Source organism: Zosterops lateralis (assembly GCF_965231275.1).
Source record: "Zosterops lateralis genome assembly, chromosome: 3".
In the NCBI taxonomy this organism is placed as follows: domain Eukaryota; kingdom Metazoa; phylum Chordata; class Aves; order Passeriformes; family Zosteropidae; genus Zosterops; species Zosterops lateralis.
In genome coordinates this window covers 113932163-113987051 of record NC_139764.1, presented here as the reverse complement: position 1 = coordinate 113987051, position 54889 = coordinate 113932163, and the positions used below count along the sequence as shown (strand labels likewise).

General features: G+C 59.9%; 6 protein-coding genes across 8 annotated transcripts in view; 1 reads left to right on the top strand and 5 right to left on the bottom strand.

The window, feature by feature from the left end:
- Positions 1-4745: 4745 nt before the first annotated feature.
- Positions 4746-12676, bottom strand: TRIM54 (tripartite motif containing 54). Its single transcript, XM_083858351.1, has 10 exons — positions 12438-12676; positions 11022-11194; positions 9364-9535; positions 8564-8659; positions 7341-7574; positions 6456-6478; positions 6238-6362; positions 5777-5878; positions 5396-5434; positions 4746-4927 (listed from the first exon to the last, which is right to left on the bottom strand). The coding sequence occupies exons 1-10, from the start codon at positions 12603-12605 to the stop codon at positions 4917-4919; spliced, it is 1143 nt and encodes a 380-aa protein (XP_083714477.1). The 5' UTR covers positions 12606-12676; the 3' UTR covers positions 4746-4916.
- A 1057-nt stretch (positions 12677-13733) lies between these two features.
- On the bottom strand, positions 13734-16871 carry DNAJC5G (DnaJ heat shock protein family (Hsp40) member C5 gamma). The gene is made up of 4 exons (XM_083857412.1): positions 16715-16871; positions 15461-15674; positions 15186-15339; positions 13734-14687 (listed from the first exon to the last, which is right to left on the bottom strand). The coding sequence occupies exons 1-4, from the start codon at positions 16825-16827 to the stop codon at positions 14614-14616; spliced, it is 555 nt and encodes a 184-aa protein (XP_083713538.1). The 5' UTR covers positions 16828-16871; the 3' UTR covers positions 13734-14613.
- A 984-nt stretch (positions 16872-17855) lies between these two features.
- Positions 17856-26557, bottom strand: LOC310906938 (uridine-cytidine kinase-like 1; the record flags this gene model as incomplete). The annotated part of the gene is made up of 14 exons (XM_083856659.1): positions 17856-18584; positions 18707-18863; positions 18940-19047; positions 19123-19245; positions 19354-19416; positions 19511-19604; positions 23420-23518; positions 24209-24225; positions 24480-24541; positions 24643-24832; positions 25023-25094; positions 25495-25665; positions 25780-25886; positions 26275-26557. The coding sequence occupies 14 exons, from the start codon at positions 26555-26557 to the stop codon at positions 18511-18513; spliced, it is 1620 nt and encodes a 539-aa protein (XP_083712785.1). The 3' UTR covers positions 17856-18510.
- A 2326-nt stretch (positions 26558-28883) lies between these two features.
- SLC30A3 (solute carrier family 30 member 3) lies at positions 28884-33558 on the top strand (the record flags this gene model as incomplete). Its single annotated transcript, XM_083858528.1, has 8 exons — positions 28884-28966; positions 31467-31627; positions 31702-31848; positions 31920-32073; positions 32476-32674; positions 32784-32889; positions 33196-33330; positions 33413-33558. The coding sequence occupies 8 exons, from the start codon at positions 28884-28886 to the stop codon at positions 33556-33558; spliced, it is 1131 nt and encodes a 376-aa protein (XP_083714654.1).
- Positions 33559-34172: 614 nt separating this feature from the next.
- GTF3C2 (general transcription factor IIIC subunit 2) lies at positions 34173-44069 on the bottom strand (the record flags this gene model as incomplete). Of its 2 annotated transcripts, none has more annotated exons than XM_083858365.1 (18): positions 34173-34788; positions 35280-35387; positions 35554-35685; positions 35820-35948; positions 36079-36166; positions 36573-36734; positions 37224-37368; positions 37917-38046; positions 38248-38279; positions 40106-40223; positions 40309-40420; positions 40623-40850; positions 41050-41148; positions 41405-41482; positions 41743-41837; positions 42290-42590; positions 43582-43852; positions 43937-44069. In XM_083858365.1, the coding sequence occupies 18 exons, from the start codon at positions 44067-44069 to the stop codon at positions 34582-34584; spliced, it is 2568 nt and encodes an 855-aa protein (XP_083714491.1). In that variant the 3' UTR covers positions 34173-34581. The 2 variants fall into 2 exon arrangements, with proteins under 2 accessions (XP_083714491.1, XP_083714492.1); XM_083858366.1 differs by lacking the exon at positions 34173-34788 and adding an exon at positions 34889-35109 and having other exon boundaries at positions 35216-35387.
- Positions 44070-49763: 5694 nt separating this feature from the next.
- The window catches only part of EIF2B4 (eukaryotic translation initiation factor 2B subunit delta), a 9248-nt gene continuing 4122 nt past the window's right edge, over positions 49764-54889 (bottom strand). For both annotated transcript variants that reach the window (XM_083858313.1, XM_083858314.1), the window contains exons 11-13: positions 52326-52506; positions 51539-51719; positions 49764-50690 (exon numbers count right to left, since the gene is read on the bottom strand). In XM_083858313.1, coding sequence (XP_083714439.1) covers positions 50491-50690; positions 51539-51719; positions 52326-52506 — 562 coding nt within the window. In that variant the 3' untranslated portion in view covers positions 49764-50490. The remainder of the gene's footprint in view (positions 50691-51538; positions 51720-52325; positions 52507-54889) is intronic.

Here is a 54889-nt window from a genome sequence, read left to right as displayed (position 1 = left end):
GCTCAGTTTCCCCGGGGCGGATCGCGCCGAGGCGGTTCCGGCAGGGCCAGGACGGGGCTCCGGGTACGGGACGGGCCGGGGGGGCCGGGGCGGGCACCGGGGGGGCTCCGGGCTTGCCCCGGTTCGTGCTGAGCCCCGGGCGGGCCCTGCAGGTGCAGAGGGAGCGAGGATGAGGCGGGCACTGCTCACCCTTCTGCTGCTGCTGCTGCTGCTGCTCTCCGCCGCCCGCCGCACCGACGGCACCGGCAGCACCGACGGCTCCATCAGCTCCATCCCGGCCCCCGGGGCCCGGCACCGCCCGCTGTGGCCGCCGCTGGTTCCTCCATCCCCGGGGCCGTGGCGAGGCCGGCGGGACGAGCCCCCGCTCTCCATCGACCTCACTTTCCACCTCCTGCGGCACCTCCTGCTGCTCGCCCGCGCCCAGAGCCAGCGCGCCCGCGCCGACTCCAACCGCCGCATCCTGGACGCCGTGGGGCGCTGAGACCCCCCCCGGGGCTCCTGAAACACCGGGGATGCCCCGGGACCGGCACCGGAACGGGCTGCACCGGGACCGGCACCGGCACCGAACGGGCTGGACCCGCCCCAGCCCCGGCCATGGGCCAGAGGAACCGGCCCCGGCACCGGCCCGCAGAGATTTTGTAATAAAATGTGGTGGAAACACGAGGAGTGAGAGAGTGAGGGGTGGGGGAAACTGGGAATGGGCAGGGACAGGGACTGGACAAACTGGGAATGGGCAGAGACAGGGAATGGACAAACTGGGACTGTGCAGGGACTGGGAATGGGCTCAGCCAGAATGGGGAATGGGGAATAGGATCAGTGGGAATGGGGAAATGGGCTCACCCCAAACAGGGAATGGGGGAATAGGATCAGTGGGAAGGAGGGAATGGGCTCACCCCGAACAGGGAATGGGTTTGTCAGGGATGGAGAAGCTGCTCACCAGGAATGGGGAAAACAGACATTGGGAGTGGTGGAATGGGTTAACCAGGGAGGGACAGACAGGATCACTGGGAACAGGGAAAAGGCTCACTGGGAATGGGGAAAGGGCTCACTGGGAACAGGGAAAGGGCTCACTGGGAATAGGGAATGGACTCACTGGGAATAGGGGGACTAGGGAAAAGGCTCACTGGGAATAGGGGAAAGGCTCACTGGGAATGGGGAAAGGGCTCACTGGGAATAGGGAAAAGGCTCACTGGGAATAGGGAAAGGGCTCACTGGGAATAGGGAAAAGGCTCACTGGGAATAGGGAATGGGCTCACTGGGAACAGGGAATGGGCTCAGGGGTAGGAGACAGGATGAGCAGCACAAACCCCCCAGCACTGGGAACAAGGCTGTGTGTGCTCGGGGACAGGAGGTGACACACCAGGGGGGGATGAGACACTCACAGCCCCCCAGGGGTGGGGGAATTAGGAAACAAATGGGGCAGAGGGGTGGGATGGGATGGGATGGGATGGGATGGGATGGGATGGGATGGGATGAGCCAGGCACAGGGGGGGCTGCATCCCCCTGCCCAGAGCGGGGGGACATGAGCAGGGAGCAGCTCTCCCCCTCCCCAGGAAAGGGGACTTTGAGGCTGGGAACAGGGGGAGGGACAGGCACAGCCCCTTAGAGGGTTGTCACCACCCCTATGGGACCACCAGGAGTGGAGGGAAACCTCTATGGGGGGTCAGGGCTGCTGTGGGTGGGCAGGGGGACACTCTGGTGGGTCTGGTGTTCCAACCCCCCAACCAGGAGGGTGGGGATGGAGCTTTGTGAGGCTGCTGGGGGAGGTTCAGCCTCCTTGGGGGTGGCCCTGGCTCCTCACTGGCACCTCCAGTTTGGTCTGTGGAAGGTGACCCTGATGTCCCCTCGCACCTAAACCAGCCAGAAATTCAGTGGTAACATCCCAACAGCTGCTGGAAGGGCAGCGTGGCAGGGCTGGGGCAGGAAATAATGTTAATTTTGGTGGTGTAGCTGGGAAAGGACTGCGTGGGGAGGTGGCAGCAGTGGAGGTCAGTGTCATTGTTCAGATAAAACAATGCTCCAGGACACTGGCAGGGTGTGCAGCCCCCAGAGTTCACCCGAGCTGCTTTCAGTGACCCAGGGGCTCTGGGGGGAGGCTGCTCCAAGGGGAGTTGGGGGTCACAGCCTTTGGGAACAGTCAAGGCTGGAGATTTCCCCACTCCAGGCCCTGCTCCAGCTGCTTGTGCTGCGGCCACTGGGAGTCAAAAAGGGAAATTCCACCAGACATGAGGACCCTGGAGCTGGCAGGCCCTGCTGGCAGGAAGGGTTTTAGTGCGACAATCCCCTCCCAGGAGATGTTTATACCAGGTGGGACAGTGACTTTATCAGCTGCTTCAGCCAGCCTTGATAAGCAGGGCTGGGGCTGGGGGGGCTCCAGGGGCCTTTTTCTCCTCACACAGTCCCTTCCCAGCTGGAGGGAGCACAAACCCTCTGGGCAGCCCATTGCAGGCCCCCTGTGTGATCAGCCTCGCTGAAAAAAAAAAAAAAAAAAAAAAAAAAAAAATATATATATATATATATATATATATAATATTTTTATTTTTATTTTTGAGGCCAGTTTGTGCCTGTTGCTGCTGGTCCTGGGCTCCTCTGGGAAAAGCCTGGCTCCCTCCTCCTCCCCTCCCTCCCATCAGGCAACTACACACAGACACCCCAAAACATTCCAGCTCCTCCTCGTGCAGCACAAACTCCAGTCCCTTTGGCGTTGCTTTGGATTCCAGATGTCACATCCTTCTTGCTCCAGGCAGCCCCAGCCTGGCCAGGATGCTCCATCCACAGCTCTCCACACTCCATGGAGGCTCCACTGGGGAAGGGGTCACTGCTGCCTGCCTGACCCAGTGTCACCACTGAGGAGTTTGGTGTTCCCTCAGTAGCTGCACTTGGACACTTGTAATTAGTAATTACATCATATAATTACATCATGAACCTCGTAGGCTGATCTAAGGAAAAGGGAAGAGCATCCCAGGAGTGTAGTGCTGTGGATTTGGTTTTATCAGTTTCATGGATGTGTTTGTTCCTTGTATTAAGTTCATTTTTATAAGTTATAATGGTTTGCCCCATGTTCCACCCTCATTGGTTTCACCCCAACCCCAGTTATGTGTCAGTCAGAAGTTTTCCAGCCCCTGGGCCTTGTCTGTCACTTTGGGGTCTCTCCCAAAAGTCTGGAAAGTTCCAGTGAGGACCCCAAGTGATTGGACAAGACTTCAGCTGTCTCCCCACCCGAGTTATTGATTTGTCACAATGTGTGTCATTTACCTGCAGAGCCAGACCCCCTTGGGCCCTGATTTGTCCCCAGTTAAACCCATCCCTGAGTTCCTCCCCCCAATAAAAGGTGTTATATTTTATTTTTTCCCTTATTTTTCTTCCCCCGCTGCTTCTGCTGAGGGGTGTCTGCTGGGGCAGATAAATAAATAAATGATGAATAAAGCCAGCAGTTAACCCAGAACAGCCTCCTCTTTTCTCCTGCTGTTGTTGCTTCACTCCTTTGGGCAAGACAAGAACTCCCAGGGGTCAGTGAGGTTCATCCTGCTCCCAAACCCTTCCCTGTGGAGGTGTCAGGGCTGGCCCAGGCAGAGACAAGACCCCTCCACACCTGAGGAGTGGGGGAAAGGCAAATGCTGCATCCACAAATGTCCGGTGGAGACATGGAGAAACCACAGCCCCTCAAACTCCCCCAGGCATCACCCAAGCCCTCCCAGGCACGTTTCTGGTGTGTGAAGGAGCAGATGATGGCAGGGAACAGCCGGGCTGGTCCTCTGGAGCTGCAGAGTGACAGCTCGGGGACACAGGAGAGCAGAGATGTCCCGTTTGTCACCCACGCTCTGGGTTGTCACAGTCTGGTGGCTGCCAGGGGGTCCACAGCGTTCAGCCTGGGCAGGGTGTGGCAGTGGGGATGTCCCCATGGAGCTGAGCCCCAGGGGACCCATCCAGCCCCAGGACCCCCTTGATGTGCATCATCAGCGGGGCTGCCATGGAGACCACACCGGGCGGGTGACGCAGCCGGGGGGTCCCAGGGGACTCTGCCGGGCTGGGGGCACGACCCAGCGCTGATGGGCTGTGTGTGTACTCAGCCAGCTCATCCCAACTGTGTTTGCTCGGAGAAAACGGGGGGATGGAGCTGCTGTGGGCACCCAGACAGGGCTGGTGGGATGGGGAAGAGAGACTGAGGGAGCTGGGGGTGTTTAGCCTGGAGAAAAGGAGACTCCGAGGTGACCTTATCACTCTCTACAACTCCCTGAAGGGTGGTTGTGGACAGTTGGGGGCTGGTCTCTTTCTCCAGGCAGCACTGACAGAATGAGAGGAGACAGTTTTAAGCTTCGTCAAGGGAAATACAGGTTGGATATTAGGAAGAAGTTTTTCACAGAAAGAGTGATTAAATACTGGAATAGTCTGCCCGGGGAGGTGGTGGAGTCACCATCCCTGGATGTGTTTAAAAGGAAACTGGATGTGGCACTCGATGCCATGATCCAGTTGAGGTGTCAGGGCTGGGTTGGACTCGATGATCTTGAAGGTCTCTTCCAACCTGCACATTCTGTGATTCTGTGACCTGAGGGTTCTCACCCCCCTGCAGGGGTGGGGGCAGCAGGGAGAGCCCCACTCACAGGGGGCTCTGGGGTCTCAGTGAGGTCCTGGGGGCACAGCTGGGGTGAGGGGGCAGGGACAGGCCCTGTGGGGCCAGTGCTGCTTTGGGGTAACCCACACCTCCATCCCACCCACACACCACACGGGAGAACACGGCGTCCTCACACACTTTTAATGTTGTAGAGGGGCAAATTCACCCATTTGGGGAATTCCAGCAGCAGGGATGGAGCTCGCCTGAGAGAGCCAGGGACAGCCATAGCCAGGGGTGACAGAGCCATATCTGGGTGTGACAGGGACAGCCACAGCTGAGGGTGTGCCAGCATCACCCCTTCACTTCAGTGCTGACCTGTGCAGAAAAGCAGCCTCAGCTCTGGGAGCCCCTTCCCACTCCCTGCTGCAGGGAGAGAGGGGTGGCCTGAGGTGTGACTTCCCCATCCCCATCCCCATCTCCATTTCCATCCCCATCCCCATTACTATTCCCATCCCCATCCCCATTCCCATCCCCATCCCCATCCCCATTCCCATCCTCATCCCCCATCCCCATCCCCATCCCTATTCCAATCCCCATTTCCATCCCCATCCCCATCCCCATTTCCATCCCCATTCCATCCCCATCCCCATTCCCATTCCTATTTCCATCCCCATCCCCATCCCCATTCCCATTCCCATCCCCATTCCATCCCCATCCCCATTCCCATCCTCATCCCCCATCCCCATCCCCATTCCCATCCTCATCCCCCATCCCCATCCCCATCCCCCTCTGCCCCACGGCACCCCGTGGCTGTGCCCATCTCACTCCCCACCAGGGTCTCACCATGGGGAGAACTCGCTGGCTTCTGCCTCGGCCCCACATCTGCAGAGGGAAAGAGGGAACAAGGTGGGGACAGGACCCTGAAGGACCCGTGCTGCTGCACAGCCAGGCAGGCGTGGCACTGGACACGGCACTGGACACAGCACTGGACACAGCACTGGGCATGGCACTGGACACGGCACTGGACACAGCTCTGGACACAGCCCTGGACACAGCACTGGGCATGGCACTGGACACAGCACTGGACACAGCACTGGACACAGCTCTGGACACAGCACTGGACACAGCACTGGACACAGCACTGGACACAGCACTGGACACGGCCCTGGACACAGCACTGGGCATGGCACTGGACACAGCACTGGGCAGTCATGGTCCACTCACCTTCAGCAGCTTCAGGCACCTCCAGGCTGTCCAGCCTCTCCTCATCCGCTGCAGCCTCACTGCCATCCCCAGGTCCATCACCCTCATCCTCACCCAGGGGCTCTGTGGGCAGGGGACAGCTCAGGTGGGACCTTCCCTCCCTCCCACATCATGGGGATAACACCAGGACGTGCCAGGAGGGAGGTGACCAAGCAAGACACCCCAGGATGTTCCCAGGAGGAATGTGACCAGCCCAGTGTGGGAATCAGGGAGAACCTGGGGCAGGATTGACCCTCCAGGGTCCCCTGGGGGTGCTACAGGTGGGGGTCACCTCCCCAGTACTGTGTGGGATCCCCAGACAGGGCATGTGGTGAGGGGGGCTCTGCTTGTCTGAGGGCTGGGCCCCCCAGGCAGTCCCAGTGGGCCTTGGGGACAGTCCCAGTGGCCCCTGGGGACAGCAGCAATTCCCCCAGTGCAGGCACCTGTCTGGAACTCGATGGTCCTCAGCATCTCAGCCACGTAGTCCACGCTGATGGAGAAGTGGTCCATGTTCTCATAGCCGGGCTCGGGGCGGCTGCTCATCGATGCCTTGGACATGTCTGTGATCCTGCAGGGCAGAGACACCCCGGGAGCTGCAGGGCCCAGCACCCCCAGGGCCACCAGACAAAGGTTTTTTTCCCCTACCATGCTCCCCACTCACTTTTTCAGGAGTTCCTTGGAGTGCTGTGAAGGAAAGCAAGGGGGGATCAGTGTCTCCTCACTAGACATCACCCCCCACCACAGGTCCATCTCAGGGCCATCCACGGATCATTTGGGGTTTAGCCCAAAAATGGGCAGCCCCACACCCCTAAGGGAACCACAGCACTACCCCTTGTCACCCCTGCATTTCTTGGTTTCAAGTGTTTGAGTCTCAGCAGCCTGATTCTCAGGCTGCTGCATGTAAAAAATGTGTATTCTTAGAATTTATGTTTTGCATTCTTGTTCTCTGAGAGGAGAATTTGACTGATGGTCACAGTGACCAATGGAGTCAGGAGGTTGTGACCTCCTTGGGCCAATCTGGGCCCTCTGTACAAAATGTATATAAGCTGTTGGAGTCAGATAATAAAGAGCCTTCCATGTTTGAAAAAAAAAAATTTTTTTGTTTGTTTCACAGGATTCTGTTTTTATTAAAAGATGAAAAGTTGAGTGTTACCCCCTGCCCTTAGAGGGGCAACACGTTGTGACGTGGGTGTGGACCCTCCCAGAGGACAGCAGGCAGCAGCAACAAGGTCAAACATGGAAGGCTCTTTATTATCTGACTCCAAAGGCTTATATACATTTTGTACAGAGGGCCAAGATTGGCCCAAGGAGGTCACAACCTCCTGACCCCATTGGTCACTGTGACCATCAGTCAAATTCTCCTCTCAGAGAACAAGAATGCAAAACATACAGATAAATTCTAAGAATTCACATTATTTACATGCAGCAGCCTGAGAACCAGGCTGCTAAGACTCAAACACTTGAAATGCAGGGGTGGCACTACCCCACAGCCCCAGGGCCACCCCAAACCCCCCTGTCCCCTCCTCTCCCCGTTCCCCAGCAGGACCTGCAGGTACACGGCCATCTGGGGCTCCTCCATGGCCTGGATTGCTGACTCCACCAGCTTGGAGGAGGCCTCCAGGTGGTCTCCGTACTGGCGGATGAGCCCCCGGACTCGCTCCAGCTTGGCCTCCTGCTCTGCTGTGATGCTCTGCAGCAGCTCCTTCTTGCGCTCCTCCAGGATCCCGTAAAGGGCATCGAACCTCAGCCCCAGGTGCTGCTTCTGCCTCCGCCCGTTCTCCTGTGGGGATGGGAGAGTCAGAGTGAAGCACTGATTTAAAAGAATTAAAGATTTTTAGTTAAAATAAATATATCGCTAAAGTAAAAAAAGGTAAAAGTTCCCTTTTGATAACAAAAGCCAAATTGAAAAAACTAATAAATCATTGAAAAAAAACCTCAGGATGCTTTTACATCCTGAATAATCAATAGACCCCATGAATACAATACAATTGTAAATCAAACAGTCCTAAAAAAAAAAAGATTCGGCTGTCAAAAGTTAAAAAGTCAAAATGAAGAAGACACATATTACTTCATCATTTTAAGACGCTATGAAGCATTGATTTAGAAGAATTAAAGACTGTAGTCAAAATAGATAGTGCTGAGATAATGTAGCCAGGACTTCCCTTTCTGTTAACAGAAGCCAGACTGAAGGGACTGATAAATCATTGGAAAAAAACTAATAAATCATAAAAGCTGTCAAACAAAGCTTTTGCATCCTGAATAATCAATAGACCCCATGAATACAATACAATCATAAATCAAACAGTCCTAAAAAACCAAGATTCGGCTGCCAAAAGTTAAAAAGTCAAAAAGAAGAAGACCCATCTTACTTCATCATTTTGGGACCCCACCCCATAAAAAAGACCACCGACCCATTTCAAAAACCAAACTCCCCATGCTTAATGGCTTTTTGAGCTAATTACCATACAAAACGAAAAATAAGATGTACCAGAGTTATGAATGTGCATTTGTGTTTTGGGTATTCAATACTCCTGGACATAAAAGACCCTGTGACCATCTGTAAATTGTGGTGTGTATTTGGGAGCGATCCCAGCGTCATAATAAAATACACTTTCTAACTTTAAACTGTTAAAAAGTCTTTGTCCGTCATAGTTAAATATTAGTATTAGATCAATACCCATAGTTTTTTTTTTTTTTAATAAATCAAGAGGCTGCCCCGTGTCCTCCCTCCCCCAGCACAGCCCCAGGCGGGGAGCTCTCAGTCCTCACCTCGATGGTGTGGCAGATCTCCTCCATCTGTGTGATGATGGCCTGGATGCGATCGTTCCCCGCCACCAGCATGGCAATGCCATCGCTGAGCTCGCTCTGGGAGGGGAGGGCAGGGGGTGAGGGGGTGGCTGTGAGGGTATCCCCAGCCTCTCTCCATGTAGTGGTGTGTGTTTTGTTTTATCAGGTTTATGGATGTATTTGTTCCTTGTATTAAGTTCATTTTTATAAGTTATAATGGTTTGCCCCATGTTCCACCCTCATTGGTTTCACCCCAACCCCAGTTTTGTGTCAGTCAGAAGTTTTCCAGCCCCTGGGCCTTGTCTGTCACTTTGGGGTCTCTCCCAAAAGTCTGGAAAGTTCCAGTGAGGACCCCAAGTGACTGGACAAGACTTCAGCTGTCTCCCCACCCGAGTTATTGATTTGTCACAATGTGTGTCATTTACCTGCAGAGCCAGACCCCCTTGGGCCCTGATTTGTCCCCAGTTAAACCCATCCCTGAGTTCCTCCCCCAATAAAAGGTGTTGCACTGGGAGGTTCAGAGAAGATTTTTTCCCCGCTGTTCCTGCTGAGGGGTGTCTGCTGGGGCAGATAAATAAATAAATGATGAATAAAGCCAGCAGTTAACCCAGAACAGCCTCTTTTCTCCTGCTGTTGTTGCTTCACTCCTTTGGGCAAGACAAGAACTCCCAGGGGTCAGTGAGGTTCATCCTGCTCCCAAACCCTTTTACTGTCGAGATGTCAGGAATAGCCAAGGCAGAGACAAGACCCCTCCACACCCCCGGATCCCAGGGGTCCCCCACCTTCTGGCGCTGGTAGACAGCGGGCAGAGGGGCCACCTCGCAGTCCTTGTGCGCCCCGAAGACTTTGCAGAGGGAGCAGGTGGGCGCCTCGCAGCGCAGGCAGTAGATGTTGATCCGCTCGTCCTCGTGCTCCTCGCACATGAGGTGCTGCTCAGCCTTGGCGTGGAGGGGTCTACGAGGGGGGTTTGGGGGTTTTACACACATTGTCGTGGTGCGGAATTAAGGTTTTTTTTAATTTCTGTATATTTTTTGTTATTAAGTTTCTGTAAGGTTTATTCCTACACCCCCCACATCTCCCTGCTCCTCCTTGATTGCAGTCGTTAAGTCACATCATAGGCCCGGCTTCAGTCATTAAGAATCTATTGTATCTTATCTCGGCTACAGCCAAGCATCTTGATAACTCTACCAAGGCCAGAGAGGCCTCAGGTATCATCCACACCCCTTTTTCCCCTGTTTGGTGAAGTCCAGCCCTCCTGTACCTAAGTCACTCCCCTTTATTTGTATTCTGGAACACCCCTCTTGATAAGGGCAACACAGAGCGAAAATCGCTCTCTGGTCTCTCACTCTCGGACACACACTCAAGCCTGGAAAACCTGAGCATCTGCCCTGAATGAACACCTTCTTTACTACCGATTGTGAGTTGCTCCTTCTCTGATTTATGCACGCTTCTGCCCGGGTCCGGACCTGCCTTAATTCCACACCACCACATCATATAGACATCCCTGGCCCTAGAGAGAGCATCAGCCCCAGGATCTGCCCGGCCCCAGAGACACCTCTGGCTCTCAGGGTCCCCTCGACCCCAGGGACATTCCTGGCACCAGAAATTTCCCTGTCCCTGGAGACACCCCCAGCCCCAGGACCTGCCCAGCCTCAGAGACACCTCTGGCTCGCAGGGTCCCCTCGACCCCAGGGACATTCCTGGCACCAGAAATTTCCCTGTCCCTGGAGACACCCCCAGCCCCAGGACCTGCCCAGCCCCAGGGACACCTCTGGCTCACAGGATCCCTTTGACCCCAGGGACATTCCTGGCACCAGAAATTTCCCTGGCCCCCAGAGACATCCCCAGCCCCAAGACCTGCCCAGCCCCAGAGACACCTCTGGCTTTCAAGGTCCCTTCAACCCCAGGGACATTCCTGGCACCAGAAATACCTCTGCCCCTGGAGACACCCCTAGCCCCAGGACCTGGCACCAGAAATACCCCTGGCCCCCAGAGAGAGCATCAGCCCCAAAACCTGCCCAGCCCCAGAGACACCTCTGGCTTCCAGGGTCCCCTCGACCCCAGAGACATTCCTGGCACCAGAAATACCCCTGCCCCCAGAGACATCCCCAGCCCCAGAGACACCTCTGGCTCCCAGGGTCCCCTCGACCACAGGGATATTCCTGGCACCAGAAATACCTCTGCCCCCAGAGACATCCCCAGCCCCAGAGATACCTCTGGCTCACAGGATCCCTTTGACCCCAGGGACATTCCTGGTACCAGAACCCTGGTACTTGGTACCCTAACCCTGTCCCCGGAGACATCCCCAGCCCCAGGGATATTCCCTGGCCCTGTATGGGCCCCATGACCCCCCAGTTCCTGCTGGGATCCCACCCCAACCCTCTCCCTGTCACCCGCAGGTCCCAGCCCTCCCCACCCCGGGGTCCCCACGCCTCCGGACCGGGCTGACTCCTGTTTGTAGATGTCGATGATGTTCTCCACCAGCAGATTCCTCTGCAGTCCGTAGACGCCGTGCCGGTCCAGCACCACCTCGTGCCGGCACGACGGGCACCGGAACCGTCCGCCCGAGGGGACGGCGCTGGAGCCCCGCGACTGCCACAGGGGGTTCGAGGCCTGGGGGGGACACAGGGGTCACGGTGGCACAGTAATGCCTGACCACACAGATCTGTGCCCCACAGCCCCCCAGCACGGACACAGGAGACAGAGATGGAGATGGACAAGAGCACGGGGGGTCACGGTGGAGACACCACTGGTACCCCTGGTAATGCCTGACCACACGGATCTGCACCCCTCAGCATGGACACAGAGATGGAGATGGACAAAAGCACGGGAGGTCACGGCAGAGGCACCACTGGTACCCCCAGTAATGCCTGACCCCACAGATCTGTGCCCCACAGCCCCTCAGCACGGAGACAGAGATGGAGATGGGCAAGAGCACGGGGGCTCATGGCGGGGTACCCCCGGTAATGCCTGACCCCACGGATCTGTACCCCACAGCCCTCCAGCACGGATACAGAGATAGAGATGGAGATGGAGATGGACAAGAGCACGGGGAGTCACGGCAGAGGCACCACTGGTACCCCAGTAATGCCTGACCCCACAGATCTGTGCCCCACAGCCCCTCAGCACGGACACAGAGATGGAGATGGACAAGAGCACGGGGGGTCACGGCAGAGGCACCACTGGTACCCCAGTAATGCCTGACCCCACAGATCTGCGCCCCACAGCCCCTCAGCACGGAGACAGAGATGGAGATGGAGATGGGCAAGAGCACGGGGGGTCACGGCGGGGGCACCATTGGTAGCCCCGGTATCCCTGGTAATGCCTGACCCCATGGATCTGTGCCCCACAGCCCCCCAGCATGGACACAGGACACAGAGATGGAGATGGACAAGAGCATGGGAGGTCATGGCGGGGGCACCACTGGTACCCCAGTAATGCCTGACCACACGGATCTGCACCCCTCAGCATGGACACAGAGATGGAGATGGGCAAGAGCATGGGAGGTCACGGCAGGGGCACCACTGGTACCCCAGTAATGCTTGACCCCACAGATCTGTGCCCCACAGCCCCCCAGCACTGACCCAGGACACAGAGATGGAGATGGGCAAGAGCACGGGCACAGGTGTGGACACAACCAAGGACACGGACACGGCCTCTGTCTCCCGTTCACCATCCCCACCAGCACCGGAGCCGGGATTCCCGGTGCCAGACCAGGTACCCTCCCTGTGACGGGGATCCCGGTGTTCCTCACTGCCCCGGGGGGTCCAGGGATAACGGGCCCACCACCCGCCGGGCTGGGGCCGTAGGGATGGGGGTCCCAGTGTGTCCCCCCCGCCCCACCGGCGGGTCCCACCTGGAAAACGTCGTTGGCGCACTTGCGGCAGAGGTTGTGCTGGCAGGGCAGGATGACCACGGGCTTGGTGAACATCTCCAGGCAGATGGGGCAGATGAGCTGTTTCTCCAGGCTCTCCATGCTCCGCGCCTCCGCCAGGAGCGGCTTCAGCCCCACCGCGAAGTTCATGGCCGCGGTAACACCCGGCCCGGCCCGGCTCTGTCCCTCGGCTCCTCTCCGGCCTCCCTCCCGGTGCCCGCTTTGTTTCGGCCCCGGCCCCGGCCCCCGGTGCTAATTTTAGCCGCCCCCGGCCCGCCGGGGCCGCAGCTGTCGGCGGCGTCGGGTGACACTGAGTCACCGCTCCTGCCCACCCCTCGCACCGGCCCATTCCCGGCACCGGCTGAGTTTTGGGAGCCGCTGATCCCCTGCGCGGGGAGGAGGAGCAGCCAGGGCTGGCTGGAGCAGGAACTGCAGGGCTGGCAGTCACATGGAGGGGTTTGTGCCCCCCTGTGCACGCAGCAGGGCTGGGGGAGATTGGGGTCCCCAGATCCCGGTGCCAGCCCCATGGAACAGCAGAGTGGAGGGGCTGGTGCCAGGACACCCCCAGCCTCACCCACCCTGGTCCCCTGGCTATATTTAGGGAGTGAGGCAGAGCTCAGGCACAGGCGGTGACCAGAGATGGGAAGAAAAGGGCAAACGGGTCACTGCGGCCCCTCCGGTCCCATCCCTGCCAGGCCTGGCCCCCAGAGAGCAGGGCAGGAGCAGGGGCAGCAGGGGCAGCAGGGCAGGAGCAGGGGCAGCAGGGCAGGAGCAGGGGCAGCAGGGCAGGGGCAGCAGGGGCAGCAGGGCAGGGGCAGGGGCAGCAGGGCAGGAGCAGGGGCAGCAGGGGCAGCAGGGCAGGGGCAGGAGCAGCAGGGCAGCAGGGCAGGGGCAGCAGGGGCAGCAGGGGCAGCAGGGGCAGCAGGGGCAGCAGGGCAGGAGCAGGGGCAGCAGGGGCAGCAGGGCAGGGGCAGGGGCAGCAGGGGCAGCAGGGGCAGCAGGGGCAGCAGGGGCAGCAGGGGCAGCAGGGCAGGAGCAGGGGCAGCAGGGGCAGCAGGGGCAGCAGGGCAGGAGCAGGGGCAGCAGGGGCAGCAGGGCAGGGGCAGGGGCAGCAGGGCAGGAGCAGGGGCAGCAGGGGCAGCAGGGGCAGCAGGGGCAGCAGGGGCAGCAGGGGCAGCAGGGCAGGAGCAGGGGCAGCAGGGGCAGCAGGGCAGGAGCAGGGGCAGCAGGGGCAGCAGGGCAGGGGCAGGGGCAGCAGGGCAGGAGCAGGGGCAGCAGGGGCAGCAGGGCAGGAGCAGGGGCAGCAGGGCAGGAGCAGGGGCAGCAGGGGCAGCAGGGCAGGAGCAGGGGCAGCAGGGCAGGAGCAGGGGCAGCAGGGCAGGAGCAGGGGCTCCAGGACTGCAGCAGCAAGGAGAGGGAAGAGCAGAGCCTGTGGGAGCCACCAGCAGCAGCAAACAGAGAGTGGGACCAGGTGGGTGACAGGAGACAAGTGACATTCACTCCACCCCACAAGTGACGTGACCACCCCACACAGGACGTGACCTGCCCACCCCACAGGATCCAGCACGGACAACACGGGGCAGAGGCACATCCTGGACAGAGCCCAGGCACACACCGACAACTCCCCTCCCGTCAGCCTTTAATGGTGCCCACAAAAAACCCCAGAGACAAACCCAGAGGGCAGAGGAAAGGGGTACAGACAGGAGCACCCCGACCCCGCAGCAGCGTTTGGCACCCTGCACCCGTCGGGAGGGCGGCATGGGGGGCACTGGGCTCAGCCCAGCCCCAGAGGTTACAGTGCTAATGGTCTTGGATGTGCTCAGCTCCCCTGCACCAGCTCCAGAGCTCAGCCTGGAGCGTTTCTGTCGGTGCCTGCTGCTCGGTGCCCGACGTGGGCACAGGCAAGGCACTGAGGGGACCCCACGGGCTCCAGGCCACTGCCACCACAGTGCTGGGACACAGGGGCATTGCCCTGGAGCTCGAGCATTGAGCCCGGGAGCCTGTGCATTGATTCTGGCCAAATTAACCTGAGATTCTACCCCTCCCGAGGCCGAGGAGCCAGCCCGGGGGGCGGGACCGTGGTCCCAGAAAGTGACAGTCCCAAAGGAGAATCCCTGGCCCGAGTCCCGGAGGAGGAGTCGGCGGGATGGGGCCAGCCTCAGGCATCGCTCCTGGCTGGCAGCGGCTCCGGGCTGGCGGGCGGGGGCTGTGCTACAACGGGGATCTGGGGATCTGGAAAGGAAGAGCGGCAGATCAGTGCTTCAGCCCCACCCTGTGGTGCCAGAGAGCAGCGATCTCACAACACCCCTGCAGGGGTTCCCACAGCCCAAAGCTCTCCTCACACCCCTGTGGGAGTGCCCTGATGCCACAGAAACCTGCCAGAGCCACCCAGCCCCAGTGACAGCAGTGTGGCCAGTGCCAGGGAACAGAGCTGGCCTGGAGCAAAGCTGCTCTCCCCGTGCTCTGGGCCCCAAAGGTCTCTAAGCTTCAGGCCTGTTCAGAGGGAAGGAGGTGTACCCATGTCCCACACAGTGGCTCCCTCTGTCACTGTCACCAACCCTGGCCCACACAGGAAACACTAAGAGCTGGCTGGAAGCAAAAGCTAAAACCAACCCAAAGCCTGAGCCAGAACTCTGTCCCCAACATGAGATGGGACACGAGGAGACCCCAGAACCCCCACAAAGCAAACACAGGTGTTCCCAGCTGCTGCTGGGCTCCAGGCTGACTCACCGCTGTCCTCTGCACGCATCTGTGCCTCCAGGTCCTTGGGGTCCACATACTTGTAAGATTCATCTTCCTTGGGCTGACAGCACGTCCCACAGCAGAAGAAACAGCAGCAGCAGCAGCAGCAGCAGGTGAGGGCACCACAGCACAGCACCAGTGCCTGCAGCAGGGACAGACACACTTGTGAGCCAAATCCCTGACCCTGCTCAGGCCAGCAGCTCAGCCAGGACTGAGCAGAGCACTAAGAATCCCCGTGGATACCTTAGTGACACCGGGCTCACCTGGAACCACCACTTGGACATGAGGAAGTAGTGTTTGACGGCATCGTCTCCGAACTGCTCGGCCACGTAGAGGCCCAGGGAGCCGTACTGGTCGTACAGGCGGCGCTTGTCGGCGTCGCTCAGCGTGGCGTGGGCGCTGTTGATCTCCTTGAACCGCTCGGCGGCCGCTGGGTCATCGGGGTTCTTGTCTGGGTGGTACTTGAGAGCCAGTTTCCTGTGGGGTGGCAGTGGGGGGACCCCCGGTGTGGGTTCACAGCTTCATCTCCCGGGACAGACCCACCCAGAGCCCCGGCACGGAAATGGGACCCCCAGCCTCACCTCCCAGGATAGACTCACTCAGAGACCGGGACCCCCTAGGGACCCCGGGACCCCCAGTATGAGGTTACAGCCTTCCCTCCTGGGACAGACCCACCCAAAGCCCCCAGCACGGAACCAGGACCCCCGGCATGGGTTCACAGCCTCCCCTCCCAGGACAGACCCACCCAGAGACCGGGACCCCTCGGGACCCCGGGACTCCTCGGTATGAGGTTACAGCCTCACTCCCCTCCCGGGACAGACCCGGGAACCCCCGGTATGAGATTACAGCCTCCCCTCCCGGGAAAGACCCAGAGCCCCAGCACGGAACCGGGACCCCCGGCGTGGGCTCACAGCCTCACCTCCCAGGACAGACCCACACCCCCGGTACAGAACCGGGACCCCTCGGAATGAGGTTACAGCCTCCCCTCCCGGGACAGACCCACCCAGAGACCGGGACCCCTCGGGACCCCGCGACCAACCGGGACTCCTCGGTATGAGGTTACAGCCTCACTGCCCTCCCGGGACAGACCCACCCAAAGACCGGGACCCCCGGTATGAGGATACAGCCTCACTCCCCGGGAAAGACCCAGAGCCCCAGCACGGAACCAGGACCCCCGGTATGAGGTTACAGCTTCACTTCACTCCCGGGACAGACCCACCCAGAGCCCCCGGCACAGAACTGGGACCCTCCGGTATGAGGTTACAGCCTCACTCCCAGGACAGACCCACACCACCGGGACCCTCGGTATGAGGCTACAGTCTCACCTCCCGGGACAGACCCACACCCCTGGCACAGAACCGGGACCCCTCGGTATGAGGTTACAGCCTCACTCCACTCCCCAGGACCGACCCCGAGCGCCGTGACAGCCCCAGGACCATACGGGAGCGATCCCGGCCCCGTTCCCGGTCCGGCCCCTCACGCCCCGGGCTCCCAGGCCAGGCCTCGCCCCCCCGTACCGATAGGCCTTCTTGATCTCCTCGGGGGAGCTGCCCTTCTGCAGCCCCAGCACACGGTACAGGCTCTCCCCGACCCGCGACAGCTTCCGCTGCGGCCGCGGGGGCTCGGCCATGGCCGCCCGAGGGTGGCGGGGTCGGAGGGGACGCGGCACCGACCGCCCCGGGCCCGTCCCGGGTCTGTCCCGGGTCTGCCCCGGGCCTGCTCCTGCCCCGGGCCTGCCCGCCACTTCCGCCCGCGCCGCCGCTCTGCGCATGCGCCACCCGCCACAGGGACAGGGGACAACAGGGACAGCCCTGGGGACAACAGGGACAGGGACAGCTCTGGGGGCACCCGCGACAGGGACAGGGGACAACAGGGACAGGGACAGCCTCGGGACACCCGGGACAGGGACAGGGGACAACAGGGACAGGGACAGCTCTGGGGATAGGGGACAGGGGACAGCCCCGGGGACAACAGGGACAGGAGACAACAGGGACAGGGACAGCTCTGGGGGCACCCGCGACAGGGACAGGGGACAACAGGGACAGGGACAGCTCTGGGGATAGGGGACAGGGGACAGCCCCGGGGATAACCGGGACAGGGGACAACAGGGACAGGGGACACGGGACAGGGGACACGGGGCAGCACCGGGGACACGGGACAGAGATAGGGGACACCGGGGACATGGGACAGCTCCAGGGACACCCGGGACAGGGGACAGGGACAGCCTTGGGGACACAGGACAGCCCCGGGGATAACCGGGACAGGGGACAACCCCAGCCACACCTGGGACAGCCCATCCCGGCGACACCCGCCCTGGCCCCAAGGACGGCCTGTCTCGGTGACACCCAGAACAGGAGACAGCCAGTCCCGGTGACACACGGGACAGGAGACAGCCAGTCCCGGTGACACACGGGACAGGAGACAGCCAGTCCCGGTGACACACGGGACAGGGTACAGGGGTACAGCCGGTCCCGGTGACACCCGGCCCTGGTCCGGGGCAGCAGCAGGCGGCACACGGGGGTCGCACTGCTCCTTTATTGGTACAAAACGGCGGCGGGGGCACGGCCGGGCCCTGGGCCAGACCCCGGCCAGACCCCTGGACAGATCCCGGGCCAGACCCCGGCCAGACCCCTGGACAGATCCCGGGCCAGACCCCCGGGCCCCAGAACCTCCTGCTGCCGCCGGTGGTGGGGCCAAGGGGGGAGACAAGGCCACCGCTGCCCTTTGGAAAAACAACCTGAGCAACAAGGGCAACACCAGAGATGCCTCACCACTCCCTGGTCACCGGGACAGCACCGGGAAGGCAGCCCAAGGCCAACTGCCCCACTCCTGGGACAGGGGATGGAGTGTGGAGTGGCAGGGACACGGTGGAGCCCTGAGGTCCAGTCCCTGATGGTGGAGGGTCCCGCTGGAGCCGGGGGCTGCCCACAATAAATATAAATAAATATGGATTCCAGGCATGGAGCTTGCCTGGATTGGACCCCATCCCCTTTTTCCCCTGGGTAGAAGGTGAGCACCCAACTCCCTTCTGAGGCACGGCGGGCCCAGGCCCAGAGGCAGGGCTCTGGGAGCAAGGAATGTCCCTAAATGTCCCCTCTCCTTGGTCCACAGGAAAGGCCATCCCTCTCTTCTCCTCCTCCCTGGGGAGGATTGGTCCTTTGGGGCAGAGGGAGACCAGCAGCAGGGGATTTGTTGTGCAGGTCCAGAGAGCCAAAGGCTGGCTCAGGTGGGCACAGGTGGCAGCTCAGGGCCTCTCCTGGGGGCAGGGATGGGGGCCAGCCCTGCAGCCAGCCTGGCCTGTGCTCCAGCCAGCTCAGCAGTCCATGCTGTCACCCTCACACCAGCCTGAGGGGCCGTCGGTGCCAAAGTATCTGTCTCCAAAGTTACCTGGCAGAGAGAGGGACAGAGTGAAGGGACATCACCACCAGAGCCCCTTCAGTGCAGCCACAAGGCTCTCCCTAGGGCTGCTGGCCCCAGCCATGAGGCACAGCACACCCTGTTCCCCTCACCAATGCCCGGGATGATGTGGAACTCCTCGTTGACCCTCTTGTCCACGGCCGTGGTGATGATGTGGACGCGGGGAAAGGCATAGGCCACCGAGTGAACGCCCATCTCGGCCATCAGCAGCGACAGCAGGAAGATCCTGTCCTCCTGCACGTCGTGGTCCTGTGGTGGCACAGGGAGATGTGAGAGCCCAGCCAGGCCCAGAGGATCCCACCCACCCACCTGCCCGGCCCCTCACCAGCAGGACACGCACGGCCATCATGGCCGCGGCCCCCGTGGACACGGTGCTGTCCATCAGGATCACGTAGTCCTCGCTGATCTCCTTGGGCAGGCGCAGGTAGTGCAGCTGGGGAGGGAAGGAAAGCTGGTTGGGGACGTGCTGGTGGCACATAGCTGAGTGCCAGGCTGCAGCAGGACTCACCTCGGGCTCCCCCGTGTCCAGGTTGGTCTGGATGAGGATCTTGCCCAGGCGGATGTCCTTGCACACAGCGGTCAGTGCCTGCTCCATGGTCTCGCCCGCTCGCAGGATGGACACGCCTGTGATCTGGGAAAGGGCAGGGAACTCGTGCTGTTGGAACTGGGTGTTCCCAGTGCACACCAGCCCCGGGAGCTGTGCTCTCACGGGGAGCAGGGAGCTGGGGCTGTGCCTCACCCGCTGCCTGTGGAACCGCTTCCCCTCGTACATCGTGCCCTGCGGCGTCTCCACAGTGACAGACTGGCAGAAAAAGGGGAGCACAAGGAGTGAAGGGAGAGTCTGTGTGACAGGAGGGAGGATGGGGATGGGGCTGCACCCCAGAGGGGTCACTCACCTTCAGTGGCAGGAAGGACAAGGCGTGTTCAATCAGCAGCCGCATCAAGCGCTTGGAGTAGAAGATAAATTCATCCCTGGTCGTGTCCTTGTTCCTGGGAGGGGTGACAGATGTGAAGTGGGACTAGAGGCCCTGCAGAGCACACGTGAGGCTCCAGAGGCCAACCAGCATGGACAGCAGTCCCATCTGTGGGAACCAGAGCTCTCCTGGAGTGACACAGTCAGTGATCACCAGCGCTGTGGGGCTCAGTGAGACCTCAGCTTTTGTCTTAGGACTACAGGGGTAAGAGAGTGGCTTAGCTACGCTGGGAGGGAGATGCAACACCAGTTACAGACATCAGAGAGAGCTGGGAGAGAAAGGGGAGTGGGAACAGGTCAGGCAGGACCATTGGGGCAGCACAAATTTGGGAGCAGTGGGTGAGTGTTGGGGAGCCTGGGGGGAATGAGAGCAGAGCCAGGACTAGGACCCCACTGTGGAAGGGGACATGGTGCACCATTGGCTGAGCGTGCTGAGTGACAGAAAAATGTCCCCAGCTCTCCCCTCTATACACCAAGCCAGAGATAAAGCACTGCCAAGAACCAGGTGACTCTGAAATACCCACTGTGCCCTTTCCACAGCTCTGAGGTACTGAAGGCAGCAATAAAACAAACACAGCCCGGAACAAAGCTGCCATGAGGCTGCAATTCCCAGGAAACATCACCCCTCCCCTGGGAGGGGTAAAGCCAGCCCTGCAGGCAGGGCACTAACCCCACAGCAGAGGGAAAAGTGGCTTTTCCTACTGGGAACACCCTGGCCACCAGCCTCGTGGGGAACATGAGGACAAAGTCCATTCCCAGATGGAAGAGGTGGAGCTGGCAGCACTCCTGAAGAGGCAGAAGGATATCGAATATTTTTACTCTGTATTTTAAGACATCATCTGCCATTTCTCACACCTCCCTGGATGACAGACAGCCCCACAGAGGAAGACAAAGAGTCACTGCTGCCCTTGTGTGCTCCTGCAGCCATTCCAGGGTCACTCACAGCTGAGCACCTGCAGTCACCATGGCATGTGGACATTCCCAACCCCCTGGGCACAGCCTGCACCCCCAGGAAAGGCAGAAAATCTGGTCTGGAAGGAACAGGGACTCTGCTTATGGAGTCAGTGTAAGCTGTCAGCACACACTCACAGGTGGGCTGCACCCACACATCCACCCACAGCAGTTGGGGAGCAGCACGAGCCTGGCAGTCTCTCTGCCTCCCTCCCTCCTTCCCTTCCTCCCTCCACGGGGGCTGTCCCAGCCAGCTGTCCCCACTGAGACCCACACTGGCTGGGTGGGATGGGCCCCACACTGCTCCTGCATCCTGGGGATGGGGAAACACCCCTGGCCCCAGTGCAGAGATGTCAACCCTGCATTTCTTGCTTTCAAGTGTTTGAACCTTTGCAGCACCATTCTCACGCCGCTTCATGGAAACAATATTGTATTCTTAGAAATTATCTGTATGTTTTGCATAGTTGTTCTCTGAGAGGAGAATTTGACTGATGGTCATATTGACCAATGGAGTCAGGAGGTTGTAACCTCAATTAATAAACACAAGAGACAGATCTGCCAAGATGCAGTAACTGCACAAGGAAACGTGGCTGGAGGTGTGTTTGATTCTCAGCAGCCTGCAGCTCTCTGGGAGCCCAAGAGAAGGGCAGCAGGCAAAAGCAGCACCTCGGGAGTAGAGGGTCACACATGAGGGTGACCAGCAACAGCCCCAAGTGACACAGATGCCACCAAGTGCAGCCAAACCTCACCAGAAACACCTGCTGCCTTGCTGTCCCCTAACAAACACACCCAGCAGAGCTCCTCAGCTCAGAGCTTTGGGACTGGCCCAGCAGGATTTCAGGCTGAGTCGATGTTCCTCAGAAATGTGACATTTCTTATACACCATCTGCAATGGGCTCAGCTGCCTCCCCACCAGCCCTGGCCCTGCTCCCCTGTGACATCAGCAGAGCCACGGGAGGCCAGTGGTGCCACAGCCCTGCAGCCCCAGGCAGAGCCTGAGCACAACCCTGAGCCTCAGAGGATTAAGGTCATCAGGCACTTGTGGCACAAATGTGCAGCCACAGCCTGGGGAGGGACAGGGGCACTGGCACAGGGCTCTGCCTGGCACACCTGAGGTGCCACATCACCTCTTCTACTGCCCTGACCTGCCCTGGAGCCTGTGCTTCCACAGGAGGAAGGAATCAGGAGAAGGAAAGGAGTGTCAGGAGTGTCAGAAGATCGTAAATTGTTTGGTTTGGAAAAGCCCTTTGAGATCAAGTCCAGCCCCAGCACTGCCAACACCGCCACCAGCACACAGCCCCAAGGTTTGTGAATCCCACCAGGGATGGGGACCCCATCACTACCTGGAGCAGCTCTGCTGAGGCTGGACAATCTTTTCTATGAAGAAACTGCTTTCAATATCCAACCCAAACCTCCTCTGGAGCAGCCTGAGGCAGTTTTCCCCTTGTCCTGCCCCTTTTTCCATGGGAGCAGAGCCTGCCCCTCACCTGGCTGCATCCTCCTGTCAGGAAGCTAGAGAGAATGAGATCTCCCCTGAGCCTCCTTTTCTCCAGGCTGAGCCCCTTTCCCAGCTCCCTCAGCCTCTCCTGGGGCTCCATTCCCTCCCTTGGACACACTCCAGCCCCTTTAATGTCTCTCTTTTCAGGAGGAGGCCAGAGCTGTCCCAAAGACTGGGGGTGCTCAGCAGTGCCAGCCCAGGTGCCTCTGGCCTCTTGTTGAGCCACTCTTGACCAACACTCAGAAGGCTCTTTCCAGCCCCTCTGCCCTATCCTGGGGTGCTTTATGGGGTGGTTGTGACCCAAGGGCAGGACCTGGCACTTGGCCTTGTTGACCCTCACACTGCTGGTCTCAGCACATTGATCCAGCCTGTCCCAACCCCTCTGCAGAGCCTTCCTGCTCTCCAGAGGAGCCACATCCCACCCAACTGAGCCTTCCTGCTCTCCAGAGGACTCCCATCCCACCCAACTGAGCCCTCCTGCTCTCCAGAGGACCCACATCCCACCCAACTGAGCCTTCCTGCTCTCCAGAGGACCCACATCCCACCCAGCTGAGCCTTCCTGCTCTCCAGAGGAGCCACATCCCACCCAGCTGAGCCTTCCTGCTCTCCAGAGGACCCACATCCCACCCAACTGAGCCCTCCTGCTCTCCAGAGGACCCACATCCCACCCAGCTGAGCCTTCCTGCTCTCCAGAGGAGCCACATCCCACCCAGCTGAGCCTTCCTGCTCTCCAGAGGAGCCACATCCCACCCAACTGAGCCCTCCTGCTCTCCAGAGGACCCACATCCCACCCAACTGAGCCTTATCATCTACAAACTCACTGAAAGCAGGCACAGGAGGGCCTGACTGAGCTCAACATCCCCTCTCTGCTGTGGAGAAACACTCCTGGGGGCTGCCAAGTTCTGCAGCCACAAAAACAAGGAACCTCCTGGTAATCCTAAAGAAAGACCTTAACCCTTGACCTAACTGATGGTGGAAAAAAGGAGCATCAGAGGGGAATGAGAAGATCAAGAGTGGTGAAATCACAGAAGCAGCTGCCCAGGTCCCTTCTCTAAACCCAAGTGCCCTGAGAGAGGGGCAAGGGGTACCTTGGGGTACCTCCATGCCACCAGCTGCTCCAGCTGTGCTCCAGTGAAGAAAGAACCAACCAGTTCTCTCCCATTGTAGGAAAAGCCAGCCTTTTTGGCTCAGCAATCACCCAAAACACACGTGCAGAGATCTGGTCACCAGAGAAATACCCACAGGGCCAGGGCCAGCTCCATTCAGCTACTCTGCTCCAGGCCAACACCCACCACTGAGGTCTCAGAGACAAAGGGGAAAAAAAAAAACCACCCCAGGGCTTGTGGTGAGAGCCCAGAGAAGGGGCCAGGGGCAGGGATGTACCTGATGATGGTGTGCATGCCCCGCACCTGCGGCGTGCTCTCCAGGACACTCAGTGTCTTTGGCAGTGGCTGTCCTTGGTGGGCAGAGGCCAGGGCTGCCCTGCAGGGAGGAAGGGGCTCAGAGCTGGGCAGAATGTGCAGATCCACAGCTCTGAGTCCTTGGAAAGGACATGATCCCACCAAAGGAAGGCTCCAGAAGAACTGGCATCGTGCTTGGCCTTCCCACCTGGATCCCTGCCCCAAGTGTGATACCCACGAGATCCCAGAGCCAGACTGCCCAAAAAGACTGGGGTGAACCTCCTGCAGCTCACACACTGCTGCTGCAGCCTCTGCAGCACCAGGAGCAGCAGCTCTGCAGGGCAGGATGTTCCCAGGCACCCTGGGACCAGGCTGGGCACCGTGTGAGGGACAAGGACTGTCCTGCTCAAACGGGACATGAACTGCAAGGAGGAGGGACCATGCAGGGAAATTCCCCTGCAGAAGTGAACAGCCCAGGCTAACTCAGCAGTGGGGACAGGAGCCCTGCTCCACACAAGGACAGGGAGCTGGCCACATGCATCAGCCACAGTGTGGGACGTGTCACACAGAGCCCACAGCCACAGCCAGACAGGCCCCAAGGAGCTGACAACAGCCACTGCAGCACTGGGCTGGAGTAGCTGTGCTCAGGCACCTCAGCAAAGCTCTGCCAGCAGGGACAGGGAGGAGACAAGACTTGGAATCCAGTGAGTGCCAGCAGCCCAACCTCCCCAAACCCAGAAATGGCTCCTCTGCAGAGGTGGGTCCCACATACCTGACTGTAATCTCCCTCTGGATGGTGGAGACGTCATTGGTGCAGCACAGGGGAACAGGAAAGACACTGTGTCAGTCACCCAAAGGCCAGCACAGCCACCACAACAGCCCAGCTGCCTCCCCAGCACCCATTTCACAGATCTGCTCCCCCAAACACCACCCCAAAGCCTTCTGAGAAGGGAAACATGACGCCAAAACCCACCCTCGGGTGCTCCAGGAGCACAGCTCTGTCTGTGTGCAGCCACCCCTTCCCCTCTTCACCCCTGGCTCACCTTCTCCAGCTGGCTGTGCACGTGCTGCACGATGAGATCCAGAGCCACGAAATTCTCCCCACCTGAGAGTGCGGCAGAAAGGAGACGGGTGGGGAGGAGGCTGAGCCACCCTCTGCCCCACAAAACACCCACCCCACAACACCAGGCTCTGCCCCAGGCTCACCCCTGGGCACCACGATGTCGGCCACCTGCACGGTGGGCTCGATGTACTGCTCGAAGGCCGGCTTGACGAACTTGTTGTACTGTTTGATGACCCCGGCCACGTCCCGGCCGCGCTCCATGATGTCGCGCTGCAGGCGCCGCACCAGGCGGATGTCCGAGTCCGTGTCCACGAACACTTTCATGTCCAGGAGCTGGAAAACTGGGAGGGGTGAGCACCCCCCTATGCAGCTCTGGTGGTAGCTGTGTTTATTCCCCAGCATCACCTCCCCTGGGAGTTTTGACACACAGTACTCTGGCTCCTCTCCCTCCCCACAGCCCCCAGTGCTGCTCCTGCTCCAGCACATCCCCTCCTGCACCAGGAGCCACCTGAGGCAGCGATACCTTGAGCAGCTCCTTGTTGGCAAAGGCCAGGATCCCCTCGAACACGATGACGTTGGCCCCATACACCGTTTTCTGCGGGCAGACAGGAGCTGGGTTTGTTCTGTTTTTCTCACACAGCAGCACCAACACTGACACAGACAGGGCGCTGCCACCACTCTGTGGGGGCTTCCCATAACTGTCCCGGAGTTTATTTATTCCCATAACTGTCCTGGAGTTTATTTATTCCCATAAATGTCTCAGAGTCCTAGCTCATCCCTGTGCATGATGCTCCAGCCCAAGACAGACCCCAAACCTCACTCCAGACCCCAAACCTCTGCTCAATACCAGCACCTTTCCACCCTGAATCCCTCCCTCACACCTTTGCAGACCCACCCACACTCCTGATGCCCCCCTCCCTTTATCCTCCCATGCCCTGCAGCCCCCAGAGGAGCTCCCCTTCCCCAGGACTCCTCCCCCAGCCCCAGGCACACACCCACTCTCGGCGCCGGCTGTGTGTGGTGAAGTCGTACACGGGCACCTTCACGCTCTTGCCCTTCTTGAGCTTGCGCAGGACGCTGACCAGCAGCTCGAAGTCAAAGGCATCGGGGTGGTCGAAGTTGTAGTCGCTGCGGGCTGCCAGAGCCTGCTGCCCTTCATCCAGCACCTGCAGGCACCGGGCAGGGCTCAGCACCCCGCCAGAGGCCTGGACCGGCTCCCTGGAGCCGCAGGGAGCATCAGGAGCACTCAGCAGTCCCCGGAACCGTGAGTTACCCCGCACCTTGTAGAAGGAGTCCATGGAGAGCAGCACGACCCAGGGCACGTCCAAGGCCTCGATGATCCGCGTGGCCACCGTGGTCTTGCCCGAGGCGCTGCCGCCGCACAGGCCTGCGGGGAGGGGAGGGGAGGGCGGGGGCCCGGGATCCGTCACGGCTCTGGATCCGGCTCCCGGCGCGGTGCCAGCCCCTCCCGGGCCGCTGCTCGGGGCCTGGTTCCGTGATTGCCCCGGTGCGGCCTGACCCCGGCCCCGGTGCGGCCTGACCCCGGCCCCGGTGCGGCCTGATCCCGGCCCCGGTGCGGCCTGACCCCGGCCCCGGTGCGGCCTGACCCCGGCCCCGGTGCGGCCTGACCCCGGCCCCGGTGCGGCCTGATCCCGGCCCCGGTGCGGCCTGACCCCGGCCCCGGTGCGGCCTGATCCCGGCCCCGGTGCGGCCTGATCCCGGCCCCGGTGCCGCTCTGGGCTCCATCCCCTCCCCGGGCCCGTCCCAGCGCTCACCGATGACAAAGGCCTCGTCCACGGGCGCGCCGGTCTCGCTGTACCAGGGCGGCCTCCCGGCCGTGTAGATGGTCCGTTTGCTGGTCCGCAGCAGCGGCGGCTCCGGTTTGCACTGGCTGGCGGTGCGGCGCCGCGGGGCCGGGCCGGGAGCCAGCGGTAAGCGGCTGAGCAGCGAGCCCAGCGGGCCGGGGCTGGGAGAGGGGCCCGAGCCGCGCTCCAGCCCCGCCGGGCCCCGCTCCAGCCCCGCCGGGCCCCGCCGCTCCTCAGCACCGGCCGCCGCCATCGCCGCGCGTGGCCGCGGGGGCTGCCGGGACAGGCCGGGCTGCGCGCGGCGCGGAGGGACAGGCCACGCCCCCTATTGAGGCCACGCCCCCTATGTGAGGCCGTTCCCCCATTGAGGCCACGTCTCCACCGAGGCCACGCCCCCATTGAAGTCACGCTCCTGATAGGGCTCCGCCCCATTGAGGCCACGCCCCGATGAGACCACTCTCCCCATTGAAGTCCCGTCCCTGTGTGAAGCCCCGCCCACGCTGAGACTCCGCCCCCACTGAGGCCACGCCCCCGATGATACTCCCCTCGCTTAAGCCACGCCCTCGCTTAGGCCACGCCCCCATTGAGGCCACGCCCCCGAGCACCTGGGGTCACCTGCAGACCCTCTCCGGAGGTGTCACAGCCCAGGGGACCCCCGGGGTCACTGCAGACCCTCCCCGGGGGTGTCACAGCCCAGGGGACCCCCGGGGTCACTGCAGACCCTCCCTGGGGGTGTCACAGCCCAGGGGACCCCCGGGGTCACTGCAGACCCTCCCTGGGGGTGTCACAGCCCAGGGGACCCCCGGGGTCACTGCAGACCCTCCCCGGAGGTGTCACAGCCCAGGGGGATCCCGGGGCTCGCTCTGCTCGGGGCTGAGCAGCCCCAGCTCACTCAGCCTGGCCCCAGCAGAGACTCTCTAGCCCTGCAGCATCACAGGGAGCTCTTGGGCTGTCCCCAGCCTGTCCCTGTCCCTCCTGTCCTGGGGAGCTGGACCTATGGGGTGTCGAGGACCCGGCAAAGGTGCGTTGGTGGCTCATGGTCAGCTCAGTGTCTCCCAGGACCCCCTGGAGCCTTTTTTGCGGGGTGAAGCCGCCTTTCCCCTGTCAGTGCCATCTGTGACCGTGCTGAGAGTGCTCTGCCTGCCCTCCAGCTCCTTTCCCGTCCTTCCCGAGCTCGGATGGGCTCCCAGGGTGGGTTGTGCCATCACCTGTGCAGGGACAAGAGGTGAGGCTGAGCCCTGTCCCTGAAGAGTTTTTCCAGTGAAAGCAGCGCCCTTTACACACAACTCCCCTGTATCTGCCTGGAGATCTATCACTGCCCCACAGAGATCCCCCAGTGCCCCACAGAGATCCCCCACTGCCCTACAGAGATCCCCCACTGCCCTACAGAGATCCATCCCTGCCCTACAGAGATCCCCCACTGTCCTACAGAGATCCCCCAGTGCCCTACAGAGATCCCCCAGTGCCCTACAGAGATCCCCCACTGCCCTACAGAGATCCATCCCTGCCCTACAGAGATCCATCCCTGCCCTACAGAGATCCCCCACTGTCCTACAGAGATCCCCCAGTGCCCTACAGAGATCCCCCAGTGCCCTACAGAGATCCATCCCTGTCCTACAGAGATCCCCCAGTGCCCTACAGAGATCCATCCCTGCCCTACAGAGATCCCCCACTGCCCTACAGAGATCCCCCAGTGCCCTACAGAGATCCATCCCTGCCCTACAGAGATCCCCCACTGCCCTACAGAGATCCCCCAGTGCCCTACAGAGATCCATCCCTGCCCTACAGAGATCCCCCACTGCCCTACAGAGATCCCCCAGTGCCCTACAGAGATCCATCCCTGCCCTACAGAGATCCCCCACTGCCCTACAGAGATCCCCCACTGCCCTACAGAGATCCATCCCTGCCCTACAGAGATCCATCCCTGCCCTACAGAGATCCCCCAGTGCCCTACAGAGATCCATCCCTGCCCTACAGAGATCCATCCCTGCCCTACAGAGATCCCCCAGTGCCCTACAGAGATCCCCCACTGCCCTACAGAGATCCATCCCTGCCCTACAGAGATCCCCCACTGTCCTACAGAGATCCCCCAGTGCCCTACAGAGATCCCCCACTGCCCTACAGAGATCCCCCAGTGCCCTACAGAGATCCATCCCTGTCCTACAGAGATCCCCCAGTGCCCTACAGAGATCCCCCAGTGCCCTACAGAGATCCATCCCTGCCCTACAGAGATCCCCCAGTGCCCTACAGAGATCCCCCAGTGCCCTACAGAGATCCCCCAGTGCCCTACAGAGATCCCCCAGTGCCCTACAGAGATCCATCCCTGCCCTACAGAGATCCCCCAGTGCCCTACAGAGATCCCCAGTGCCCTACAGAGATCCATCCCTGCCCTACAGAGATCCCCCAGTGCCCTACAGAGATCCCCAGTGCCCTACAGAGATCCCCCACACCAGCCGAGCATCCTCTGCCCCCCCGGGACGCCCCCGCTCCCCAGCCCGGGGGTGGAGTCACGGCAGGGGCGGGGGCGGAGGCACGGCAGGGGCGGTCCCGGTGGTGCCGGTGGTGCCGGTGCTCCCGGGATGGAGCCCACGAGCGGCACCGAGAGCGCCCGCCTGGTCAGCCCGAGGGGCGGCCGAGCCGACGGCAGCCTGCGCCTCAAGAGGTACCGGCGGAACCGGGAACCATCGCCTCGGCATCTCTGACATCCCATCCCGGCACCACTGGCATCCCATCCCCGGCACCCATCGCCCTAAAATCCCGTCCCGGCATCTCTGACATCCCATCCCGGCATCTCTGGCATCTCATCACCGGTACCCATCGCCCTAAAATCCCATCACCCCGGCACCCATCGCTCTGGAATTCCATTACCGGCACCCATCACCTCTGGCATCCCGTCACTGGTACCCATCGCCCTGGCATCCCATTCCCGGCACCTCTGGCATCCCATCCCCAGCACCCATCGCCCTAAAATCCCATCACCCCAGCACCCATCACCCCTGCATCCCATCCCGGCAGCTCTGGCATCCCATCACTGGTACCCACCGCCCTAAAATCCCATCACTGGTACCCACCGCCCTAAAATCCCATCACTGGTACCCACCGCCCTAAAATCCCATCCCGGCATCTCTGGAATCCCATCACCGGCACCCATCGCCCCAGCATCCATCACCGGCACCTCTGGCATCCTGTCGCCGGTACCCATCGCCCCGGCATCCCATCACCAGCATCCATCACCCTAGAATCCCATCCCCGGTACCTCCGGCATCCCATCCCGGCATCCCTGGTATCACATCCCGGCACCCATCACCCTAAAATCCCATCACCCCGGCACCCAGCGTTCTAGAATCCTATCCCGGCACCCCTGGCATCCCATCACCGGTACCCATCGCCCTGGAATCCCACCACCCCACCACAACTCCATCCCCGGCACCGACGGCATTTCCACCCCCGGCACTTCCATCACCACCGTCCCGACAGCCCCATCACCGGCACCTCCAGCATCCCCATTACCCCCCGGCACCTCCACCATCGCACCCCCATCCCACCCCCGGCCCCCCATCCCATCCCCGGCCCCCCATCCCACCCCCGCCCCCCCATCCCATCCCCGGCCCCCCATCCCACCCCCGGCCCCCCCATCCCATCCCCGGCCCCCTCATCCCACCCCCGGCCCCCTCATCCCACCCCCGGCCCCCCCATCCCACCCCCGGCCCCCCATCCCACCCCCGGCCCCCCATCCCCTCCCAGACCCCCCGGCAATTCCCCGCCCGGCCAGCTCCGCTCTCCCCCGCCTCTGCAATCCATCCTGGCTCCTCCCGCCCCTGGTGCTCGCCCCTCGCCCCTCGCCCCCTCAGCCCCTCCGGCAGCCGCCAAGCCCCCGGCCCGTCGCGCCGCCCCGTTTTCCCACCCCCGGTACCCCCGGCACGTCCGTCCCCGTCCGCCCCCGCGCCTTCCTCCATCCGGCACGGACACCGGCGGCTCCGCAGTCCCCGCGCAGCCCCGAGCGGCGCCGCCGGCACCGCCACATCGCCACCGGCACCGGCACATCGCCTCCGGCACCGTCACATCGCCACCGGCACCGGCACATCGCCTCCGGCACCGTCACATCGCCACCGGCACCGGCACATCGCCTCCGGCACCGGCACATCGCCTCCGGCACGTTCACGGTGCCACCGGCAGCTTCGCCCGGGCGGAACCGGCGCCGCCGTGCGGCACACTCGCTCCCCCCCTCGGGTGTCTGTCCTGTGCCTCTGGGAGCCCAAACATCACCCACACACACTGTACCATCCGTCCGTCCGTCCGTCCGTCCATCCCTCCATCCCTCCCTCCATTCATCCCTCCATCCCTCCCTCCATCCATCCATCCATCCCTCCATCCATCCCTCCATCCATCCATCCATCCCTCCATCCATCCATCCATCCATCCCTCCATCCATCCATCCGTCCATCCATCCATCCCTCCATCCATCCATCCCTCATCCATCCATCCATCCCTCCATCCATCCATCCCTCCATCCATCCCTCCATCCATCCATCCATCCATCCATCCATCCATCCCTCCATCCATCCATCCATCCCTCCATCCATCCATCCATCCATCCCTCCATCCATCCGTCCATCCATCCATCCATCCATCCATCCATCCATCCATCCATCCATCTCTCCATCCATCCATCCATCCCTCCCTCCATCCCTCCATCCATCCCTCCCTCCATCCCTCCATCCATCCCTCCATCCATCCCTCCCTCCATCCCTCCATCCATCCATCCATCCATCCATCCATCCATCCATCCATCCATCCATCCATCCATCCCTCCCTCCATCCCTCCATCCATCCATCCATCCCTCCATCCATCCATCCCTCCATCCATCCATCCATCCCTCCATCCATCCATCCCTCCATCCATCCCTCCCTCCATCCCTCCCTCCATCCATCCATCCATCCCTCCATCCATCCATCCCTCCATCCATCCATCCATCCATCCATCCATCCATCCATCCATCCATCCATCCATCCCCCGCCCACACCAGTACCGTCCATCCACCAGTCCCCGTTCCCGCACTGCTGCTCCTCCTGCTGCGACGGGTTCCACCGACTGTCTGGCTGTGTATCACTGGTGGTATCAGGACCCTGGGGGGCTCTGGGCACTGACCCCCCGCCCCCAGTCTCTTCACAGGCTCTCAAGACCCTCCAGCACCGGCTCCAGACCCCCGGTGCCGCTGCAGCCCGGGGAGCCCCAGGCCGGGGCAGGGCAGGCTCCAGGCCCGCCGGCAGCTGAGCATCGCCTGCGCCGTCTGCTGCCTCTTCATGGTCGGGGAGGTGATCGGTGAGGGTGGCTGAGGGGGCCGGGCTGGGCTGGGGGCTGCGGGGGGCTCGGTGCCAGCCGCTCTGTGCCCACAGGGGGGTACCTGGCACACAGCCTGGCCATCATGACAGACGCAGCTCACCTGCTGACCGACGTGGGCAGCATGTCCGTCAGCCTCTTCTCCCTCTGGGTGTCCAACCGCCCACCCACCAAGGCCATGACCTTTGGCTGGCACCGCTCAGGTGAGCCCAGGGGGACATCCAAGGGACCCCCTGGGCCGGGCTGGGTGGTGCTGATGGGTCTCATCCCACAGAGACACTGGGTGCTCTGGCCTCTGTCCTGTCCATCTGGGTTGTGACCGCAGCCCTTGTTTACCTGGCGGCTGCTCGCATCATCAGCAACGACTACGAGATCGAGGCCCGGGCCATGCTGGCCACGTCCGCCTGCGCTGTTGGCGTCAATCTGGTGTATGTCCTGTGCTCCTGGGTCACCACCAGCCTGAGTCCTGCCCCACCGATGTCCCTGGAACCCCAGCTGTGCCCCCAGGTCACTTTGTGTCCCTGTGCATCAGCCTTGTGTCCCCAGGTGCTGCCTCCTCCCCTTTCCCCATCCCTCGTATGCTCAGGGGTTCCAGTCCATGTGCCCACATCTCCACACCCCACATTCCCTGGTCCCCAAACAGCACCTCCCAAGCCCTGACACGAGCCCCAGGACCAAACTCCTGCCCTGTTCCTCCACACCTTCCAGCCCCACTCCTCCCACCATCCCAAGACCCAGGTGTGACTGCCCGTGTGCCCCCTTTGCCCAAGCAGGGCCAGCAGGGCCCCCATGCCCTGTCAGTGGCACTGAGCTTTCTCTACTCCTCCCAGCATGGCCTACATCCTGCACCAGTCCCCTGCTGGCCACGGCCATGTCACAGGGGCCTACGAGCAGCTGGAGAGCTCCGTGTCCTGCCAGCCCAGCCCCCTGCCCGGCAGCACCAGTGTCAGGGCAGCCTTTGTCCATGTGGTGGGTGACCTGCTGCAGAGCCTCAGCGTCCTGGTGGCTGCCACCATCATCTACTTCAAGGTGCCCAGGCTGGACTGCCCCAGTGCTGCCTGTGGGGACAGGACAGCTCTCCCAGCCCCAGACAGGGTGGGCTGTGCCCCCAGCCTCACAGAGACCCCGCTCTCTGCAGCCCCAGTGCAAGATCGCAGACCCCATCAGCACCCTCTTCTTCTCGGTCTTCGTCCTTGGCTCCACCATCACCATCCTCAGAGACGTCTTCAGGGTCCTCATGGAAGGTGAGCAGTGAGTGAGAGGGGTGTGAGGCCACAGGTGCAGGGTGAGCACAGGAGCTCCTGGAGCTGCATCTGCCAGAGGACTTTGCCCATGAGGGAGGCAGCTCACCTCCTCTGTCTTTCCCTTGCCCCACCTGAATCCCCCCAGTCAGTCCCTAATCTCCACCCCAGCCAAGGTGAGGCCACCGTGCCCTGCCTGGTTCCCCTGGGGAAACCCCCCAGCCCCAGTGGCTTCCTCTGGGAGCCCTCCCCGAGGTGGGTGCTGTGGCTGGGGCCCAAGGGTGGCCCCTGTCACTGGTGGTGCTGCAGGGACACCACGGGGCCTGGAGTTTGATGTGGTGAAGGAGGAGCTGCTGGGGGCCAGCGGCGTGCGGGGTGTCCACGACCTGCACCTCTGGGCGCTGACACTGAGCCACCCTGTGGTGTCAGTGCACGTGGTCGTGGGTGAGTGACCTGCACGGGGCATGGCCAGGGTGGGGGGGCCCCTGGCTGTGCCAGGAACGAGCCCCTGCCTTGCTGCCCCCAGACGCCGGTGCTGACACCGAGATGGTGCTGCAGGAGGTCACTGCCCGGCTCCAGAGCAGGTTTGGCTTTGCCTTGTGCACGGTGCAGGTGGAGCAGCACCGGGAGGAGACAGCAGGGTGTCCCCACTGCCAGGACCCCCGAACCTGAGACCCCCTTCTGCTGCCACACTGGGCCAGACGTGGCCCTGGCCCCAGCTCCTTGTGCCAGAGCAGGGCAGTGCTTGAGATTCCATCCCCCCCTCCACCCACCCCAGTGCTGTGGAGTCCTGGGGTGGGACAGTGACCCCAGTGTGGTGTCCTGGGGGGGACAGACACACGGCCTGGCCTGTGGAGCACAGGGGCTCCCTGGGATCTTCTGCTCCCTGCTGTGCCACAGCTCTCGAGGAGGTGGAATCCTGCCCCTTCCAGTCCCCAGGGAGCCTGTCTGTCCTGGCAGGAAGGGACATCCCCCATGGGGGACCTCAGGCCTGGCCTTGGCTCCAGCCCCCCACGCTGTTGCCTGGGCTCCATCTGAATCCTGCCGTGCCTGGGCTTGATCCATTCCCTCTGCTGAGCTGTGCCTGTGCCCCTGGTGTCCATCTGTCCATCTGTGCCAGCAGCGGTGCCAGCGCTGCCAATAAATGTGTTGGAGCAGCAGCAGCAGCAGTGCAGCAGCCAGAGGGACACGGGGAGGGAACGGGTGGAGTTGGGGGTGGGCCCCTACAGACACAGCCACGTCCCCCCCTGCCAGCACCACCACGGCCATAAAAAACCAACCACGTTTATTCTGCACAGCTGAATACAAGCTCAATGTGAGCGACTCCACGGCCCCCAGCCCCCTCCCCGCCCCGGGGGGGCACAGTGGGGATGGAGGAGAGCACAAGCACAGCTCCACGCTGATGAAGCTCATGGGCACTTCTATGGGGTCAGACCCACAACTCAGCCCTGGGACACTCACAGGTCCCACCAGCCCTGCCCAGCTCAGACCCAACAGCACAGACAGACCCCTCCAGGCCCAGAGGATGAGGACAAGTGTCCAGAGCATCCCAGGGAATGGCTGGGAGCAGCTGTCCCTCCTGCAGCAGACACCCATCAGGAAAGCAATGCTGAGAGGGCTCACAGCCCCACGCCAGCTCAGCTGGCCCCAGCCCAGGGTGAGCACCTGGCAGCAGCACGATGAGGGACTGACCCCCTACTCCTTGGGCAGAGGGGAGCGCTCAGGGGGGCCAGGGCTGCTGGATGTGTCCCCATAGAGGACGCTGAAGCGGGCCTGGCACTCTGGGAGCAGCTGGAGGCCCACAGCAGAGGCCAGCCCTGCCAGGCAGTGTGCCCGCACAATGCCCGCCTGCCCGCCCGACACCAGCCACCCCTGCGAGTCCAGGTTGGGGCTGAAGCGCACCTGGGGGAACAGAGGAGCTCGTGAGGGAGGGGCTGGGGGCTGGGACTGTGTCCCCCAAAATGGGAACAGAGGAGTTTGTGAGGGAGGGGCTGGAGTGCTGGGATTGTGTCCCCCAAAGTGGGAACAGAGGAGCTCATGAGGGAGGGGCTGGGTGCTGGGACTGTGTGTCCCAAAGTGGGAACAGAGGAGCTCATGAGGGAGGGCTGGGTGCTGGGATTGTGTCCCCAGAGTGGGAATAGAGGAGCTCATGAAGGAGGGCTGGGTGCTGGGATTGTGTCCCCAGAGTGGGAATAGAGGAGCTCATGAAGGAGGGGCTGGGTGCTGGGATTGTGTCCCCAGAATGGGAATAGAGGAGCTTGTGAGGGAGGGGCTGGGTGCTGGGATTGTGTGTCCCAGAGTGGGAATAGAGGAGCTCACGAGGGAGCACTGGCTCTCTGTCCCCCAGAGCACAGCCATCTGTGCAGCACCGGGGCTCAGCCTGCCCCACTCACCCTGTGCAGGGCCTCCAGCTGCAGGCGGTCCAGGCTCAGCTCTGCCTTCAGCTCCTGCCTGTGCATGCGGCGCATGGGCTCCCGGCTGGGGAAGTTCTGGAAGCTGCGCTGGGAAGCGATGGCACCACCTTGGGCTGGGGGCATCGTGTGCACCACCATCTCAGCCCTGCCCCAAGGCCCCAGCAGCATCTCCTGGCCCTGCCACCACCCCCACTGCCCAGCCACAGCTCCACTCATGGGTCAGACCCTGGCTGCCCCCTGTCCTCTCCCCTACCAGGTCCGTGTCCTGGAATCTGATGTAGCTCCTGGCCACCATCTCGCTGTAGCGGTGGGTCCTGGGCAGGGCTTGCTCGGTGCCCTGGGGCCCGTCGGGGCTGCACGGCAGCAGGTCAGCTTTGTACACGGGCTGTGGGTGAGAGGGCTCAGGGCAGGGGGGACAGACACCCTGCTGCTCCTCTGCAGACAGGGACCAGCAGGATTGGGGTCCCCCTGCCAGCCCTGTGTGCCAGGCTGGGCCACCCAAGGGCAATGGTCTCTTACAAATCTGCGATCCAAGGAGCGTTTGACGTTGAGGGGGTTGACAGCCAGGTCAGGCAGCACCGCTGCCACCAGCTCCCCGGTGATGTCACCTGCAGCCACCGTGTTCAGCCAGTCCGAGCCAGAGATGCTCTGCAGGGACACAGGGCTGGAGGGCACGGGGTTCCCACCACCCCCAGCTGGGTGGGGTCACCCCACTATGCAAGCCCTGGGCCCCAGCTGGTGCTGACCTGGCCAGGAATGGCCCTGCACTGGCCCTTACCCACACGGTGCCCTTGCGAGGGGCCACGAAATAGGCCTTGAAGCCCAGGTAGCCGGCGTCGATGTAGTGGATCCCACAGGGCCCATACCTGTGGTGGAAGGGACAGAATGAGGCACGGGATGCCTGTCAGCAGGAATGTGAGAGCCCCAGGCACAGCCCGCCTCCCCACAGAACTGGCCTGGGGTGAGGGGGCTGTTCTTGCTCTAGCACCATGGCATAAATCAAGAGGCAGCTCAAGGCAGGCCAAGAACTCACTGAGACTCCAAATTCCTTTAGCAGCACACCTGTTGCCCAGTCCAGGGGTAGACCATCCCCTGGCCCACCCTGCCTCTGCCTTAGAGAGGATGTCACGCTGTACTGCTGTGGTGAGACCCAAAACAAGCAGAGTCTGTCCTTGCCATGGCACAGCTGGACAAGCCCCAGAGAAGGGGAAGACAGAGGAGACCCAGGGAAGTTGGAGCTGCTCTGGCAGCAGGACTGGCCCCAGCACTCACGAGGCGTAGCAGTTGTCCTGGGCCACAGTGATGCCGTTGTAGGGCAGCAGCCAGGCCACCTCGGTGCTCAGGAACCTCTTGATGCTGTTGACGGGCTCGTAGAGCCGCCGCAGGTCCCAGAACTTGATCTTGCGGTCGCTGCCGACCGTGACCAGGAAGTTGCTGAGGAGCAGGAAAAGGCAGCACTGAGAGCCCAGCGTGGAGCTGTGCCTGCCCCACTGCAGGGCCCAGGCAGCCCCAGCCTATTGCTATAACACAAAGACTGTTTACACACTTTCCTTCCAAGTCTCTCAGAACAATCTATATTGTTTTCATTCTTCTCGGTAAAGGACTTTTGGATTCACCACTGGGGTCAGAGAGGTGTTCCTCCCAATGACCAAATCCCAGATACTATATAAACCCTAAATCATAATAAACTGCCTTCTTTTCCCTGCTTCTACCTGACGGGTGAGTGTGGCTCTTTTCATGTCCATAATTGCAACACCAGCCTTGCAGTGGCTCAACTGCCCTCACCCTGGAAAGCCCAACCCAACCCCTCTGGGGCTGCAGAGCCCCAAGTGTCATCAGCACCAAGCCCTTCTTGATAAAAGAGCTTCTCCTGCAGGAGGAAGCTCCTCTCCTGGCAGGATCTGTGCCTGCTCCTGCCCTCACCTGTCGGCTTTGCACCACTCAACGCTCCGGACTGCGTGGTCGTGGGCCAGAAAGCACCTGAAAGGGTAGAGCTTGAGGGAGGCGTCAGGCTGGTGCACACACTGCAGCAGGGATTTGGTGAGCAGGTTCCACACCGCCACGGTGCCTGTGGAAAGACTCGTGTCCATGAGGCACTGCCAACGGTGCAGCTGCTTCAGTGGGGCACCAGCAGAGGCACGGGCAGGGCTGCAGGAGATGCAGAACACAGCAGACAGGGCTGGGGCTGAGAGAGGGACAGGATGGTGGCAGGACACAGCAGTAGCAGCACAGGCAGGGCCACGGGCCAGGCTGGAGCTGGGGCTGAGAGAGGGACAGGATGGTGGCAGGACACAGCAGCAGCAGCACAGGCAGGGCCACGGGCCAGGCTGGAGCTGGGGCTCTGAGCAGACAGCATGGTAACAGGTCCTGGCAACACAGCACAAAGCTGCAGCAGAAAATTCCACCCAGACAATTAAACAGATGTGGATAAGCCCAGAGCCACAGACAAAGACTAGCCTGGAGGTATGTCAGAATAACACCAGCCAGCCCAGAGAAGCCTTGCCCTGACCCAAGGGGCTGGGCAGAGGTTCCAGCACCAGCTGAGGCTGAGCACTCAGCTCAGTGTCTCTGCCAGGGTGAGGGCTGTTTCTTGAATGCAGCCACACACAGACTCACCGTCATAAAACCCTGCTGCCAGGTGATGGTGGGGCTTGGAAGGCATCCAGGAGAGACTGAAGCACTGTCCACACTCAGAGGCATTACCTGCCTGGACGGAGCCCACCTGAAGCGTGGCGATACACTGCACCTGGGGGGCCAAGGAAGAGCCATGGGTCACAGCCATCCATGCCCCAAGGGTGGGAGCTCCCTGGGGTGGGAGCACAGCACTGCTCTGCCCCTCCAACACTCTGCAGGTGCCTCGGCTCCCCAAGATCTGCCACCTGCACTGGCTGGGGGGGCTCACTGGGTGCCGGCCCTGACAGGGAGCACCGTGGTGGGGAACACTGACCTTGCAGATAAGGTGCTTGTGGAGGGACCCATCTAGAAAAAGAGCAGAAGGGGGTCAGGGGGACAGCATTGGCTGTGCCAGGAGCTCCCTGCCTGGAGCCTGGATTGCAGCTCCTTGTGGCCCTGGCCAGGGCTCCCAGTCCCTGTCCCACCATTTTCCCCAGGGCAGTGTTCCCAGCACATGGAGGGGCAAACTGGTGGTGGCAGGATCCTCAGGAGCCAGGCCTGCTTGTGCCTGGGAGGAAACAGCCCCTGAAATGTGCTGCCTCACCATGGCCAGCACCAAAGCCAAGGTGCTGCAGTGACACACGGGGCCAGCCCTGACTTTGACCACCCCAGCAAGGCAGAGAGCAGCTGTGCAGGGTTATCTGCTCCAAGGCTGACAGGACTGGAGCAGCCAGCAGCACTCCTGGGGAGGACAGGCTGCAGAGATTCTACACCCAACAGCTCAGGGCAGGACACCCACAGGACCACCATGCACCAGAGAATGTCTATCAGAGAATCCCCCTCACCAGGAACACCCCAAACATGAATGCTGTGTGCACCCACATCCCTCAGGCCTGGGATGCCTAACCCCCAGTGTGGGGCTGTCCTCCAGCACGGTGAGCACCAGACAGGCACGTCACAGCCTGGAGAGTGGCAGCCATGAGTGGAGATATGGAGAAGCTGTACATCTTCCCTGGCACAGCTGGGATGCAGGATGGAGACTCTGTCAGACAGGAGCACAGGGATGAGGGTCCCCAGTGCCCCAGGGACAGCCAGCACAGCCACAGCTCTTTGGGAGCTCCCAGTAGGGCCTGCCACCACAGCCTGGCACTGATCCTGAGCCAGAAAACAGCTCTCCATCCCAGCTGTGAGACGCAGTGACCGCGTGTGCAGCCGCAGCGAATGATGTGCCGGGCTCCAGTCAGACAGGAGCTGGCTGAGCCCCCTCACAGGGACCGGGGGGGGCTGCAGCAGCAGCACAGCTCCCTGCAGCCAGCACAGGCACAGACAGCATGCAGAGGGGGGCTGGGAGCCGTGGCTGGGCACAGGGAGCCCATTTCCCACTGTCAGCACGGCCACGGCTGAGCGGGCGCCGCCGGCACGCACCGGCCATCAATCCTGCCTGGCTCTGTGCAGCCCATTACAGGCACCATTAGCCTGAGCTGGCCCAGCATTCCCTGTCCTGTCCTCACACACACGCCTTGGAGGGAGCAGCTCTGGCAGCAGGGAGATGGGAAAAGGCTGGAGGTATGTCACATCCCTCCCTGTGCTCTCCAGGGAAAGATGGAGGGGTTGAAAGCCTTCAGAAAAACTAAAATATATTAAGCCACGTAAAATATGAAGTTTAGATTTTAGTTTTAAGTAAGCACATTCTAAGTGCCTTAAGAATTTGTCAGCCCAAAGCCCACACCCTGCTATGGGCACAGTGATGCTGCTGAGAGCCCCCTCCCAGTGCCCAGCTTTTGGGGGCTGCCCAGGAGCTCCACCCCAGCCAGGCTGCTGCAGTGTCCCTCAGACGGAACCAAAGCTGTATTTTGCACATGGGCCTCTGCTCACACAGGCTGTGGGCAAGGCTGGAGCTCTTCTCCACTGAATTCCACGACGGAATTGTGGAAGCCGTTGGAAGCAAGGCTTCAGCACTGGGGCTTGGATGTCTGGGCACAAGAATACTCAAAGCAGGCCCCCAACACCCAAAAAAGCAGCTTTGGATCCCACACTGTTATCTGTGACAGATGCCAGGCTGGGGGCACCAGGGTCCCCCCACAGCAGGCTCCTGTGGACAGAGGTGCCCAGCCCCAGGGCTTGCAGTCCCACCCTGGCACAGGGGGAGAAGGGCCAGGACAGTCCCTGCTCAGTGGTGTGGCTCTTCCTACCTTTTACCTGTGTTGTCTTGGCGTGGTGCAGGGCCCCGGGGTGTGGCAAGGCATACACCACCACCCTGCCATCCGAGAAGGCAGCAGCCAGCAGGCCCAGCCGGCTCATCTCGGGGTGCTAGGGATGGACAGATGGGCTCAGACACGGGGACAGCTCTCAGGAGCTTTGGGGAACCCGAGGGAAGCACTTGAGCAGCACTCACCGTCCGGGCTGCGCTGGGGGGCTCCCAGGCCCCACTGGGGCAGAACTTCATGTCCCACACACAGCCATAGTCAGCAGCGATGGCATAGGCCAGCCTGGCTTTGCTGGGAGAGCTGTGGGGGGGAGTTTGGCCATGAGGATCGTGGCAGCTGATGCCCAGCAGCTCCAACACTCAACACTGGCACAGCTGGACACCAGCACAGCCTCACTGGGGTTCAGGTTGTGGCTGGTGGCTCTGGGAGAGGACAAGCCTCACCACCCACACAGCCACAAAGGGAAACAAGATCTAAGTAAACCCCAGCCCCAGCCACTCACCCCTGCCCCGTCTGCAGCACGCCCAGGCTCCAGAGCTGCAGGAGAGCAGGACCTGAGTGGAGCTCAGACACACTGTGAGTCTCCTCCATGCTCCTGTGGCAGGACACGGCCACGTACTGCGGGGCTGCGGAGCCCTCCGGGGTGGGGCACCAGTCCATGGCCCACACGGGGCCGCCCACGAAGAAAGAGACGTCCAGGCGCTCTGGGTGGGGCTGCAGAGAACTAAACCTGTTGGTGGGAGAAGGGTGAAGGCCTCTGCAGAGCCGGGGCAGGGGCTGGTGGGACCCCCAGGGCACAGCACAACCCAAGGGTGAGACCCCGGGGTAACCCCTGCTCCCAGACGGGAGGGGGGACAGCCTGACAGCCACTGGGGCTGGGGACAGCCTGACAGGAACCCTGCTGGGCCCGGGGACACCCCGTTACACACCTGTTTAACCTGTACAAAGCACCATCCTCCTTGATGCCCTCACGCTGGATGGAGAAGAGGGGAGACTGCTCCTCTGCTGGCAGGTACGGGGCAGCCTCGCTGTGTGGGGACAAGTGAGAGACCTCCCCACCCTTCACCCAAAGCCCCCCAGCACTGCCCTGTGCCCCAGCACCATCCCAGCCTCCACACAGCCTGTTCCTGCCCGTGTTGCTCCACAGCCAAATCCACGAGACCCCCAAAGCCCACAACAGATAGAGAGAGGGGTGTAAAAGCACAGGTTCCCCCAATCCCCTCGCTCACCCCAGACCCTGCTGGGACCTGCCCCACTTTTCCTTTGGCCCTGCTCCCACGGTACCTGTCAGAGAGACACGTCCACCTGTGTGCCACTGGGATCCAGTCAGGGAACTCCCACTGTGAGTGCTTCTGCTCCCTCCTGCAGGGCATGCCAGACCTCAGCCACAGCTCCATGGCGTGTCCAGCACCCCCTGCTCCCATCCCTTACCTGTATTCTGTGCCACAGCCCCTGCTGCTGCAGCACAGCCCCTGCCCTTTGCAACTGTGCCCCATCCCAGCAGAATTCTGACATTCCCCAAGGCATGCACTCCTTCCCCCTTGTACCCGTGCCAGGGGCGGTACCAGGACACACCCACTGCTCCCTGCAGCTCCCCCCGAGCCCCCCGAGCCCCCACTCACAGGCTGCAGGTAAGGCTGGAGCTCTTCTCCACTGGGGCCATGATGGAGTTGTGGAAGCCGTTGGGGGCGAGGCCTCGGCACTGGGGCTTGGATCTCTGGGCACAAGAGCAGACTCAGAGCAAGCCCTGAGCTCTGGGGGACCCGCCTGTGCCAAAGGGAACCACCACAGCCCCCAGAACAGAGCTCTGTGTGCCAACCTGCCACACTGGGCTAAAGAAAGACACTACAGCAACCTCCAGGAGGCCTTCAGGACCTGCCTCCTGCTCCAGTGCAGGCCCTGCTCCCTCTCCCAGAGGACCTGCCCCTGCTCCCATCCCCACTGGGCCTCACTGGGAGCTGCCACTGTCCTTGTGCCTCCCCCATGTCTCACCCTGCCCTGACATGAGGGACACCATGGGACAGCACAGGCATCTGGAGCTGTTGGACACAGACAAACAGGGCCCTGGGCAGAGCCCTGCCCTGACATCAGGGACACCATGGGACAGCACAGGCATCTGGAGCTGTTGGACACAGACAAACAGGGCCCTGGGCAGAGCCCTGCCCTCACCCCTGAGGCTGCTGCCCTCCCGCCGTGCCCTCGGGGTGGCTCCAGCTCTGCCTCCGATGCCTCACTGAGCATCGTGTCACTGCCTTCCTCCTCCTCCTCCTCCTCCTCCGCCTGCAGCGCCTCCTGCGGGGGCACGAAGTCGGCGTCCTGAGCCGGGTCATCGCTGTCTGTGCCCTCCTCCTCCTTCCTCCTGCGGCTGCGGCGTTTCCTGGGGGCGGGCTGGGGCGTGTCCAGGGCCGGGGCAGGGGGCTGGGACACCGGCATCAGCTCCTCGGCCAGCTCCTGCAGGTACAGCAGAGCCCTGCAACACCAGGGCAGCGCCTGGGGGTAAGCAGCAGGATGGCACAGGGGTGGGCCAGCCCTGCTTCCCTCCCTTCCCTTCCTTTCCTCCCTCCAGGACTCATGGTCTGGGCAGTGAAGCTGCTCCAGCTGTGCCACAAAGTCTCCTCCCTGCCCTGAACTCCCCTGGAGCTTGCCCTGCTACCACCAAAAAGCTCCTCCTGCTCTGTCAGGAACCAAGGAAATTCCAGCTGCTGCCCCCTGCCAGGGGCTCCTGGATCCAAACACACTCCCTGAAAGGATTGGTCTGTGAGGAGCCAGAACATCCCACCAAACACGGGATAAAGTCCTACAGGAAAGACCTCTGGGGACACAGAGATCACTGAATCATGGAATAGTTTGGACACTTTAAAGCTCATCCACTTCCAACCCCCTGCCATGGGCAAGGACACCTTCACCTAGGCCAGGGTGCTCCAAGGGCCATCAAACCTGGCCTTGAAAAATTCCAGGGATGGGGCAGCCACAGCCTGAAAAATTCCAGGGATGGGGCAGGCACAGCTTGAAAAATTCCAGGGATGGGGCAGGCACAGCCTTGAAAAATTCCAGGGATAGAGGAGCCACAGCTTCTCTGTGTCAGGGCCTCACCACTCTCAAAGGGAAGGATTTCCTCCCAATATCCCATCTAATTCTTGCAGTGCAAAGCCATTCCCCTGTGCTCTGACCCTACAGCTCCTTGTCCAAAGCCCCTCTCCAACTTTTGTGCTGCCCCTTTGGGCTCCAAAGTCTTCCTGGAGCCTCTTCTGATCCAGGCTGAGCATTCCCAGCTCTGCCAGGTGTCCCCAGAGCCCAGGTGTCCCCGGAGCCCAGGTGTCCCCGGAGCCCAGGTGTCCCCAGAGCTCAGGTGTCCCCGGAGCCCAGGTGTCCCCGGAGCCCAGGGGTCCCCAGAGCTCAGGTGTCCCCGGAGCCCAGGTGTCCCCGGAGCCCAGGTGTCCCCAGCTGTCACCACCACTTACACTTTGGCCGCCCTCCTCTTGGGCCGCCCGCCCCGAGGGCTCCCGTCTCCGTCCTGGCTGTTCCCCAGCCCCTTTTCCACCGGGATTTGCTGCGGGGTTTGGGAGAGCTCCAGCAGCAGCACCTCGGCCTTGCCCTTCCTGCCGCGCCTCCGCGGGGCCCCGTTGGCGGAGGCCTGGCCGGGGCTGCCCCGGGGCCGCGCCGGTTTATTCGGGGATGCGGCGGCGTCTCCTCCATCCTCACAGTCCGGGTTTCCCTCCCGCAGCTCTTCCCCTGCTCCAAAACACCGCAATGAGCACCGGAACGCGGCCAGACCCCGCTCCGCTAGGCCTCGCCGCGGCCTTCCCCGGTACATACGGAGCGCTGTGTGTTCGCCCTCCCGCTCCCCGCTGCGGCTCCGGCTCCGCCCGGCGGGGCCCGATCGCCGTCCCGGCCGCTCCCGGAGACTCCGCTGCCGGCAGGGCGGGCCTCGGGCGGCGCCTGAAGCCATCGGGGGCTCCGGGAGCCGCCAGCACCGAACCGGAACCGGGGACGGGCGCGGGGATGACGTCACAAGGACTCGACCACCGCAAGGCAGAAGCTGGAAGGGGCGGGGCTTGAGGAGAAGGGGCGTGGCCATGCAAATCAGACTGAAGAGCGGGGCGGGAGGGAAGGGAAGGGGAGAGGCGAGGGGGCGTGTCCATGCAAACGAGCCGCCCGCGCGGCATGCCGGGACACGGCCCGCACAGATCCCGCCGCCGTCCCGGCGTGTCCGCGGGCGCTGCGCGGGCCGGGCCGTGCGGGCCGGGCCGGAGCTCGGGGCCGGGGCGGTTGGGGGCCGCTGTCGGGGTGGCCGTGTGTTGTGGAGGCGTGGGGCGGGCGGGGTCGGGGGCGGGGGCCGGGCTGGGGCATACTTACCTGGCAGGGGAGACACCATAATCAGGCAGGTGGTTTTCCCAGGGCGAGGCTCATCCCTTGCACTCCGGGTGTGCTGACCCCTGCGATTTCCCCAAATGCGGGAAACTCGACTGCATAATTTGTGGTAGTGGGGGACTGCGTTCGCGCTCTCCCCTGGTTTGCTCTGGTTAAAAACAGATTTCAAAACCCAGAAATAATCAACTCAGGGATTCAGGGCATGACTCAGTGAGCATCAATACAATAACCAATAACATAACTTGTAGGAGGTGAGGCATTGATTTAGAAGAATTAAAGACTGTAGTAAAAATAGATAGTGCTGAGATAATGTAGCCGGGACTTCCCTTTTGCTAACAGAAGCCAGACTGAAGGAACTGATAAATCAGTGAAGGAACTGATAAATCAGGGAACCTGTCAAACCAGGCTTTTGCATCCTGAATAATCAATAGACCCCATGAACACAATACAATCATAAATCAAACAGTCCTGGAAAAACCAGGATTCAGCTGTCACAAACACTAAAGGTTAAAAAGTCAAGGGAGGAAGACCCATCTTACTTCATCATTTTGGGACCCCACCCCATAAAAAAGACCCCTGACCCATTTTAAAGAACAAACTACAAATGGTTAATGGCTTTTTGGGCTAATTACCATACGGAGCGGGGAATGGGATGTACCAGAGTTATGAATGTGTATTTGTGTTTTGGGTATTCAACACTCCTGGACATAAAAGACCCTGTGACCATCTGTGGATTGCGGTGTGTAATAAACACACACTTTGTAACTTTAAACTGTTAGAGAGTCTTTGTCCGTCATAGTTGGATATTGGTATTAGATCAATATCCAGAGTTTTTTTAATAAATCAGAGGGGGAAACTCTGACTCTAACCAATCACCCAGGACTCTCCACAGGTTTCCAGACCCTGGGAGAGGTCTCTGAATGGCAGGGCCAGGTGCCACGTAAACAACAAGGTTGACAGGTAACTGCTTTATGGTCCTAAGAATAGGGAGAATAAGGGGTAACAGGGCATGAACTATGCAATATTAACAAATAACAGCAAAGGATAACCATCACCACCCATCAACCCACCGCCACAGGGGTCCCTGGGGGATCCACCAACCACTGGCCCAACTTTCCTTGAAGGTCCTGGACCTTGGCGATTGATGGACAAGGCGGGGGGAGATACATTGGAAAGGATGGGCGGGGATTCATCCCAGGGAGGGACCAATGGGAGAAAGTCTCTGGGCAGAGACCTGGCTCGTCTTGGAAACTCTTATCAACTTCTGATAAGAACATTCCAGGACAGGGGCCCACTTAATGTGGCTAAAAAGCTACTGTAAAATTACAATTAAAACTATACTATAACTAAAACTTATAAAGCAGTTCCAGAATTCCCACACTCAACTGTGTGTCCGTCTGGTTGCTTCCCGGGGGAAGGGAAGGGTGGGGGATTGGTAGAACCCACGGGAGGAGGTTCCACAATTCCCCTGGCTGGGTAAATAATTCCCCTGTTTGGCTGCGGGATCGGCCAGAGCAGAGAAAGAGGAACGTCAGTACCCGGCCCTGCCCCTGAGCAACAGGGTCTGACCGGGAATCAGCAAGGCTTTTAGTGAAAATTCGCTTAGAAATTAATCTGTGCAAGAACATAAATACGGAAGCTCGGCTTTGAGCTGTTCTTTAACCAGGAAAACCAGGGGAGAGCGCGAACGCAGTCCCCCACTACCACAAATTATGCAGTCGAGTTTCCCGCATTTGGGGAAATCGCAGGGGTCAGCACACCCGGAGTGCAAGGGATGAGCCTCGCCCTGGGAAAACCACCTGCCTGATTATGGTGTCTCCCCTGCCAGGTAAGTATGCCCCAGCCCGGCCCCCGCCCCCGAGCCCCGCCCGCCCCACGCCTCCACAACACACGGCCACCCCGACAGCGGCCCCCAACCGCCCCGGCCCCGAGCTCCGGCCCGGCCCGCACGGCCCGGCCCGCGCAGCGCCCGCGGACACGCCGGGACGGCGGCGGGATCTGTGCGGGCCGTGTCCCGGCATGCCGCGCGGGCGGCTCGTTTGCATGGACACGCCCCCTCGCTCCGCCCCTCCCGCCCCGCTCCGCGCTTGTCTGATTTGCGTGGTCACGCCTCTTCTCCTCAAGCCCCGCCCCTTCCCGCTTCTGCCTTGCGCTGGTCGAGTCCTTGTGACGTCATCCCCGCGGCAGCGCCCCCTGGCGGCGGCGGAGCGGCCCCGGATCCTCCCAAAGGGACCCGGATTGGAGGAACTGACAAATCACGGGGTCTGTTTGTGCGTCCTGAATAATCAATAGACCCCGTGAATACAAAACAATCATAAATCAAACAGTCCTGGGAAAAAACAGGATTCAGCTGTCACATAACACTGAGGCGTTGATTTAGAAGAATTAAAGACTGTAGTCAAAATAGATAGTGCTGAGATAATGGAGCCAGGACTTCCCTTTTTGTTAACAGAAGCCAGACTGAAGGAACTGATAAATCATGGGACCTGTCAAACCAGGCTTTTGCATCCTGAATAATCAATAGACCCCATGAACACGATACAATCATAAATTAAACAGTCCTGGAAAAAACAGGATTCAGCTGTCACGTAACACTAAAATTAAAAAGTCAAAGGGAGGAAGACCCATCTTTCTTCATCATTTTGGGACCCCACCCCATAAAAAAGACCACCGACCCATTTCAGAGAACAAACTCCCCATGTTTGATGGCTTTTTGGGCTAATTGCCATACGGAGCGGGGAATGGGATGTACCAGAGTTATGAATGTGCATTTGTGTTTTGGGTGTTCAATACTCCTGGACATAAAAAAACCCCTGTGACCAGCTGTAAATTGTGGTGTGTATTTGGGAGTGGCACACTGCCCAGAGTAGTAATAAACACACACTTTGTAACTTTAAACTGTTAGAGAGTCTTTGTCCGTCATAGTTGGATATTGGTGTTAGATCAATATCCATAATTTTTTTTAAAATAAATCACTCCTGCCCTCCTCCTGGGGGCTTTGGCCAGCTCAGTTATTAGGAGGATTTGGAGAGAATTATACCAAGGACGAGGTGAGATATCTCAGAAAAGGCCCTTTCCCCAGGACATTTGTCCCAGGTGTTTATTCTTCAAATTTCCAGGGGGGAAAGAGAGAGAACAAAGGAAGGGGAGACAATTTACAGCCTCCAGCTCAGAGGAGAGACAGCTGGACCACAGGCAGTGGGGTCAGAGAAGGAAGGAAGGGTCACTCTGAGTGGTCAGGGACTCCAGGGGGTCAGGAGGGAGAAACCATTTCCCCAGAGAATTACAACAGGAAAGGGGCGTGGAGATGCCGCTCCCGCTCCATCAGCAGCGTCTGGGTCACACCTGGCTGAATCCCTGAGCTCAGCTGGACTTCCAGACAGTGGGAATTTGACACAGAAGTCTCTGCCCCCTGTCCATCCCTCCTGCCAGGTCGGTTTAGGGTCTGGGACGCTAAACCTGAGTATTCTCATCCCATCCCAGCCCGAGAGCGCAGTCAGATGGAGGCGCTTCCACAACCAGCGCTGTCCTGGGTTCAGTGTAGGATGTGCACACAGTATTTATCCCATCCCCATCCCCATGAGCTGCTGGAACCAGGTGGGGCAGTGTTTTCCCAGGCCCCTCCTTTGGGCTCTTCTGCTCATGGCCCATCAATGCCTTGCCCAGGACTCACAGGGAACTCCCTCCAGGAGCTCTCTCTGTTTAATGGGCCATCAAGGAGCCACTGCACGACTCCTCATCCCATTGGGAGATGCTCCCAATGCCCAGGGGGAGGAGCCAAGCATTCCCACCTGGAGAGAATCTGGGATTTGGGACAGGACAAGCAGCCCTGAGCCACTGGATTCCCAGAGGAGCAGAGCTCCCAGACCTTTCTGTGGGATCACTGCTTCAGGAAGAGCCCCTCACCTGGACTGCTCCCCCCACCCTGCTCAGGGTGTGTTCTGACTCTGCCAGTGCTCCTTTGTGTTATTGCATTGATTTTATTTTTACCTTTTTTTACCTTTTTTTCTTATTAAATTATATTTCTGACTTGGAGCCTCTCACTCGTTTTGCTTCCAAACCACGACAGGCAGGTTGGTGAGTGCTAATGTTTATCCCTCGTTGACATGTTATATGTAAATGTTGAATAATTCATTACCTGTTACCCCTTATTCTCCCTATTCTTAGGACCATAAAGCAGTTACCTGTCAATCTTGTTGTTTACATGGCACCTGGCCCTGCCATTCAACCAGAGACCTCTCCCAGGGTCTGGAAACTTCTGGGAAGAGTCGTGGGTGATTGATTAGAGTCAAGGTTTCCCCCTCCTACAAGTTATATTATTGGTTATTGTATTGATTGATGCTGAGTCCCTGTCATCGGTCCCCATGCTCTGCCCTCTCTTGTGTTCCTTCCCCCCTTTATAAAAACTGTTGCCTTCAGGTGCTCGAGGTCTCTCCATCTCTCAATATCTCTGTTCAGAGCCTTGGTCTTGAGGTGGAATAAACCTCAGTTGCTGTTTCATTCAGAGTCCTGTCTCTCATTTCACCTTAGTAGTGACTCTGCCTCACTGGCTCAAAGATCCCTGTGTTGTGGTGGTGCCAGAGCCAGCAAGGACTGGGAGAAATCACTGTACAGATGGAGATTGGGCAGGGACAGGGCCCCGAGGCCCCCTGGAGTTGGGCTTGCAACACTTGCTGTGAGAGCATAGTCAGTGCGGGAACCAAGTGGAGAAAAACAGTTTCAAGAAGAATTTCGGCTGCAACTGGGAAATACCAACAAACAACATGTGCACAGTCCCTGCAGCTGGCCCTGCTTACAGCTCTCCTTTCCCAAGAACGGGATCAGGGAGAATACAAAAGCAATCTCCCCTCCCTATACATTATCACAGAATGTGTAGGTTGGAAGAGACCTTCAAGATCATCGAGTCCAACCCAGCCCTGACACCTCAACCAGGTCATGGCATCGAGTGCCACATCCAGTTTCCTTTTAAACACATCCAGGGATGGTGACTCCACCACCTCCCCGGGCAGACCATTCCAGTATTTAATCACTCTTTCAGTGAAAAACTTCTTCCTGATATCCAACCTGTATTTCCCTTGATGCAGCTTAAGACTGTCTCCTCTCATTCTGTCAGTTGCTGCCTGGAGAAAGAGACCAACCCCAGGTGTCTAAAACCTCCCTTCAGGAAGTTGTAGAGAGTGATCAGGTCACATCGGAATCTCCTTTTCTCCAGGCTAAACACCCCCAGCTCCCTCAGTCGTTCTTCTTATGGCTTGTTTTCCAATCCCTTTCACCAGCTTTGTTGCCCTTCTCTGGACACGTTCAAGCATCTCAATGTCCTTCCTAAACTGAGGGGCCCAGAACTGGACACAGCACTCAGTGTCCATCCTGAACTGGACACAGCACTCAATGTCCATCCTGAACTGGACACAGCACTCAATGTCCATCCTGAACTGGACACAGCACTCAGTGTCCATCCTGAACTGGACACAGCACTCAATGTCCATCCTGAACTGGACACAGCACTCAAGGTGTGGCCTCACCAGTGCCCAGTCCAGGGGCAGAGTGACCTCCCTGCTCCTGCTGGCCACACCATTCCTGATCCAGGCCAGGTGCCATTGGCCCTCTCAGCCACCTGGGCACACTGCTGGCTCATGTTCATGTTATGCAGTCAAGTTTCTGCATTTGGTGATGTAGCACAGATCAGCACAGTTGGTGTGTGGTTTAACAACCCGAGATCTCCCCCTCCAGCCCAGCTCAGGGGTCTGCTGGAAGCACAACCAGAGTGTCATGAAATTTTCCATTGAGGGAAAGCCAGGGGCTGTCACCACATCGTCACAGTTTCCCCAGAGGAGGAGAATAGGGATGGAAGACCCGTCTATGCTGCAGCATGGAGTGGGAGGAGAGGCCCCAAGGAAGGTGCAGAGCTGTGCCAGTGGTGCCAGGGCTCTGCCACAGCACAGATGGCACAGACAGAGTACTGGGGGGCTGGTTTATTAGTGTCCATGCAGCTGCCCCCATTACTGATCCACATTTTTAACACGCAGGACCACAGGCACTGAGGTGCAGGGGATCATGCCCAAGTCTGTGATGACCAAATCCACCAGGTCTGGGGGTGTCACGTCATAAACCAGGTTAAGGAGACGTAGGGATTTGTTCTCTGCCCAGCCCCCGAGCTGGGCCTGGCCCTTCCGCAGCACAATCAGGTCATCAGGGTCATCTGCAGAGAGAGGAGAAGCCATCAGGATCAAGGGCAGGGACAGCACCTCATCCATCCTGCCCCTGGAGCAGCACAAACCAGCACTGCCTGCAAGTGCTGACCCCTTGCCCAGGGAAAGGGGCAGCAGGGGCAGAGCAGCCTGTCCTGGTCCACAGCAGGGACTGGGAGAGAAGTTCCCAGGTGGGAGGATGTAGTGGTGTGGGTTTGGTTTTATCAGTTTTATGGATGTGTTTGTTCCTTGTATTAAGTTCATTTTTATAAGTTATAATGGTTTGCCCCATGTTCCACCCTCATTGGTTTCACCCCAACCCCAGTTATGTGTCAGTCAGAAGTTTTCCAGCCCCTGGGCCTTGTCTGTCACTTTGGGGTCTCTCCCAAAAGTCTGGAAAGTTCCAGTGAGGACCCCAAGTGATGGGACAAGACTTCAGCTGTCTCCTCACCCGAGTTATTGATTTGTCACAATGTGTGTCATTTATCCAGAGAGCCCTTTGGCCCCTGATTTGTCCCCAGTTAAACTCATCCCTGAGTTCCTCCCCCAAATAAAAGGTGTTGCATTGAGGGGTTCAAAAAAAGATTCTTTTCCCTCGTTTTTCCCCCCTCTGCTGCTTCTGCTGAGGGGTGTCTGCTGGGGCAGATAAATAAATAAATGATGAATAAAGCCAGCAGTTAACCCAGAACAGCCTCCTCTTTTCTCCTGCTGTCGTTGCTTCACTCCTTTGGGCAAGACAAGAACTCCCAGGGGTCAGTGAGGTTCATCCTGCTCCCAAACCCTTCCCCCTGTGGAGGTGTCAGGGCTGGTTGAGGCAGACAAAGACACCTCAGCAGGAGGAAAGGGACAGGAGGCATACCCAGCTCGTTGGAGACGAAGGAATCCGTCTGCACCCTCTCACAGAACTTGTATGTCTCGCAGCAGACCAGGACGGGCACGTTGTAGGCCTTGGAGACCAGGGCGATCTGCGAGGTGCCCACGCGGGACATGACGGAGCCGTTGGCCAGCAGCGCGTGGGCCCCCAGCAGCACCTTGGACACCTGTCAGGGAGCACAGTCAGCACCTGGGGTTACACATGTCCTGGGTTGCAGTGTGGGATGTGCACAAAGTATTTATTCTATCACCATCTTCATGAACTGTTGAAACCAGGTGGGGCAGTGTTTGCCCAAGGGTGTCTTCTGCTCATGGCCCATCAATGCCTTGCCCAGGACTCACAGGGAACTCCCTCCAGGAGCTCTCTCTGTTTAATGGGCCATCAAGGAGCCACTGCACGACTCCTCATCCCATTGGGAGATGCTCCCAATGCCCAGGGGGAGGAGCCAAGCATTCCCACCTGGAGAGAATCTGGCATTTGGGACAGGACAAGCAGCCCTGAGCCACTGGATTCCCAGAGGAGCAGAGCTCCCAGACCTTTCTGTGGGATCACTGCTTCAGGAAGAGCCCCTCACCTGGACTGCTCCCCCCACCCTGCTCAGGGTGTGTTCTGACTCTGGCAGTGCTCCTTTGTGTTATCGCATTTATTTTATTTTTACCTTTTTACCTTTTTTTTCTTATTAAATTGTATCTCTGACTTGGAGCCTCTCACTCGTTTTGCTTTCAAACCAGGACACCAGGACACCCTCCCAGCCCCGGGCACGGCCCCTCACCTCGGGCAGCACGTAGGAGATGGCGTTGATCATGACGTAGGTGCAGTGGATGCCCTGGCGCACCAGGCGCCGCAGCGTCTCCCGGCCCTCCAGGCGCGGCCGGCTGTCCACCACCACCACGCGGAACGCCCGGCCCTGCTTGGCGTGGGCGTCGCACAGCGTCCGGTTCACCAGGGAGGAGCTGGACAATAGTGAGAAAGATGGAGAAAGAGGGGAAGGGGGTTATAGCTATCAACGTGGAGGGACGAGTCCTCGAGGCGTAGAGATGCCCAGAGACGGGATCTTCTCCAGTGGGGTGATCACAAAGGTGAGTGGGGGTCTCCAGAGTCTTTATAGGTTGGTCAAGGTGAGTGGAACAGAGCCAAAGGGGACCAAAGGGGACCAAAGGGAACCAAAGCAAGGGGCACAGAGCCAAGGCAGGAGTCACCCATGTCGAGGTTGGATGCTCAGGAACAAACTGACTCTCCTGGTATGGACAAACCAGTTGGGACAAGCAGTCTCAGCTCAGTCCACTGTAACCAGTCCCATTGTTCTTGCACTCTGTTTTCATGGAGATGCAATTCCAGTCCTCCAAGACAGTCACTGGGTGTCAGTCAGAGACTGTCTAAGGATGTGTGTCCTGGGTTGCAGTGTAGGATGTGCACACAGTATTTATTCCATCCCCATCCCCATGAGCTGTTGGAACCAGGTGGGGCAGTGTTTTCCCAGGCCCCTCCTTTGGGCTCTTCTGCTCATGGCCCATCAATGCCTTGCCCAGGACTCACAGGGAACTCCCTCCAGGAGCTCTCTCTGTTTAATGGGCCATCAAGGAGCCACTGCACGACTCCTCATCCCATTGGGAGATGCTCCCAATGCCCAGGGGGAGGAGCCAAGCATTCCCACCTGGAGAGAATCTGGGATTTGGGACAGGACAAGCAGCCCTGAGCCACTGGATTCCCAGAGGAGCAGAGCTCCCAGACCTTTCTGTGGGATCACTGCTTCAGGAAGAGCCCCTCACCTGGACTGCTCCCCCCACCCTGCTCAGGGTGTGTTCTGACTCTGGCAGTGCTCCTTTGTGTTATTGCATTGATTTTATTTTATTTTTACCTTTTTTCTTATTAAATTATATCTCTGACTTGGAGCCTCTCACTGGTTTTGCTTTCAAACCACGACAATGTGTTTTGCCTCACAACTGTCTCTGATGGTTGGGGATTGAGATCCTGGACTTTGAAGGAGCCCCTGGCCTGGCTGAGGTGGAAAGTTTGCTCTGCAAGAACAGAATGCAAAAACAATGGGACTGGTTACAGTGGACTGAGCTGAGACTTTTTGTCTCAACTGGTCTGTCCATACCAGGGAGCAGTTTGTTCCTGAGCATCCAATCTTGACACAGGTGTTTTCTGCCTTGGCTCTGTTCCACTCACCTTGGTCCTCACCCCAACCAACCTATAAAGACTCTGGAGACCCCAAACACCTTTGTGATCACCCCACTGGAGAAGATCCCATCCATGGGCATCTCTGCTCCTTGAGGATTCCGACTCTCCACGTTGGTAGCTACAATCCCCTTCCCCTCTTTCTCTCTCTTTCTCACTATTCTCTATTTTCTATCCCCACTATCGCATTGTGGGCACTAAATAAAAGCGCTTTTTTTTTTGTTTAAGCAAACTGAGTTGTCCCCCGCTGTGTCTTTTGCGCTTTGAGATCTCCAAAACGAACCATCAGGTTCCCTGCAGATGTTTGAGGACCCTGACACTCTCCCTCCCACCAGATCCACCCTTGATATATTCCCTCTCCTGCCCTCCTCCTGGGGGCTTTTAACTAGCTCAGTTATTAGGAGGATTTTTTGGAGAGAATTATACCAAGGACGAGGTGAGATATCTCAGAAAAGGCCCTTTCCCCAGGACATTTGTCCCAGGTGTTTATTCTTCGAGTTTCCAGGGGGGAAGAGGTAGAACAAAGGAAGGGGAGACAATTTACAGCCTCCCAGCTCAGAGGAGAGACAGCTGGACCACAGGCAGTGGGGTCAGAGAAGGAAGGAAGGGTCACTCTAAGTGCGCAGGAAATCTATGGGGTCAGGAAGGAGAAACCATTTCCCCAGAGAATTACAACACACCCTCACCCTTGTGAGTGCTGCCCCTGGCAGAATCCTCCTGCTTTGATGGCTCTCAGGGCCTTGTCTCCCTGTTTTTGCCCTGGGAGAGGTGATGTCTCATTCCTCCCTGCAAGCAGCACTGACTTCTCTGTCTGTGACCAGCACAAGAGACTCTGACACTCCACACTCTCTCCCAGCTTCCCTCTCAGAAGACTCCTGTCCCTGCTCCTTCCTGTGCCCACCACGCACAGCACGCCTGGACTCTGGCTGCAGCAATCTCTGGTTCTTCTCCCCACCTCTATTTCTTCCATATTTTTGCTTCCCGACATTTGACTTGCAGTTTAAAATCCACTGAACAGCCCTGGCTGTTCTCTAAGTGCCCTGGGTGGAGGGAGCTGTGACTCTGGGCTTCTTGGAATCCAACTTCAGACACACCAGTGCTGAGCCCTGTGCAGGACCATCACAGCCTCACCTCCCGTGCTGTTTTATGTTTTAT

What these genes read in the sequence shown, in the direction of transcription:
- TRIM54 (XM_083858351.1), bottom strand. Translation starts at nt 12,605, where the DNA reads ATGAACTTCGCGGTGGGGCTGAAGCCGCTCCTGGCGGAGGCGCGGAGC. An exon ending in TACAAACAGGAGTCAGCCCG is followed by an intron (nt 9,536 to 11,021) that starts GTCCGGAGGCGT and finishes CCCCCCTCGTAG; the next exon opens with ACCCCTCCACGCCAAGGCTG. An exon ending in AGATGGCCGTGTACCTGCAG is followed by an intron (nt 6,479 to 7,340) that starts GTCCTGCTGGGG and finishes TTTCCTTCACAG; the next exon opens with CACTCCAAGGAACTCCTGAA.
- DNAJC5G (XM_083857412.1), bottom strand. Translation starts at nt 16,827, where the DNA reads ATGGCCGAGCCCCCGCGGCCGCAGCGGAAGCTGTCGCGGGTCGGGGAG. An exon ending in GAGATCAAGAAGGCCTATCG is followed by an intron (nt 15,675 to 16,714) that starts GTACGGGGGGGC and finishes GCCACCCCACAG; the next exon opens with GAAACTGGCTCTCAAGTACC. An exon ending in TGTCCAAGTGGTGGTTCCAG is followed by an intron (nt 15,340 to 15,460) that starts GTGAGCCCGGTG and finishes TCCCTGCTGCAG; the next exon opens with GCACTGGTGCTGTGCTGTGG.